This window comes from Leptodactylus fuscus, chromosome 2, assembly GCF_031893055.1.
Source record: "Leptodactylus fuscus isolate aLepFus1 chromosome 2, aLepFus1.hap2, whole genome shotgun sequence".
Taxonomy (NCBI): Eukaryota; Metazoa; Chordata; class Amphibia; order Anura; family Leptodactylidae; genus Leptodactylus; species Leptodactylus fuscus.
In genome coordinates this window covers 99949689-100021777 of record NC_134266.1, presented here as the reverse complement: position 1 = coordinate 100021777, position 72089 = coordinate 99949689, and the positions used below count along the sequence as shown (strand labels likewise).

General features: G+C 42.8%; 2 protein-coding genes across 2 annotated transcripts; both read left to right on the top strand.

Annotated features, from left to right (window-relative positions):
• Positions 1-15857: 15857 nt before the first annotated feature.
• LOC142194073 (chondroitin proteoglycan-2-like) lies at positions 15858-21522 on the top strand (the record flags this gene model as incomplete). Its single annotated transcript, XM_075263099.1, has 6 exons — positions 15858-15966; positions 16036-16218; positions 16490-16663; positions 17673-17846; positions 20422-20583; positions 21352-21522. Coding segments are annotated over 6 exons (828 nt in total), but the record flags the coding sequence as incomplete, so codon positions are not given.
• A 16679-nt stretch (positions 21523-38201) lies between these two features.
• Positions 38202-48678, top strand: LOC142194883 (acidic mammalian chitinase-like). Its single transcript, XM_075264310.1, has 11 exons — positions 38202-38273; positions 42049-42078; positions 43363-43564; positions 44075-44131; positions 44219-44384; positions 44495-44619; positions 46106-46229; positions 46414-46599; positions 46781-46900; positions 46983-47124; positions 48319-48678. Exons 1-11 carry the CDS (start codon positions 38249-38251, stop codon positions 48591-48593), a joined length of 1452 nt encoding a protein of 483 aa, XP_075120411.1. The 5' UTR covers positions 38202-38248; the 3' UTR covers positions 48594-48678.
• The last annotated feature ends 23411 nt before the right edge of the window (positions 48679-72089 follow it).

Below are 72089 nucleotides of genomic sequence, written 5' to 3'. Positions count from 1 at the left end.
GTATTATGCCCCATAGTGGCCCCATCACCCAGTATTATGCCCCATAGTGGCCCCATCACCCAGTATTATGCCCCATAGTGGCCTCATTACCCAGTATATTGCCCCATAGTGGCCCCATCACCCAGTAATATGCTCTATTGTGGACACCCATTAACAATTATTATACTTTTCAGACCCCAGAGTATAATAATCGGAGACCAAGAGGGGGGTACAAACATAAACACTGTTACTTACCTATCCCTGCGCTCCCCGCTGTCGGCTATCTTCAATGACGTCAGGGACGTCATGTGACCGGGGGCCTGCGTCGCGACGCATAAGGACGCAGGCCCCGGTCATGTGACGTCTGAGACATCACACAAGTAGGCCCCAAAGCCTTCACGGAGCGTAGAGAGGTAAGTAACACTGTTTGTTATGTTCGCTTACCTCTCCCGGGCCTCCGATCATTATACTCGGGGGTCTGAAAAGACCCCTGAGTATAATAATGATGTTTGCGGGGCCCACAGTGTCACTTACCGATCCCGGCCCCTGCCAGGATCGGTAAGTAAGTAGGGCCCATTACTCCAGCCGAGTAACTCCAGCCGGTAACAGCTTATTAAAAAAAAAAAAATTGTAGCGGCTGTCGCTAGGCCCCCCAATGTCCCGGGCCCTGTGACAGCTGCCTCCGCTGCTTCCCCGGTAGTTAAACCACTGCTCTATATATATAATAATTTCCTCTTATAATAGTCTCCTTATAAATAGTTCCTCCCTTACATAACAGCCCTTTTATTACAATCCACCTTATATATAATAGTTCCGCTGCTATAATAGCCCCCTTATATATACAAGTCTCCCCCCTCTGAATAACAGTTCCCCGTTTATGTAAAACAGACACCTCCTTATATATAACAGTTCCTCCCTTATACATAATAGACCCTTATATATAACAGTCTCCCCCTTATAATAGCCAGCCTTATATATAATAGTTCCTCTCCTATAGTAGCAACTGTTATATATAACAGTCCTCCTTATAATAGTTCTCCTGATATATAATAATTTTTCTCTTATAATAGCGCTTCTTAATAAAACAGCAACTTCATTATAAATAGTACCCCCCTTATATGTCTCCTCTTATAACAGTCCCCTTATATATATATTTGTTCCTCCTGATATTAGCCCACTTATATTTAATAGCCCCCCTTATATATAATAGAGATGAGCAAGTAGTACTCGATCGAGTAGGTATTCGATCGAATACTACGGTATTCGAAATACTCGTACTCGATCGAGTACCACTCGCTGTTCGAATGGAAAAGTTTGATGCAGAACCAGCATTGATTGGCCGAATGCTATACAGTTGGCCAATCAACGCTGGTTCTTCTCCTACCTTTAGAAGTCTTGAAAGAATTGAATAAAATCCAGCTCCAGTCGTAATCCAACGAGTTCCAAACGTACGTGATTAAAATATAACTTTTATTTAAAAAAGTATAAAACAGTCATATCACGACTTCACGAGGTCAACATTTCAGAAAAAGCTACGCGTTTCGGGATATCTCTCTTCTTCACGGCCTTTAGAAGTCTTCTCTGTGCAGTTTCCCCGCGGCGTCTTCCGGCTCTGAATTCACTCTGCCAGGCATCGGGCCTGGGCAGAGCCGACTGCGCATGTCCGCTTGTAGTGCGGACATGCGCAGTCGGCTCTGCCCAGGCCCGATGCCTGGCAGAGTGAATGAAGAGCCGGAGGATGCCGCGGGGACGCTGCAAGGAGAAGACTGCTCGGAGGATCCAGCCCGACCCTCACTTGTGGACTTGGTAAGTATAATTTGATCGAACGTTGCCTACCCCTGAAACGAGCATTTACCCCCCCATAGACTATAATAGGGTTTGATATTCGATTCGAGTAGTCGAATATTGAGGGGCTATTCGAAACGAATATCGAACCTCGAACATTTTACTGTTCGCTCATCTCTAATATATAATAATTTCTCTCCTGTAATGGTGCCCTTAATGTTTAATAGTTCCTCCATTATAAATACTAGCCCCTTTCTATTTAATAGTTCCCCCACTATAAATATTAGCCCCCCTATAAATAATAGTTTGCCCCCTTAGCAGGTGATACTTTTAACTTACCAGAAAACAATAAATCTTGTACTCACCTTACTACGCTCCCACAATGAACGGAGCAGCCGAAGCCTCTCTCTGTAATAGTGGCACAGGTGGCACGATACAGTGATGTCATCACACCACCTGCTCTGCGATCTCCTGTGTGCTACCAGCTGTCCTCTATGGCAAAGCAATGACCTTTCAGCTCCCTGCTCTGTCATAGAGTTAAACAGTATTGGCGTGCAAAGCACACCACCTCGATACATCTGTGGAGCTCAATTTGCCCCCCTAATGCCAGCCCTTCTCCCCATTCTAACTATACCTTTGATAATCTCTTGACAGTAACCACTGAGACCAGCTCATTTAAATGCTCTATGTATAATTCTTAGGATGTTCTTTAATATGTCTCATGGGCTGTTTCCATTCCCTTTATGAAAAGAGTGGAACACTGAATGGGAAATGGTGATGCCAGATTGTGGATTTATTCATATATTCTGTTCATTTTGGCCCCATAGAGTAGTAGCATGGGTATCATCATTCTACTGCATCTTGTCCTGTGACCTGTTAAAATGGAGTAGATAGTAGATTGACACTGATGAGTGAGCTATCTGCTTGACCATGCATACAGCTTTTATTGCCGTTCTCCATGAAGGTTTTTTCTGAAACCAAAGCCAGAAGTGAACTGAAAAGGACATATACGTATAAAAGACTGAAACATCAAAAATGGGGAGACTGTTATATAAGGGCGCTATTATAAGAGGGAACTATTATATTTAAGGGGGCTTTTATAAGAGATAAACTAATATAAGGGGGCTATTGTAAGGCGGAACTATTATATATAAGGTAACTATGCTAATGGCGAGACTTGTATATAAGTTTGACTATTACTAGGGGGGATTACATCTAAGGGGGCGACTTTTATATATAAGGGTGCTATTATGTATAAGAAAGGAACTATTATATATAAGAGGGCTATTATTTGTAACAGAGGAACTATTATATATAAGGAGTGGCTATTATAAGTAGGGATTGGAATATGTAAGAGGGCTGTTATTTACAATGGAGAATCTATTTATTAGAGGCCTATATTAAGGGGGGAATTATATATAAAGAGGCTATAAAAGGGAAACTTTATAAGGGGGTATTGTTAAAGGGGCTTTTATTTATAAGGGGGTGACATTGTTAAGGGGGCTACAATTTATACGGGGGCTATTATTGATAATAGGGACCATTATTTATAAGGAGAACTATTATTTGCGAGAGGGCTATTAATAATATGGGGGGGGCTATTTAGAAGGGAGCAATAGGAGAACTATGATAAGGAGTAACTATTACAGATAATGGGGACTATATCTGATACAAGGGCTGTGTTTATAAGCAGGGATTATTATTTATAAGGAGGCGCTATAATAACTGATGAGAGGGTGCAAAAATCTATTAGGTGGTTCAAAGGTGCTCATTTGAACTGTGTGTGGGCAGGAAGGGGTGGTTGTTACTGTTCTGGGGACAGAAAGGAGGCGTTATTAAAGGGTCTCCCACTGAAATACTTCAACTGCCTTCTGAATTCACTGAATTGGATGACGTTGTTGGTATATATACTTCTAGCCTAATGCTATGGACCCATCTTGTGGAAATACAGCAAAAAAAAATTGCTGTTTTTTTACAGTGCCAGCAAAGTGAATAATATTTCAGCTAATGTCATCCCTAAATTACAGAAAAAAAATAAGGAAAAACTGTATTTTCCAATACGTTATACTTTTGAGAAACACAGAATTTCCACACCAGTCAATTCTAGTTGTGGAAACATTAACGTTTTCTCTATAGATTTAATAAAGGAAGAAAAACTACATAGAAAAATACAGCAAAAGCACCATGAAAACTCTGCAGACTAAAACACCAAGAGTTTTCACTGCGGTTTTTTCCATAGTGATTATTAATAACATTTCTCTATTTGGGGCCTTAGCCTAAAAGCTTCAAACAATATGTATAACGTTTTTTTCATCCCTATATGCTGTTGATATATTGCTTTCTTACTTGGGTCTCTTGGAAGTCCACTTAATGGTAGAATCCATAGAGAGCTCTACATGTATACATATACTGTATATTGTGTCCCCGTAAAGCAAATTTATGAATGATGATTTCACAGTACAAGTATCCTCACGGTCAGTGGTCTATAAATAGTGGTCGTGAAATATACATACACGTTTTATTGAACAGAAATACAGTCCTATGAAAAAGTTTGGGCACCCCTATTAATCTTAATCATTTTTTGTTCTAAATATTTTGGTGTTTGCAACAGCCATTTCAGTTTGATATATCTAATAACTGATGGACACAGTAATATTTCAGGATTGAAATGAGGTTTATTGTACTAACAGAAAATGTGCAATATGCATTAAACCAAAATTTGACCGGTGCAAAAGTATGGGCACCCTTATCATTTTATTGATTTGAATTCCCCTAACTACTTTTTACTGACTTACTGAAGCACAAAATTGGTTTTGTAACCTCAGTGAGCTTTGAACTTCATAGCCAGATGTATCCAATCATAAGAAAAGGTATTTAAGGTGGCCAATTGCAAGTTGATCTCCTATTTGAATCTCCTCTGAAGAGTGGCATCATGGGCTACTCAAAACAACTCTCAAATGATCTGAAAACAAAGATTGTTTAACATAGTTGTTCAGGGGAAGGATACAAAAAGTTGTCTCAGAGATTTAACCTGTCAGTTTCCACTGTGAGGAACATAGTAAGGAAATGGAAGACCACAGGGACAGTTCTTGTTAAGCCCAGAAGTGGCAGGCCAAGAAAAATATCAGAAAGGCAGAGAAGAAGAATGGTGAGAACAGTCAAGGACAATCCACAGACCACCTCCAAAGAGCTGCAGCATCATCTTGCTGCAGATGGTGTCACTGTGCATCGGTCAACTATACAGCGCACTTTGCACAAATAGAAGCTGTATGGGAGAGTGATGAGAAAGAAGCCGTTTCTGCACGTACGCCACAAATAGAGTTGCCTGAGGTATGAAAAAGCACATTTGGACAAGGCAGCTTCATTTTGGAAACAAAAATTGAGTTGTTTGGTTATAAAAAAAAGGCGTTATGCATGGCGTCCAAAAAGAAACAGCATTCCAAGAAAAACACATGCTACCCACTGTAAAATTTGGTGGAGGTTCCATCATGCTTTGGGGCTGTGTGGCCAATGCCGGCATCGGGAATCTTGTTAAAGTTGAGAGTCGCATGGATTCCACTCAGTATCAGCAGATTCTTGAGAATAATGTTCAAGAATCAGTGACGAAGTTGAAGTTACGCCGGGGATGGATATTTCAGCAAGACAATGATCCAAAACACTGCTCCAAATCAACTCAGGCATTCATGCAGAGGAACAATTACAATGTTCTGGAATGGCCATCCCAGTCCCCAGACCTGAATATCATTGAACATCTGTGGGATGATTTGAAGCGGGCTGTCCATGCTCGGCGACCATCTAACTTAACTGAACTTGAATTGTTTGTCCAAAATACCTTTATCCAGGATCCAGGAACTGATTAAAAGCTACAGGAAGCGACTAGAGGCTGTTATCTTTGCAAAAGGAGGATCTACTAAATATTAATGTCACTTTTCTGTTGAGGTGCCCATACTTTTGCACCGGTCAAATTTTGGTTTAATGCATATTGCACATTTTCTGTTAGTACAATAAACCTCATTTCAATCCTGAAATATTACTGTGTCCATCAGTTATTAGATATATCAAACTGAAATGGCTGTTATAAACACCAAAATATTTAGAACTAAAAATGATTAAGATTAATAGGGGTGCCCAAACTTTTTCATAGGACTGTATATTTGCCTAGACTATTATGCTTATAAATACTACGTACATTATATTGTTTTACTATATTGATATGTTCTTTTAGAATGCCTCTGACACCTGAACAAGATTATTTACTATAAGTTAGGCAGTACAAAAAATAACCATTCTTTATAATGTCTTCTCGGCAAGTTGTCAACAATGTTAAATGAGCTATGTAGTAAATTATTTACTAAGATTATGCTCCCAAGTGACATTGGTGAGACTAGGTTCAGCCCACATTTTGTCTATATGTTTGGAGTGATTATAAATAACTTTGCTGTTTGTATATTGGTATACTTTTTTCTTATTGGTAATATATGGTAATATATGTCCATGCTCAAACCATGTGTGCACATCAGCTAAGATGTAGCCAAAGACGATCAATTCTGAAATCTTCTCACAGCAGTTAAATTTTGATATAATTAATATTTTGATATCATTATTATTATTATTATTATTATTATTATTATTATATGACTTTTTTTATTTTTTAGTTTGCACCTCTTCATCTAAAGCACATACAGAAAACTCTAAGCCAGATAACAACCGCAAACATGAAACAAGTAATGGTTCTGGTGGTCAACCAAAGAGCAAAAGCTCTGACAGCCATACCGACAGTAAGAACCATCCAAAAAACAGCGATTCTGGAAATCATCCAGGAAACAGTCATTCTGACAATATAAACAGCCATACAAATCCAAGTAGTCATTCTAATGAACATCCAAAGAGCCCTGATTCTACAGGCCACACAAAGAGCAATGAGTCTAAGGACCATTCAAAGAGTAGTGAGAGCCATTCTGCTAAAAGCTCCGGTAGCAATGGATTCTGTGTAGGAAAGGCCAGTGGCTTGTACCCTGTAGCCGGAAAAAGAAATGCCTTTTGGAACTGCTGGAAAGGTCTGACCTATCAACAAAATTGTCCTGCCGGTTTGGTTTTCAGTATGAGCTGTCAATGCTGTAAGTTTTAATTTAAAAAAAATCCTAATATCTTTTTAAACCTACCTACCTACCTGCTACAATATTTTACAATATATTTAATAGTAAGTGTATGTAAAAATGTAATTCTATATTTATAAAGGACCTTAATGATATTTTACAGTAGTAATAACATAAAATGCTTTTCAAGGAGAAGATTAAATAATAAAAATACAAGTCATGTCCACATCTCTTATCCATGGGCTGTTTCTTGGATTGCAGTTCATGTGATTGAGAATAAGCTACAACATCAGACATGCTGCAAATCTAATTGTCTACCAATCGAAGTGTGTGAGATCACATTTATCACCCACTGGAGGAACTTATCAAGCCCCTCACTCCAGAATTCTGAAATCAAAAAGTTGTAAAAATAGGTCTTTTGGGACTTTTGGGACTCATTTTGTGACATTTTACATCTTTATATTGCTCACTCCATTTTAGGATATATAAAATGCTAATTTCTGAAAGTTTCCATCTTTTCCCAGTAGAGTGCAGATGACAAAGTAGAAGAACATCTCAGGATCAAAGTCTTAGGGCTAGTTCACACGTGAGTATAAGGGGAGGTTTTTGACAGCGGATTTCGCGTCCAAAACCTCCCCTTATAATGGTGGTCTATGGAGACCGCCGGGCTTCTGTTCTCCGCTAGCGGCGAGCTGCTGCTAGCGGAGAAAAGAAAGGACATGTCCTTTCTTCAGGCGGAAGCCGCGCTGTCTCAGTCGCGCGGCTTCCGCCTGGCTGCAGCACCCTCCATGTTGGCTCATTCATTTGAGCCGACAGCAGAGGGTTAAGCCGCGACAGCGATGGTCGCGGCGGGCGGGTTTTGACAAGAGAGAGACGCGGCTCGCCGCGTCTCTCTCTGTGTCAAAACCCGCGCGGGCAGTTCACGTGTGAACTAGCCCTAAAACTTAAAGATGCACCAATTTATCAATAACATTTGATAAATATGTTGCAAGTTACAGCAATGCAGACTCCAGCAAGGCTTACTTTAAGGCTAAGGGAGTGTTAGGGGACCCTGGAACGGGGACACAAGAGACAGTGAGCCCTAGGCTATGCCCCCCGCTCTCCCTTCCTATTGCCAGGCCCTATCCTACGTAATAGGCGGCAACCACGAGGACAGTCCCTCCCTGAGTATGTGACACACAAAACGCAGACAAGACGAACAACAACAATGGGAAGTCAACTTAGCCAAGGGTCAGTAACAGTCGGGCAATACAGTACCAAATCGGAATCCAAAAAGAGAAGTCAGTGAGGAAAGCCAAAGATCAAGTATAATAGAGTAATCAAAAACAGCAACAGTCAGAGCAGGTATGCGCACGGCAATAGCAAGCGCCAGTGTGAACAGGAACCAAGGTTAAATAGGGAGGAAGAACCCGCCCATGGAGTTGACAGGAAGGCAGCTGTCAATCACAGGGCACGGCCAGATTAACCTCTAGAGGATCAGAGCAAACTGAAGGTGAAGGAGATGGGTGTGGTGGAAAATCAATCACCAAGGTGAAAGAATAGGGCAGTGTTCAGACAGAGCAAGGAGAACCAAACGGAAAAAAATCACAACCGAACACATCTCCTGCGCCGCAGCATGCGGCCGGATGTTACAGGGAGCCTGCACACGGAGTTAGGCTCCGCTCATTCTGAAAGTAAAACTCGTTCAGAATGAGCGCATTGATTTCTATGGGTGCCGGCATATCACATTGAAAGCAATAGGGAAAAAAGCTACCCATTGATTTCAATGGATAGCGCACGTATGCCGGCACCCATAGAAATCAATGGGATCTGGTTTTTACATGCTCATTCTGAACGAGTTTTATGTTCATAATGAGCGGAGCGTAACTCAGTGTGCAGGTTCCCTAAGGCCCCGCATAGTGAGCCAGAGCCAAAAAAAATCCATCGGAAAAGACTGGGGTGGCAACACTTCACATTTTTTTCACATTTTCTTATGGCAGTTTTCCTCTGCAGACTTTCAGACTCTATACTTATATGAAAAATGCCAGCATTTATGTCACAGCATTCAATATAATTGAGTTGCTGGAATTTACAAAAACACAGCATATCCTCTGCGGGTTTTTCTCTTTAATACGTGGATGGGTTAAGCCAGAATCCTATTTACTTTGCAGGTACTGTAACGCAGTGTTTTCACAACAGGTATCATTAAATAAGTTTTAAACGTGACAGATGCTAAGTCTTTAAAGACTTTGTGCAATCTGAAGCTTCAGAGCGGCTGCCATAGCCACTGGGTCTCTGCTGTATTGCACAGTGGAGACCTGGAGATAACACCAGCAATCAGAATTCACAATTGACAAAAAAAAACATTAATAAATTATACATTACACAGACTACAAACACAAATTTTTTTTTTTACAGATGAACCCTGTAGTCAATCAGACATTCCCCGAAATGATATACCTAAAAAGTACCTCTGACTTTTTTTTTTAAAGGGGTTAAAACATAAAAAAAGTACTGGCCCATAGAATACAGGTGACATATCATTTTGCTGCACACTGAACACTATAAAACCAAGGCCCATAAGAATGTCACAAAAACCTAGTTTTTCTCCAATTCCACCCCATTCTGAATTTTTTTCCAGCTTCCCAGCACATCATACAGAATATTATATCGTAATATTACAAAGTACATAAACATAAGCCCTTATATTGGCTCTGTGCTTGAACTTTAAAAAGCTAAAGGGTTTGGAAGACGGAAAGTCAAAAACCAAAGTCGTCAAATCAAAAATTCCTGGGGCAAAAAGGAGTTAAAGGGGTATTCTGTAGTATAAATAAAACAGAAAGAAGTGCTTCCTGTGTGAAACCAGTAAGGTTTTACAATATGGCCCGAATCCCCTGGTTTCCCAAGTGGTTAGGGGCTCACCTTGTGAAGTTGTATTCTGCAACAACTAAATTAGTATGTCAAGTTTGAAGAGTGAGGCAGCTCCTTAGGCCTCGTCTTGGGTATCTTCCGGATTAAAGGGATATTTTGGTCGCAGCAAGTTACTCCTATTCACAGGAGATGGGGTAACTTTCACAGGACATAGCATTCAGTAACTGCCACTCTATTGTAACTGGGATGCAAAATATGAGAGTCCTCATGGACACTGACCATCAGTAAGATATTCCTTGGGAAAGAGTGTAACTTGTATCCAGAATACCCCTTTATTTTGACTGCAATCTGTTGTACATCTAAAAAGATACAGCACCAGGTTGTGCTTTGTTGCTATTTCATAGCCATTAGATGCTGTTTTATATTCACATGTGGCAGATTTTTTTCTGTAACTGTCATCTGCATATGGCTTTCAGAAATGCAGGTTCATCCAAACAAACCAACACCATAAAGATAAATGTAATTGATTTTTAGTTGGAAACATTTCTTCAACAAATCTGCAGCATGTGAATTCACCTTTGAATGGTCATTCTTGATGCATAGTGATATGATAAATGAAAATTTATAGATAAGTAATAAGTCCGCACCGTAACATATAACGCAAGTCTGTTGGTATCTATGCAGATATGTTATTGAATATGTTTTACGGTGAAAATGGTTCCCAACACTTAAATACATGGGACGTACATACACAGTATATTTGTGATTGTTTTCTAACTCTTTCTAGGTATTAATTCTGCTGCTCCAACTAAGGGTAGAAGCAGCTCAAAAGACAACAGCTTCTGTGTTGGCAAAGCAAGTGGCCTGTACCCCGTAGCAGGAAATAAAAATGCCTTTTGGAATTGCTGGAAAGGTCTCACCTACCAACAAGATTGTCCGAATGGTCTCATTTTTGATCAGAGCTGTCAGTGCTGTAAGTGACTTTTACATACTGCAGTGTATATTACCTATTCATTGTAATTGTGTTCACTCTTTTGACCTACTAGGTCGTTTATAATTCATTTATTGTTCTTTGAAAAACTTGTGTTAACCAGCCCAAACTTAAACCCTAGTCTTTGGAAAATCAGAAATGATTTTGTTTACCTAATTGTATTAGTATACATTCTAGAATACATAAGCAAGACCAATCGTTACTCTTTTACAGGTGTGTTTGCTATAGTGTTTCCCACCTTTAGGCCGATGCCCCACGGGGCATTTTACAGTAAGGGCAAAGTGGATGGATTCCGGTGTAGCAGTACTGGCCATGTGAGCTCGGCTGCATCTCCGGTGTAGCTGAGCTGAGTGCACAGCCAGCTCTGCCTCATCTCCGGTGTAGCAGTGCTGGCCATGCACTGAACTTGGCTGCATCTCCGGTGTATCCAAGCTGAGAGCACAGCCAGCTCTGCTACATCTCGGCATAGTAATGCAATGACCAGCGTTGATTGGCCAATCAACTCTGGTTCTGCCGGAGGAGGCGGAGTCTAAGACCAGTCCACAGCAGTCTCCATTCTGGTCTGATCTTAGACTCCACCTCCTCAGAGACGAGCCTCCGGCAGAACCAGCATTGATTGGCCGAATTCTGTACTTTGTATGGCATTCGGCCAATCAACACTGGTCAATGCATTCCTATGGGAAAAAGTCAGCTCCCGCATATCGCAAGCTGACAGGGATCCTGACGTAATACAGTGACTTGGGCATGTTAGATGCCCCCAGACATGCTTCCCCTGCTGTTCCAGTTGCATTCCAGGGTGTTGGCATCATTTCCTGAGGTGTCATAGTGGAATTGGTGACTCTCCTGAGTCGAAAAGTGGAATCTCCTGAAACAAACATTTTTTCCCCATAGACTATAATGGGGTTCGATATTCATTCGAATAGTCGAATATTGAGGGACTATTCGAAACAAATATCGAATATCGAATATTTTACTGTTTGCTCATCTCTAGTTATAAATACAAACAGAACTTTTTCCTAATTTTTCCACTTTTAAACTTTGTTGTAAAAGTAGTGGAAACTGTACCAGACTAGTAATACTACGGTATTTGCACAGTTCTTTAAAAAATATTATTTATAAACATTGTTTAACATATGTGCAGATGATATTTATTTATTTGAACTGGAAAATAGTGAATGTTCAAATAATCTACAATGTAAAATATAAAATAACCATTTCCTTTTTTGTTTCTCAAATTTCTACCAGGTTCTACTTCAAGTCATCCTATTTCCCCACAAAGTAACCCTTCTGGTAGCAATCCCAGGACCAGTCACCATGTGGATATTCATTCTCATATCACCCCTAAAACCAGTCCCTCTGGCACTATTCCCAAGAACAATCACCAAGAGAGTATTCCTTCTCACAGCACTCCTAAAACTAGTCCTTCAGGAACCAGCCCAAGGACAAGCCACCCTGAGGGCATACCTTCACATACTGCTCCTAAAACCAGTCCCTCTAGTAGCATCCCTAAGACCATTCACCATGAGAGTATTCCATCTCAAAACAATCCTAAAATCAATCCTTCTGGCAGCGTCCCTAAGAGAAGTCACAATGAGAATATTCCTTCTCACAGCAGTCCTAAAACTAGTCCTTCTGGTTCCAGTCCAAAAGCAGGTCATTCTGGAGGCATTCCATCACATAGAACCCCCAAAACTAGTCCCACTGGTAGCATCCCCAAGACCAGTCACCATGAGATAATTCCTCCTCACAGCAGTCCTAAAACTAAACCCACTGAGAGCAGCCCCAAGACTAGTCACCATGAAAGTATTCCTTCTCACACCAATCCTAAAACCAGTCCCTCTGGCAACAGCCCTAAGACAAGTCACTCTGAAGGTATTCCCTCACATAGCACTCCTAAAACCAATCCTAAAATTATTCCTAAGACTAGTCACCCTGAGGGCATTCCCTCACATGGAACCCCTAAAACCAAACCCTCTAGCAGCATCCCCAAGTCCAGTCACCACATAAATATTCCTTCTCACAGCTCTCCTAAAACTAGTCCTTCTGGTTCCAGTCCCAAGACAGGTCATCCTGAAGGCATTCCATCACATAGTGCCCCAAAAACTAATCCCACTGGTAGCATCCCCAAGACCAATCACCATGAGATCATTCTTCCTCATAGCAGTCCTAAAACTAGTCCTTCTGGTTCCAGTCCCAAGACAGGTCATCCTGAAGGTATTCCATCACATAGCACCCCTAAAACCAAACCCTCTAGCAGCATCCCCAAGTCCAGTCACCACATAAATATTCCTTCTCACAGCTCTCCTAAAACTAGTCCTTCTGGTTCCAGTCCCAAGACAGGTCATCCTGAAGGCATTCCATCACATAACGCACCAAAAACTAATCCCACTGGTAGCATCCCCAAGACCAGTCCTCCTCATAGCGGTACTAAAACTAGTCCTTCTGGTTCCAGTCCCAAGACAGGTCATCCTGAAGGCATTCCATCACATAGTGCCCCAAAAACTAGTCCATCTGGTAACATTCCCAAGACCAGTCACCATGAGATCATTCCTCCTCATAGCATTCCAAAAACTAAACCCTCTGAGACCAACCCCAAGACAGGTCACCATGAAAGTATTCCTTCTCACAGCAGTCCTAAAACTAGTCCTTCTGGTTCCAGTCCCAAGACAGGTCATCCTGAAGGTATTCCATCACATAGTGCCCCAAAAACTAGTCCCACTGGTAGCATTCCCAAGACCAGTCACCATGAGATCATTCCTCCTCATAGCAGTCCTAAAACTAAACCCTCTGAGACCAACCCCAAGACCAGTCACCATGAAAGTATTCCTTCTCACAACAATCCTAAAACCAGTCCCTCTGGCAACAGCCCTAAGACAAGTCACTCAGAAGGTATTCCCTCACATAGCACTCCTAAAACCAATCCTAAAATTATTCCTAAGACTAGTCACCCTGAGGGCATTCCCTCACATGGAACCCCGAAAACCAAACCCTCTAGCAGCATCCCCAAGTCCAGTCACCACATAAATATTCCTTCTCACAGCTCTCCTAAAACTAGTCCTTCTGGTTCCAGTCCCAAGACAGGTCATCCTGAAGGCATTCCATCACATAGCGCCCCAAGAACTACTCCCACTGGTAGCATTCCCAAGACCAGTCACCATGAGATCATTCCTCCTCATAGCAGTCCAAAAACTAAACCCTCTGAGACCAACCCCAAGACAGGTCACCATGAAAGTATTCCTTCTCACAGCAGTCCTAAAACTACTCCTTCTGGTTCCAGTCCCAAGACAGGTCATCCTGAAGGCATTCCATCACATAGCGCCCCAAAAACTAATCCCACTGGTAGCATCCCCAAGACCAATCACCACGAGATCATTCCTCCTCATAGCAGTCCTAAAACTAGTCCTTCTGGTTCCAGTCCCAAGACAGGTCATCCTGAAGGTATTCCATCACATAGCACCCCAAAAACTAGTCCCACTGGTAGCATTCCCAAGACCAGTCACCATGAGATCATTCCTCCTCATAGCAGTCCTAAAACTAGTCCTTCTGGTTCCAGTCCCAAGACAGGTCATCCTGAAGGCATTCCATCACATAGCGCCCCAAAAACTAATCCCACTGGTAGCATCCCCAAGACCAATCACCATGAGATCATTCCTCCTCATAGCAGTCCTAAAACTAAACCCTCTGAGACCAACCCCAAGACCAGTCACCATGAAAGTATTCCTTCTCACACCAATGCTAAAACCAGTCCCTCTGGCAACAGCCCTAAGACAAGTCACTCTGAAGGTATTCCCTCACATAGCACTCCTAAAACCAATCCTAAAATTATTCCTAAGACTAGTCACCCTGAGGGCATTCCCTCACATGGAACCCCTAAAACCAAACCCTCTAGCAGCATCCCCAAGTCCAGTAACCACATAAATATTCCTTCTCACAGCTCTCCTAAAACTAGTCCTTCTGGTTCCAGGCCCAAGACAGGTCATCCTGAAGGCATTCCATCACATAACGCACCAAAAACTAATCCCACTGGTAGCATCCCCAAGACCAGTCCTCCTCATAGCGGTCCTAAAACTAGTCCTTCTGGTTCCAGTCCCAAGACAGGTCATCCTGAAGGCATTCCATCACATAGTGCCCCAAAAACTAGTCCCACTGGAAGCATTCCCAAGACCAGTCACCATGAGATCATTCCTCCTCATAGCAGTCCTAAAACTAGTCCTTCTGGTTCCAATCCCAAGACAGGTCATCCTGAAGGCATTCCATCACATAGCGCCCCAAAAACTAGTCCCACTGGTAGCATCCCCAAGACCAGTCACCATGAGATCATTCCTCCTCATAGCAGTCCTAAAACTAAACCCTCTGAGACCAACCCCAAGACCAGTCACCATGAAAGTATTCCTTCTCACACCAATCCTAAAACCAGTCCCTCTGGCAACAGCCCTAAGACAAGTCACTGTGAAGGTATTCCCTCACATAGCACTCCTAAAACCAATCCTAAAATTATTCCTAAGACTAGTCACCCTGAGGGCATTCCCTCACATGGAACCCCTAAAACCAAACCCTCTAGCAGCATCCCCAAGTCCAGTCACCACATAAATATTCCTTCTCACAGCTCTCCTAAAACTAGTCCTTCTGGTTCCAGTCCCAAGACAGGTCATCCTGAAGGCATTCCATCACATAGTGCCCCAATAATTAGTCCCACTGGTAGCATTCCCAAGACCAGTCACCATGAGATCATTCCATCTCATAGCAGTCCTAAAACTAAACCCTCTGAGACCAGCCCCAAGACCAGTCACCATGAAAGTATTCCTTCTCACACCAATCCTAAAACCAGTCCCTCTGGCAACAGCCCTAAGACAAGTCACTCTGAAGGTATTCCCTCACATAGCACTCCTAAAACCAATCCTAAAATTATCCCTAAGACCAGTCACCCTGAGGGCATTCCCTCACATGGATCTCCTAAAACCAAACCCTCTAGCAGCATCCCCAAGACCAGTCACCACATAAATATTCCTTCTCACAGCACTCCTAAAACTAGTCCTTCTGGTTCTGGTCCCCAGACAGGTCATTCTAAAGGCATTCCATCACATAGTGCTCCCAAAACTAATCCCACTGGTAGCATCCCCAAGACCAGTCACCATGAGATCATTCCTCCTCATAGCAGTCCTAAAACTAGTCCTTCTGGTTCCAGTCCCAAGACAGGTCATCCTGAAGGCATTCCATCACATAACGCCCCAAAAACTAACCCCAATGGTAGCATCCCCAAGACCAGTCACCATGAGATCATTCCTCCTCATAGCAGTCCTAAAACTAATCCCTCTGAGACCAAGCCCAAGACAGGTCACCATGAAAGTATTCCTTCTCACAGTAATCCTAAAACCAGTCCATCGGGCACAAGCCCTGAATCAAATCACCCAGAGACTATCCCCTCTCATAGCAGCCATAAGATAAGTGGTGTTCCTTCTCACAACATCCCTGAAAGCATTCCATCAGGGAGCAGCCATCCACATACTCTTCCCAAGGGTAAGTGTAAAGGCAGCCAAAAACAGACTGATTCTACCTAGCAGTGTGCATAACTTGGTGATTTATGATCTATATTGCTAAAAAAGCTAATTTATTAACTCTTATTGATTACTACTGACTAAGCTTTGTGTCCAACTATACATGTTTAGCACCAAAATGCTTTGCTGAAATATTTTATGCTATATCTTTGAAGAGGCACACAGCCATAGTTTTAGATGACAATATACTGGGTATTTTACTGACAGTTTAATGATTGTGATTTGTTTTTAAGGCAATACACCAACGTTACCTCCTGCTAAAACCCACAAGGAATTTTGTGCAGGAAGAGCCAGTGGTTTGTACCCTGTTGCTGGTGACAAAAATGCATTCTGGCATTGCTCAGATGGAATCACCTATAAACAATTTTGCCCTGCTGGACTTGTATTTGATGTGACTTGTGAATGCTGTAAGTGTTTGTGGTTCATATTACATGTAGGATCTTTGTAATTTATTTGAACCTATTTTACTGCTTTGACTTACTACTTACGCTAGGTTAACACCTGCTTAAAAAAGCAGTTGCCCGTGGAAACCCGTGGTCCCATAAATTATAATGGGGTCCACTGGGTTTCCGTCTGATTTCTACCCAAAGAGGGGGGGGGATGTGGAGAGAAATGTCCTGCTTGCAAGAGTTTTCTCCGCATTCTTAAAGCAGAATTGAGAACAGAACCCCCGAGCAGAAAAGTGAGTACATGTACATGTGTTGGAACATAGTGTTATTGAGGTGATTCCCCTGTATCTAATATATATATGCGCTATGTGTATCAGATCGCCAGATCTTTTACTGGCTAGACCTACAATCCCACGACAGTAAAAGAGCTGTTTGTTTTTTAACAGCCATTACATAGTTACTTTAAATTCACTGTATAGAATGGGGGCTATTCACATGACTGATTCTATGATGGTCCAGTTTAACAAAAATAGGTCATGTCCTTTTAGCTGGAGGGGGACATATCTGCTTCTAGTTGCCCCCAGTTTATTGTCCCCCTTCAGCTGCCCCAGTTTAATGTCCCCCTCTAGTTTCTGCTAGTTTATACTGGGGCAACAGGAGAGGGTCTTTAATACTGTGGGACATTTGGAAGGAAACGTTATAATGTGGGGGTATATAATGTTAGGGTGACTGTAGGAGGATTATACTTTGTGGGGGCACATGGAAAGATGATTGAGAATGGGTGGAGTCAGCGTAGAAGTGGGTGGAGCTAAATTTGCCGCGGCACACATGGCCTTCTAGAACTGTTACAATTTCTCATGTGGACCCATGGGAAAATTAATTGCCCACCCCTGAACTAGACATTCAATTTTTTTTTTTAATCTTTCAGTGTTTTATTTATTGAACTAACAAACTATATAATGTTCCAATATCTTTATTAACAAATAATTCTGTTTCATTATAATTATTATTTGTTTTGCCATTACAGGCAATTATCCCCCTGCACCACCAGCTAAAACCCAGAAAGAATTCTGCACTGGTCGAGCAAGCGGTCTGTACCCAGTAGCTGGTGATAAAAATGCATTTTGGAACTGTGCTAATGGAAGAACATATAAACAATACTGTCAAACTGGCCTTGTATTTGAGGAAAGCTGTCAGTGCTGTAAGTAGCTGAGATCTCTCTTAATACTGGTGTACTGAGAGTGGTAGTGGTAATAACAGGCACATTGCATTAAAAGGGATTTCCCATCTCACTGTTTCAGCAGCTTTGTATGCGCTCTCTTCTCACCTCCTGTATACTTCAGTAAGCTAGGTGGAGGTGGCTTTGACTGTTTGATGAACAGAATATACTATGATACCTCCCAATCATCCCGAATTCCGCGGTACATTCACGATTTCGGTATCCTGTCCCGCGGTCCCGGTTGGCGAGAGGAATGTCCTGGTTTCATCTCATTGGTGTCCTCCGGATGCCGATAAGCTGAATACATAAGTGAGTAAAGCAGGAGCTGTCACAGCTCAGCTCCTGCATTATCGCTGCGCTCCGGCTTCTGCATGTGTAGGCGCGATGTGATGACGTCACATTGCCCCTACAACTATGTGAGTGACCACGGAGAGAGTGGCGGGGGAGCATTGGAAGTGTGAGTATAAGAGATTTTTGTGTTAAACATTGAGGGGAACATAATAAAGAGTGCCCATGAAACTGGGGGCAGATGAAGGGGGGGGGGGGACGGCATGACACTGGGGCAGGTGAAGGGGGGGGATGGCATAAAACTGTGGGCAGAGATGGGGGGACATGAAACTGTGTGCAGAGATGGGGGTCATGAATCTGGGGGGAGAGATGGGAGACATGAAACTGGGGGAAGAGATGGGGGCATGAATCTGGGGGAAGAGATGGGGGACATGAAACTGTGAGCAGAGATGGAGGGGGAGGCATGAAACTGTGGGCAGAGATGCAGAGATGGAGGGGGGGAAATGAAACTGGCGACAGAGATGGGGGACATGAAACTGGGGCAGAGATGGGGGGGCATGAAACTGGGGGCAGCGATGGGGGGACATGAAATTGGGGACAGAGATGGGGACATGAAACTGGGGGCAGAGATGGAGGGGGGACATGAAACTGGGGTAGAGATGGAGCGGAGGACATGAAACTGGGGGAAGAGATGGGGGGACATGAAACTGGGGACAGAGATGGAGGGGGGACATGAAATGAGGGCAGTAGAAGGGGTTATATGAAACTGGGGAGAGATCGAGGGGGAAATATAATTTACGGGTGACTGTAGGAGGATTATATTGTGTGGGGCAAATGAAAAATGAACGAGAATGGGTGGAGTCAACATAAAAGTCGGTGGAGCTAAATTTGAAGCGGCGCGCTGTGCACATTTTGTCCCTCTTTCTACTCTTCATAAGTTGGGAGGTATGCACTATGAAGTATCACAATATAGACTTCACCTTTACCATGAGAGATTATTTATTATGATTACTAGAAATGTAATATAAATGTAGATCTAATATATGCACAGTAAATGTAAATTACATTACACATGTTTGTATAGCACACTTACCATGCTTCTAGGGAACAGACTCAATATACTCTTTGTTTTTTACTTAGAGAAATAACAGATGCAGCTCCTGGAGCCACTATCAGCAAACTGCAATTAGCTAAACTGATTGTCCTGCACGCAAAGCTGTAGAAAACAGTGAGAGCACTCAGTCCCCCCAGAGAGCAGTGACTCACGTCTTCTCTCCAGCTAGTCAGATAGGCTGAGCTCCATGGAAACGATGTGTAAACAATGGAGGGAATCAGTTCATATAGAAGGCAAACAAAGCAGCATTGCTAAAGCAATGTATTTAGTAAAATTCTTAAGGCTGAGAATATCTCTTTAACTCATATAAGTCCATTACCTATATTACAGTCCATAAACCATCAACTTCTCCCTGATGTAAGGTATTCATTAGCTAGGTAGTAGGGGATCTTTATGATCAGCTTCTCTGAACAGGGGGGAATATGGTATATAGGGCAGGATATATACGTCAGCTCATCTCAGTGCCAATTTACCATCTTCTCTGTCCATGCGTTATACTTACATCATCCTTCTTTAGTTATATTTGGCCAGATGTCCCAATTGGCTTATATCATCTGCCCTACTGCTATATAAATAACTTTTAGATTAATTAACAATAAATATATTAATATTTTATCTAATTATCGTGTGCTTATTGCCATTCCTGGGCCTTTTTTTGTTCTTTTAGGGCAAGTGTCCCATTGTGCCATTCATTCTAAAGATTTCATAAAATTCTACTCACAACAGAAAAAAAAAAAAAAAAAAAAAAAAATTTTTGTGAATAGTGGACCATCAGGTCACAATTACTGATAGACTAAAACCTAAAAATGCATCACAGTAGCTCGTGTTGTATGTTATATTTTGGAAATGTACTGCCTGTCTAAAAGGTTACACCCCCAATAGATTTGCCTACTTTGTAGCAAATTTTATGCTAAAACTGAGACTTAGCCAGAATCCACTTCACAGGTACTGTAAAACACAGCATTTTTTGCTGTGGTGTTTCCACCGCAAGCAAAACGCTGCATTTTCACAATGTGAGGCTCCATCCTAAACTATCCAGTTATTCAAAATTGATAGCCTTATAATTTCAGTTTTGGCTCTCCTGCCAATGATCTGTCGGATCTGCTTTGGAATTTTTACTTTTAAATCATGGATCATGCAATTTTTCTTTCAAAGGCAACTACCCTCCTCCTACCGTGAAAGAATTTTGTGCTGGGCGAGCAAGCGGCCTGTACCCTGTGGCTGGTGATAAAAATGCTTTCTGGAACTGCGCCAATGGAATTACTTACAAACAATATTGTTCTGCTGGTCTTGTCTTTGATACAAGCTGTGAATGCTGTGAGTAACCCTAATTCTGAAATTTACTTAAGTAGGATGTGTAATACTAGACTCTGTGGTGTAACTAGGAATGGTGGGGCCCCGTGGTGAACTTTTGACATTGGGCCCCTCCCCCGACAGACACCCCCCCCCCGACACACACACACGCATTATTATGCCCCATAGTAACCCTACACACAGTATTATGCCCCATAGTGGCCCCTGCACACAGTATTATGCCCAAAAGTGGCCCTGCACACAGTATTATGCCCCATAGTGGCCCCTGCACACACTATTATCCCCCATAGTGGCCCCTGCACCCAGTATTATGCCCCATAGTGGCCCCTGCACACAGTATTATGCCCAAAAGTGGCCCTGCACACAGTATTATGCCCCATAGTGGCCCCTGCACACAGTATTATGCCCCATAGTGGCCCCTGCACACAGTATTATGCCCCATAGTGGCCCCTGCACATGCAGTATTATGACCCCATAGTGGCCTCTGCATACACTATGGAAAAGGAACCCATTGAAGTCAATGGGAGGCTATTTTTTCAGCACTGAATCTGGCGCAGATTCCACACCAAATTCAGCACCATTTTCCTCCATGTGAATGCACCCTTATAGAGAATAATGCAGTAAAGTTTTCAGATTGTTACACTTCATCTCCTGTCCGTGAGGCATTCATATATCCACAGTGGGTGACATCTTCACCAAATATTGTGATGGGATACGCTCTTTTCAGAATATTGTATTGTTAAACAAATTTCTTTTTTTTTTCTTTTGCAGGCAATTACCCTACAGCCAGTGATTAGTAGAAGGCGATTTTATATTTTAATACCTGTAACAGGAAGTCACAAACAAGAACTTTTACTGAAAAGTCTATAAAGTTTCCAATAAAAAAGAAACCTCTCACTAATAAGCATTGTGTATTGTTTGGCATCTCAAAGACTCATTGTCTTCTCCTGGTTAACATTGAATGCTATGAAATTGGACGTAGTTTCCCAGAGTGTGCAGATCCATTTTATATTGTAAATGTGTCAATAAAATGGTAAATTCTATTTTTATCAATTGTTTTGTGGCTAGTTTTTTTTCATTTTTTTTTTTGAAAATGTAGATTGTGAGCCCCACATAGAGCTCACAATGTACATCGGAATGGTATCGGTATGACTGCACTGCCAGTCCCACTCTCAGCATAACGTTCAAGCTGGTAAATCCGGCTGACATACAGTGTTTCACATGTGAAATATGGTCGTATACTGCACCCCTTAAAGGGGTTGTCCCATCACAAGGATCCTATCTATACTGCTTGTTAATGTGGATGTAAGACTTTTCCTAAATATACTGCTTCAGCAAAACTGCTTTGTTTGTCCACTATCTTACTTTATTCAATTCATTGTGGACACAGCCCTTGACTTATCTGCTCAAAAGTCAAGTGATGTATCTGCTGCTCTCAGGGGGGAGGGAGGTGGGGCTAAGTGCACGGGAGCGAGCCTGTGTTTCTAGCTATTCCTGTGTCTACACCACATGACCTAGCTTCCTGCTCTCAGATAGGGGAGATGAGCTGCTTTCATTTCTGAACTCGTCTTCTGTTCTCCCAGTTATCAGGCTAGCTCAGGGGTAGGGAACGTACGGCTCTCCAGCTGTTGCAAAACTACAACTCCCAGCATGCATATTCGCTCTGCTGTTCTTGGAACTCCCATGGAAGTGAATGGAGAACGTTGGGAGTTGTAGTTTCACAGCAGCTAGAGAGCCGAAGGTTCCCTACCTCTGGGCTAGCTAATTCAATTGTGTTCACTATGGCAGAGACAGGCAGTCTCTGTATGTAACACAGAATGGAGTTGCTCCTGCCTGTACTTCATAGTCCAATATTGTGCATATAGTGTTGTTTGAGGACCTTTTATGACATCACAGGCCCTTCAGCCGCCCCATAGGATCACGCTGTGTGGTGGGTGGAGCTAAACACTAATTTGGGGGTGTAGCTAAACGGCAGGTTGCATGTGAAACCCCGCCCACCAAATGACGCAAGAAACCAGAAAGAAAGAAGATTTTACAGCAGTGAAGACTGGTGAGTATGCGACATGGGAATACCCCTTTAACTGCACGGCGCTTGCAGTTGTGCTGATAAAAAGTCAGCTTCCTCATAACAGCAAGCTGCCAGCTCTCCTGACTAGCAAGGATGAGCCTGCTGCAGAACCAGCATTGATTTGCCGCAGGCTTGTCCTTGCTAGTCAGGAGAGATGGCAGCTTGCTGTTACGAGGGAGCTAACTTTTTCTCATAGGAATGAATTGAGCAGCGTTGATTGGCCAGTGTACAGCATTCGGCCAATCAGCGCTGGTTCTGCTGGAGGCTCATCTGTGAGGAGGTGGAGTCTAAAAATCAGACCACAATGGAGACTGCTGTGTCCAATCTTAGACTCTGCTTCTCACACACAAGCCTCCGTATACCAATTTTTTTTTTTTTTTTTTTAAATGTATCACAATCTACATTTGTTTTTCCCTATCAGTATGTCTTTGTAGAATGGGAGGAAATCCACGCAAATATGGGGAGAACACACAAACTCCTTGCAGATGTTGTTCCTGGTGTAATTTGAACCCAGTACTCCAGCGCTGCAAGGCTAACCACTGAGCCATCATGTTGCTCCCTGGATTGTATACCAATTTTGTGCTGGTAAAAGGCTGAAGTCACTTCAAAGACCTCAATCTCTGATGGTAGCTCAGCTTAAGGGACTCGAACTTAATTTTGATGGGCTCACGTTAAGGGCCACAAAAGTGAATTTTTTAAGGTCTTACCACATCACACACACACACAATTACAGTTAAGGGTGGGGGCTGTTGGATTTCTGGTGGTGTTCTGATTTCTGTGGTGTTCATGGGCAACATGATTTAAAAGGGTTCATGCAAATGTTTCTTTTGCTTTAAATTTTTGTTTCTGTCCATACTAATGTTGAGGAAACAAGGTTTCAAAGTATTTAGACTTTCATAGAGGTTCTAATGAGTTTGGAAAGTGTCCAGTGGAAAGGATGGAATAGGATTTCACATAAGTCTGCCATCCATGGGCACTCATGGTTGAGAAACTGAGGGAGCTGACTTTGATGAAACCTTGGGTTTTGGAGATGTAACTCCATCAAAGGTCTCTGCTGCTCACACACCCTGCTCAACATATGTTATCTAAGGTTTCAGCATGTAGTGACCTCACACAACAGCCGGTGCTTCAGGTAGATGTAAGCATAGCTTGAGGGTTTATCAGCTAGCAGCGGCTACTGTAGACTTACGGAAGTGGCCGCTCTTTCATCAGTAGCTCGTGAACATTAATGTAAGTTTTTAAAAATGTCGGCACCACCACGTTGTTAGGTCCTATATACTGGATGACAGTATACAGAATTGAGTGACTGTACTGTGCCTCTGGACATTCCTCTGACTCTAGCCACCTTTTTTCCTGCTTAATTTGCCTCCACATCTACACTGCTTTCCCCGCTAGACATCACCCCTGTCCATGTCAGGTCAGTGGCCTCATCGTCCACCAACTCATCTTTCAATTACTCACTCTCCTCTTACTGCAAACCGCACATAACCACAGCTTGCCCTGATGGCAGCTGTGCCTCGTCATCATCACTGAGGCCGAGAAACGCCAATTGCAGGTCCATAACCACAAAATTGGCAGGAAATGGCAGATGCTCCAGTATTTGGGCATCAGGACACACAAAGTCGTCTGGTAGCTCCTGGGATTCGGGAAGTGGTTCAACAGAGGGAGAGACAGTACCACCAAGTTGAAAACGTGGGCCAGGCGTGGACTGTGTTTGAGTCTAGGCAAGCTCCACAGCCGCTACCAGGTTTTGGCTATTATTACAAACAAACCAGCCTAGGCCCAGGTGCATCAGCGAACACCACATTGCAGTCTCTTCTAGGATGGCATCCCTCACTTCAGGGGCAGTGCTTTTTCTGTCAGCCAAGCTGATGAGCTTCGCGTCTCCACACACCAGTGCTGCAGTGTTTCCAGCTCGCAGCTGGGGTCAATGTTATGGCAGAGGAGGAGGTTTTGTGAGAACCCCTGCCAGGAGAGGAGATAGGCTGCCTCAGTTTGTGACCTGGTCACAGCCTCCACTACATTCACCCAGCCTGTCGTTACAGAGATGCAGCGTCCCTGTCTATGCGCTTGTCCAGGCGTCGGTGGACAAGTGGACCTTAGAGCAAAGCGTGGAACTCAGGATCCACCTGATGTTATGGAACATGTGCTGACACAAGGCGGGGACGGCACACCAAGAGAAGTAGTGACGGCTAGGGGCAGCATAGCGAGGTGCCGCAGCTGCCATCAGGTCACGGAAGGCCTGAGTCTCCACTAGCATAAACGCCAACATCTCCAGGGCAAGCAGTTTTGAGATGAGGCTGTTGAAGGCTTGGACGTGTGGGTGGGTTGCGCTGTACTTCTTCCTGTGATCAAACACCTCAAACACAGAGGCAGATGTGGAGGTGTCCTGGCTGGTGGTCTGGACTGCAGCGCCAGCACTGGAAACAGCAGAATAGTCAGTGTCGGCAACGCTGGGCGACGATTGTTCTGCGTTTGCTCTCTCCCACTGAGCCCAATGCTTGCCCTTCAAATGAAGACGCATGGCTGAGGTGGTCAGGTTGCTTTTCTCAGAGCCCCTATTCAGTTTTGAGTTGCACAGTGTGCAAATTGCACTCAGTTTGTCCTCCGCGCATACGTTGAAAAATCTCCACACCATCGAGGAACGTGGCCTCGATGGGGGAGTTTTTCTCGAGTGGCTAGTACAGGGAACATCTTGGGCCTTGCTGGTTCTGGCCTTGCTTCTGTAAAGCAGCTATCCTGTGCTTCTGGACATGCCTATGCCTCTAGCCACCTTTTTTCCTGCTTAACTTACCTCCACATCTACACTGTTTTCCCCGCTAGACATCACCCCTTTCCAGGTTGGGTCAGTGGTCTCGTCGTCCACCACCTCCTCTTCCAATTGCTCACTCTTCTCTTACTGAAAACTGCACATAACCACAGTCTACCCTGATGGCAACTGTGTCTTGTCATCATCACTGAGGCCTAGAAACGCTTGTTGCGGGTCCACAACCAGAAAATCGGCAGGAGATGGCGGATGCTTCAGTGTTTGGGCATTAGGACAGAGAAATTTGTCTGTTAGCTCCTTGGATTCATGAAGTGGTTGAACAGAGTCAAAGAGTGGAAAAGGACCCAAAAACAGCTCCTGGGAGGGGGCAAGGGAGGAATGACTCTGCTTGAAAAATTGGGAATTTTGGGAGGAAGGAGGGGCAGACTCTTGGGTATGAACATGACTGGAGGTAGTGTCTGACTGGCTGGTTGAAAAGCCGCTGGAAGCATTATCCACTAGCCCTTGTAACACCTGTTCTGGTGCTCGGGTCTGGTCTGCATTGTACCCTGCACCCTGCTTAACGCAGCTATCAAGTCAGGGATTGTGATGAGCACAGTGCTGGCTGCCCCTCACCATTAGGCATTGCATCTGCAGTAGCTTGACTGTGGCTTGGGACCCCAGCTGGATTTCCTGGTCATCAGGACAAAGAAATTATTCTGATTGCTCCTGGCAGGGGGCAAGGGTGGGATTACTCTGCTGGGAAGATTGGGCATGTTGGGAGGAAGGAGGGGCAGACTCTTGGGTATGAACATGACTGGAGGTACTGGCTGACTGGCTGGTGGAAAAGCAGCTGGAACCATTATCCGCTAGCCATTGTAACACCTGTTCCTGGTGCTCGGGCCTGGTCTGCGTTGTACCATGCTTAACGCAGCTATCAAGTCAGGGATTGTGATGAGCGCATGCTAATATTTCTTTAGGTTTAAATTTGTGTTTCTGTCCATATTAATGTAGAGGAATGAAGGTTTCCAAGTATTTTTCCACTTTCATAGAGGTTCTTTTGAGTGTGGAAAGTGTCTAGTTGATAGGCTGTGATAGTGGGGTAATACTAGGACTTGGGCATGTTAGATGTCCCAGACAAGCTTCCCCTGCTGTGCCAGTTGCATCCCAGAGGTGTTGTCATCGTTTCCTTGGGTGTCATTGTGGACTTGGTGACTCTCCTTAGTCGAATTTGGGTTTCCCCTGAAACGAGCATTTTTTCCCCATAGATTATAATGGGATTCGATATTCGGTCGAATAGTCGACTATTGAGGGTCTGCTCAAAACGAATATCAAATATCGAATATTTCACTACTCGCTCATCTCTATGGATGACATGTTGTTTTTGAGTCCTGGAGGTGCCAGTAAATTGGAATTCTCCAAAATGTGCTTCATTTTTTAGGGCCAATTTTAGAGTTTCTGCAAATATGACATGCCGCATAGTGCTTCTTCACATCTGCATCCTGCTGTGTGCCCAAACTGAAGTTTATACCTGTGAAGAGGTAAACTATTTTGTGTTATGTTTCCATGTGATTTCTTCTTTGTAACCTTAGTGGTGGTACATAAGACCCCAGATCTGGTAATATCTCTGTGTGAATGTTCTATTACTGCTTCTTATTTCTTTCTTTCCTCATTAGGCTGGCCACCTAATGCTCTATTTTCCTACTATTTCTTGTCTTACCATCTGGGAACCATATACTAACACTAAGGAACTGTTCACATTAACATGGATTTATAAAGTGTTTTTGCATATTTACCTGCAGTAGTGGAGTTGCACTGGGTGTGTCCGCCCTGATCTTATAAGAGGCAAGTCTGCAGCAACTCCAGGGTTTTATAGGGAAAACTGCAGAGGATTATGGGAAATGTCTAAGGTATAAAATGATTCCAATTCCCAGAAAGCTGGGTATGGGTGTGTTGGTGAAGTTCACATGATGAATTGTTTGTGAGACTACAGCAGCCTGAGGTACAAGGTGTTTGTTGTATGCATTATGGAAATTTTCTGAAGAATTATTTTTTTTGTTAAAACTGGACTTCCTGAAATAAACTCCTTGGATTCTTTTCATCAATCAAGGTCCGATTGTTTTTTTGAAAAAATCCCATGCTTCACATATGGTGTCAGAAACGGGATGATTTTTGGAGTATTGCTGTAAGTACTCAAGCCTAAAGAAACAAGGGAGTTATGTACAAGACACGTTCCTGGCGTATTAATGCAAAGCCACCAACTAAGTCTGCAAAGCGAACTGTTGCAAGGAAACTGGTGAATATGGAAAGTCAAGGTGTCAGACAGAGAGCACTGCTAGAGGAGGATGCAGAAGTGCAAGGAGCCACAGCTGCTCCATTAACTCCAAGTGTTGCTGAGCCTTCTGAAAAGACTTTACCAGAGAGCATTGCTGACCTTATGAAATGGTTAACTGTGCAGCAGATCCAAGCTGAAAAAAGGCAAATGGAGGAAGCCAGGAGAAATTGCGAGGAATTGCGACGTCAGGATGAACGCTGGAGGGAGCTGTTTCAAACTCTGAGACCGCCTGTTGCTTGGAAAGACCCTCGCATGACCAAACTTTCTCCAGAAGATGATATTGAAGCATATTTAACCACATTTGAAAGAATTGCACATACCTGTCAGTGGCCTAAGGAACAGTGGGTAGTAAGACTGGCGCCATATCTTACTGGACAAGCCCAACTGGCATATAGCCACATGAACATGAATGATGCAAATAACTATGACTTGGTTAAAGAGACTATTCTAAGGCGATATGACATCAGTGAGGAAACCTATAGACAGAGGTTCAGAGAACTCAAGTACAGCTACACTGATGGTCCAAGAGAAGTCTTTACTCGCTTGCAAGACTTATACATGAAATGGATGAAACCAGACAACAAGACGACTGAGCAGATTAGTGAAGCGGTCATACTTGAACAGTTTCTACAAATTCTTCCAGCTGATGTTCTTGCTTGGGTTAAAAAACATCGGCCCAAAAATGCTGACAAAGCTATTTCTTTGGCAGAGGACTTTATCCTAGCAAAGAGAGACTTAAGCAGGTCTGCAACTGGCCCATCCAAACCATTCAGAACTTTCTCTGGAGGGAGAGGTCAAGAAGCCAGAAGTCCATTACAAACTGTCACCAGTGAAAAAATGTGCTATATTTGCCAAGAAAAGGGACACATAGCTAAATTTTGCCCCAGGAAAAGCTCTAAAGGCACAAAGTCTGGATTGTTTTTTGCTAGCAGTGACTTCATGCTGCCAATCCAAGTTAATGGACAGAACGTGGATGCTTTGCTTGATTCTGGCAGTAAATTAAGCTTGGTAAAGGAGAACCTAATAACTCAGAAGATGGACTCTCCCAAAGTGCCAATTACTTGTGTTCATGGAGATACAAAAAAATACTCCACATCAAATATTGACCTGCAGTTGGATGAAAAATGTTTTACCATGCCAGCAGTTGTTGTTCCAGAACTACAAGTACCAGTGATCCTTGGAAGAACCACACCCGGATTCAAAGATTTGCTAGTGGGGAAAAGCCAGCTGTCTGCTGTGACTACCAGAGCTAAAGCAAAGGCACACAAGAGAGGTGAGACTTTGGAGGACATTTTCCCATTCCATGAGGACATCATGGAGCCGCCATCATCAAAGCCTCTGAGAGTTCCAGGACAGCAGGATGTCTCTAGGAGAAGAGTTTCCCTGGATGGCAAGTATAAAAATGCTGACTTGTGGGACACTGATATTGCATTTGAACAAAAACAGGACATTGACTTATATGCATTGTATGAACAAGGTTTAACTAACAGTAAAATGGTTGCAGAAAGTGGTAAGCAGCTTGTTACACCCTATTATCTGGTTGAAAACAATATTTTATATAGAGTGTGTAGTCACCCAAAAACAGGAGAACGAGTGCAACAGTTAGTTGTGCCAAAGAGGTTTAAATCAGAAATTTTAAAATTAGCGCATGATGTTCCTGTTGCTGGACATTTGGGTTATAAAAGAACTTTGGCCAGAGTACTCTATCGGTTCTATTGGCCTGGAGTTTATGATGAGATCACTACTTACTGTCGTAGTTGCCCAATATGTCAGTACGCTGCTTCAGCTCCTCCCAAAGCAGAGCTTATACCCTTACCAATAATTGATGAACCATTTAATACTGTGGGTATGGATATTATCGGTCCACTAGAAAGAAGTTCCAAAGGTAACCGTTTTATTCTTACAATTGTTGATTACTGTACCAAGTATCCTGAAGCCATACCTATGCGCACAGTTACTGCTAAAAGAGTTGCAGAGGAAATTTTGAAGGTGTTTAGCAGGGTTGGATTACCTAAGCATATCCTTACTGATCAGGGGAGTAACTTTACATCTTCCTTTCTGTTAGAAGTTTATAAGCTTCTTGGTATACAGCCTCTCAGGACTACCCCTTATCATCCACAAACTGATGGGGTGACTGAACGGTATAACCAAACTTTGAAAAACATGCTTAGGAAATTTGCACATAACGATCCAAAACTGTGGGACAAATGGTTGCCCTTTCTGTTATTTGCCTATCGTGAGGTTCCACAAGAGTCTACAGGGTTTAGCCCTTTTGAATTATTATATGGGAGACGACCCAGGGGACTCTTGGATGTTATTAAAGAGGTATGGGAAGGTAAAGATGGTCATCAGAAGAATGTGGTGGAACGTATTGGAAATGAGAGAAAGATTAATGAAATTGATTAAGGTAGCTCATGATAATGTCCACAAGGCAAAAGTTTACCAAAAGAAATGGTATGATCAACATGCCAAAAATAAATCGATTAAAGTTGGGGATAAGGTTCTTCTCTTACTTCCCAGCAGTGAGAATAAGTTGTTGGACAGATGGCAAGGGCCATATAAAGTGGTTAGACAAACAGGTCCTGTTGACTTTGAAATTGAAACCCCAGATAAAAGACAAAAAAATAAGGTTTACCATGTAAATTTATTAAAACGTTGGATTGAACCAGAGGTTGGTCCTAAAGATAACACTACGTGTACTATTGTAGCAGAGTCTTCACAAGATGTGTCTGAAGAAATGTATGATTTGTTGAAAAATTGTGCTCACTGGTCAGAGGTAACATTGAATCCAAAGTTATCTAAAGAGCAATATTGTGACCTGAGGAAGATTATTGGGTCTAGTTCACATATTTTTGGAAGTAAGCCTGGCCGTGTGTCTTTAGTTTCTCATACAATAAATACTGGAGATCATCCACCTATCAGACAGAGACCTTATCGTATACCTGAAAAATTAAAGGGTAAGGCTGAAAATGAGGTTCAAGAAATGCTTAAATTGGGAGTTATTGAACCCTCTAAAAGTCCTTGGTCATCACCTGTAGTGATGGTTGGGAAAAAAGATGGGACAATAAGATTTTGCATAGATTTTCATAAAATTAATGCTATATCTAGTTTTGACAATTACCCAATGCCACGTATTGATGAGCTCATAGATAGATTGGGGTGTGCAGAATATATTTCTACCCTAGATTTATGTAAGGGCTATTGGCAAATTCCACTTGATGAGAAATCAAAAGAAAAAACTGCCTTTGTGATGCCTAATGGTTTGTATCAGTTCAGAAACATGCCATTTGGTCTTCATGGTGCTCCAGCCACGTTTCAAAGAGCCATGGACTTACTCTTGAAGGATCATACGGAGTACAGTGCTGCTTATTTAGATGATGTGGTAATCTTTAGCAAATCATGGGAAGAGCACTTGTATCACTTGGAAAAGGTGATAACTGAAATTGGGAAAGCAGGATTCACAATTAATCCACGTAAATGTGCTTTGGGATTCCAAGAAACAAAGTACCTTGGGTTTATTGTGGGTAGTGGTAAAGTAAGGCCAGAGATATCCAAAGTACAAGCCATTCAATCTGCGACTATTCCAGCCACAAAGAAAGAGGTCAGATCCTTTTTAGGTCTTGTTGGCTATTATAGACGTTTTATTCCAAACTTTGCTACTATCGTTGCTCCCTTATCCGACCTAACTAAAAAGAACAGTAGAGAGGACGTGATATGGACAACAGAATGTGATTCAGCTTTTGAACAAATAAAAGAAATTTTGTGTAAAGAACCAGTCTTACAAAGCCCAAACTATGACAAACCATTTATTGTACAGACGGATGCATCTGAGGTGGGACTTGGGGCAGTCCTGAGTCAAGAGATTAATGGTGAGGAACACCCTATTCTTTATTTAAGTAGGAAACTTTTTCCCCGTGAACAAAAGTATTCTACAATCGAGAAGGAAGGGCTGGCGATAAAGTGGGCATTGGAGGCATTATGCTATTATTTATTAGGAAGAGAGTTTACTTTAGTGACGGATCATCATCCCCTCACTTGGATTCATACCATGAAGGACAAAAATGCCAGAATAACTAGATGGTATTTAGCATTACAGCCATTTAAATTTGAGATACAACATCGGTCAGGGTCCAAGCACCAAAATGCCAATCATTTGTCCAGGTATGGTGCTGAAGTGAAAGCTGTCTGAAGAAGGACAAGCTTCTTCTTAAGGGGGGAGGAATGTGAAGAGGTAAACTATTTTGTGTTATGTTTCCATGTGATTTCTTCTTTGTAACCTTAGTGGTGGTACATAAGACCCCAGATCTGGTAATATCTCTGTGTGAATGTTCTATTACTGCTTCTTATTTCTTTCTTTCCTCATTAGGCTGGCCACCTAATGCTCTATTTTCCTACTATTTCTTGTCTTACCATCTGGGAACCATATACTAACACTAAGGAACTGTTCACATTAACATGGATTTATAAAGTGTTTTTGCATATTTACCTGCAGTAGTGGAGTTGCACTGGGTGTGTCCGCCCTGATCTTATAAGAGGCAAGTCTGCAGCAACTCCAGGGTTTTATAGGGAAAACTGCAGAGGATTATGGGAAATGTCTAAGGTATAAAATGATTCCAATTCCCAGAAAGCTGGGTATGGGTGTGTTGGTGAAGTTCACATGATGAATTGTTTGTGAGACTACAGCAGCCTGAGGTACAAGGTGTTTGTTGTATGCATTATGGAAATTTTCTGAAGAATTATTTTTTTTGTTAAAACTGGACTTCCTGAAATAAACTCCTTGGATTCTTTTCATCAATCAAGGTCCGATTGTTTTTTTGAAAAAATCCCATGCTTCACATACCTACATGCATGACACTGCTGTACCCAGAATAATATAAACAATGCCACATTTGGGTATAAACTGCTGTTTGGGCACACGCCAATCACAGAAGGGATGGAGCACTATTTGGGTTTTCAAGCATTGTTTGGTTTTAAGCTGTCATGTGTCTTTTGCAGAGCCACTAAATTGCCAGTAAAGTGGAATCCGAAGACCCAATTCTGGAAACTACACCTGTCATGGGATTTATAACCGTTGAGTGTTGCATTAATTTATCTTTCAGCAATGAATGTTCTCCAAAAACCCAAGTAGCACTCCTTCCCTTCTGTGTCTGATTTTGTGCCAAAATGGCAATTATATTCAACATTATTCTGGTACAACAGTGACATACATGTGGGCTTAAGCTGCTGTTTGGACACACAAGTGGGTGCAGATGTGAAGTAGCGCTATGTAGCATTTAGAGTGCAGATTTATATGTTTGGTATTTGGATGCCATGTCACACTTGCAGAGCCACTGCAGTGCCAATAAAAGGGAATCCCCTAAGGAGTGACCCCATTTTGGAAAATACTCCCCTCAAGGAATTTATCAAGGGGCATAGTGAACATTAGCTTTCCTAGATGTGAATGCGCAGTTGATGGTGAAAAGTGAATGTGTAAGCTGAGCGGAGTACATTGGGTATACCAAATTCCCTATTAGTTTCCAAGTAGCTCTTATGATTTGGAGTCACTCTGGGTTATCTCTTCACTCGTAATTTTTAAATTTGGGGTGTAGCCTGTTTTGCCCTAAAGACGGGGCAATATTTTTTTTTGTCATCACATTGTACAAACTATATTTTTTTATTTTTCTGGTGATCTAGCCATATGAAGTTAAGCTTTTTGCAGAACGGGATACATTTTGTAATGACACATTTTAGGGTGCCTATAGCTTATTGATCTAATTTTATTAACTCTTTCTTGGTGGATTAAAAAAAAACACATCAATTCTTACATTCCTTTTACCTTTTATTTTTTTCCATTCATCATACATCATAAATAACATGTTACCTTTATTCTATGGATCAGAATTGTTTTTATTATTATTATTAATAAACTGTATTTTTTATTAAAGAGTTTTTTGCTTTAAACAAAGTGCAAAAACAGAACAGTGAGGGGAAGGCTACCTGCCATAATCCCAAATAAGTAAAAATCAATCACATAAACCAATAAACATAGCAATAAAGAAAGAGGAGATGGATAACCACAAGACACAAGTAAGGAACAGGAGGAAAAGAACAGTGAAGGGAAAGGAAAGAAGACAAAGGATCAGAGACCATGTAGAGTGCAATTAGTGTCCCAGGGGGTCCAGATGGATTGGAAGACATCTAAAGTATTATTAAGGCTAGCAGTCAAGAATTCAAGGCTTCTCACATCCTTCATTCTAGCCAAGATCTCGGGACCAGGTAGAGGGGTCACATTCTTCCAGTTTCTAGCAATGAGGGTCTTTGCAGCTATGCAAAGGTATAAAAAGAATCTGAAAGTCTTTTTGCATAGGTGTCTAGAGGAGAGGTTCAGGAGGTATATAAGAGGGGCAAGAGTGACCCCCTGTAAGAAAAGAGTATCTATAAAGACCTTAACCTCCCTCCAGAAGCCCAGAATGAGGGGACACGTCCAGAAGATGAGATACAGAGTGCCCACCACAGTACTGCAGTGCCAGAACTCTGATGGGATTGCTGGATTCAACATCAACAACTTGTACTGGGTCTCTCTAAAGGTCACACATTGAGAGGACTTCTGAGCACAAGACCATAAAATCATCAACTGCCCCGGGGGTATAGATCTACCCACCGCCTCCTCCCATCTAGATATGTAGCAGTGGCAAAAGAAAGAGCCAATAGCTTGGGAGGAAAGAAGCTGGTAAACTGCGACCTGGACAATGGTAAACATCTAGGTCACAGCACCAATAATCTTCCTGGTTATGCACAGAGGGTATTACATAAGAATACCACTCTAATAAGGCTCAGGGGGGAATTACATTATACCTGTATGTGACAATCAGAGATCAAAAGTATAGTATACACTCTGATTGACAGGAGAGGGTTTAACAGGAACTGAAATGCTTGCTACCCCCCTTCTGGGGTCACATACATTTTTTGCACAGAGATGAGAACCTCTGCTTAGAGTTAGGGATCTTTATCTTGTCAGTGATCAGTATGTGCGGGCATGTTTTGCACCTTTTCTGTCTGCATGGAAATGTTCCTGTTGTGGTAGGAGGAGGCAGTAAATTGTTAATAACCATATTCCTGAGATTTGGTGGCTGTCTATAACACAGGAGAGGGAGGTCTGTAAATACAGATTTTAGACAATCGTCTTTTTTCAATAGTGGATGTAGTTTGCGTGTAATTCCTCTCAGCACCTCCAGGTGTGGGTTTTACGTGATGACCAGGGGGCCCCAATTGTTTTCCCTTTTGGTATTGTATTTTAATAAATCCAATCTTGGAGTTCTGGAGGCTCTGGTAATTTGGTTTTCAACTGTTTTTGGATGATAACCCTGCCTCAAAAATGTGTTTTTGAGGCCGCCAAGGTGTTTGTCCCTACCCACAGGGTCTGAACATATGCAATGGTATCTGATGCTCTCCTGTGCTATAGACAGCCGCCAAATCTCTGGAATATGCTTATTAACAGTTCTTTCTCACGTCCTATCACAACAGGAATGTTTATGTGCAGACAGAAAAGGAGCAAAACATGCCCTCACATACTGACCACTAGGGTTGAGCCGGACTTTTCAGGATCGATTTGGAAATACGATTTCCGATCATTTTTCATTCGAACCCGATCTCGATCCCAATTCTGATTCCAATGCAAGTCTATGTTTGTTTTTTTTTCTAAAGATCGTTTTTAAAAGTAAAAAAAATACCCAAAAACACATACAAGTTCTTAGAATGCATAGAAACAGCAAGAGACTTAAATGGCCATAAAAACATTGTTTTCTAATCTAAAAATTGAAGCACATGAGGCTCTGAAAAATTGTAACTTTAAAAAAAATAAAAAATATGTGCAGGAGGAGCTACAGAAAATCGATGATAGGTTTTTTAACAACATCGATTTCTTTATAATGCCAATGGTGTGTTATAGCCCTTCTCAATCCAGTCCTCGTTCATTTTTATAAAACTCAGGCGATCGACATTGTCAGCAGAGAGTCTTGTCCGAAGCTCCGTCACAACACCACCTGCAGTGCTGAACAGTCGTTCAGAAAAGACGCTAGCTGCTGGACAGGAATGTAACCCCAGGGCATACTGGGCAAGTTCAGGCCACATTTCCATCTTTGACACCCAGTAGTCCAGCAGGAAAGACTCTTGGGGTAAGATGTCTATGTGCGTTTTCATATAGTCTTGTACCTGCAACAAAAAATGCTGTCTCCGGTCTGATACCTCTACATTTAATGTTGGTGTAGTAGTAGTATCAGGAGTGGACGTATACCTTCTTGGCTAAGGTATATATATATATATATATATATATATATATATATATATATATATATCTCTGAGGACAGGACTGCCTATTGGATTATAGACAGCCACTGGTTGTCAGGAGTGGATGTATACCTAGTTGGCTAAGGTATATATATATATACATCTCTCTGAGGACAGAACTGCCTATTGGATTATAGGCAGCCACTGGTTGTCAGAAATGAACGAATGCCTTTTGTGAAAGGTATGTACAGTATGAGCACTATAACACCCTCACTAGCACAGCTAAACACCTGCCTACACTGACCCTAGCTACCACTGAGCTCCTCTCCCTAGCTAGTATGTGCAGCAAAATGGTGGCGTCTGCATCATCACTTCCCTTATATAGAGGGGTGTGATGATGCTGCTGGCAACCAATGAGCTTTCTGCCCACAGCTAACATGGTGCCTGAGTTTCAGGCGTCATGTTAGCTGTTCCAACAATGATTGGCCAGTAGCCAAGCATTGTGGGAACTTAACCTCCGAACTCGATCCCGCCGGAAAAGATCGTGTTCGGAATTCTGATCACAATCGTGAATTTTTCTCGATCGCCAATCGGAATCTGATCTTTTCCGAACACGATCGCTCAACCCTACTGACCACTGATAATATAAAGATCCCTAACTCTAATCAGGACTACAAGATCCCAGGTACCTACACCTGCACCACACCTAATGTGGTGTATTTAATAATATGCACCAAATGCCCCCTGTATGTAGAAGAAACTAGTCAGAAACTTTGGATGAATTCACACCACCACATGATTACAGAGCAGAGAATGGACCTCCCCGTGCCAGAACACTTTTGAAATCAAGATCATAATATCATCAATGACATGAAAATTTTGGTTTTAAAGGGAAATTTCAAATCCATAAACGGCAGAAAAGTGTATGAATATAAAATTATGACTTTGTTTGACACACTCCAGGGGGGCTTGAATGTGTCACATGGGTTTATGTCCTTCTACAGGAACAAGCCATCACAATGCAAATCAAAGCAGCCATAAAGCCCACTCTTTGAACTGATAAGGGCCTTATGAACTGATGATTTGTTTACTTGTGTGTACCAATTATCATCTACTTTCCCACCAAAAATTCTATTCCTATGTGTCTCTTTTTGCATAAATATGCATCCTTCAGAAACTGTGTTTAAACTATATGAAGAAAATGGGTCCACACTCCTGTGTTTCTTAAAAGTTTCTTCTTTATTTCATCCTTTAAAGTTCATCATTTTACTGGTACAAATGTGCAAGTGAAAAACTCTCCCCAAAAGTGACTGAAACATAATAACTGGCTGACGCGTTTCTGGGCGCTCTAGCCCCTTAGTCGTAGCCCTGAGGAAGAGGCCCAGAGCCTCGAAAGCTTGCAATCTGTCATTATTTTAGTTAGCCATTAAAAAGGTATCAACTAATGAAGATTCTCAATTTTTTATATTTCAAGTTAGCACATTCACTTTAAGAATTTTCACATTTGGGATAGAAAAGCCAAGGTATAAAATCTTTTATGGGCAATAAGAACATTTGATATTTTTACCATACTTTTTTTAACAAATATTACATTTTTGCATTTCTAGTTTACAGTGACCTATTGTTGCTGCTCTATGGAAAAAAATAAATTCCCTAAAATGTGGAAAAATACATTAAAAAAAGCAAGTGTGAATGACGACTGTGAATGGAAAACCTACGATTAGCAAAGCCAAATTTGTCTTTTTTTTTATATAAAGCTCCTTTATCAGATATGCACTAGGTATCTATTTAATTTCCATTAAAGCATATCTTTCTGGCATATCCCAAACTGACTTCAAATGGTTCTAATCGAAGGTGATTACATAGTAGCGAAGGTCATAGTTATAATATTATCACACTGTCCTCACCTGGTAAACGGGTTATCTAAACTCGTAATGTTAAGGAGAGGCGTTCATTGGTTGGAAATATGAACTGTTCACAAAAGCACACATCTTAGCGTCGCCTTTGGCTTCATTTTGTTTCTGCAAATATCAAAACTGTCCAAACTGACCAAGGATAATATATCATAATTCTGATAATAGGTTTTCAAATAATTACTATTTAATCAAGATACCAACAAATAAAACAAAAAAAAGTCTGGATATTTACAGAGCAATTAATTGTAAAATTTACATTGTCCAAGTGATAAGGAAAGTGGAATGGAGAGACGTATAAATAGCGATACCTCACTTACTGGAGTCAGTACATTGGCAAGATGGCAAAGCTTATCCTCCTCACTGGTAAGGGAATAATAGCAATTCTACAATTCTATAATTATTTATGTACTTCATATTATTTATAGGAGTTTATTTAGCTATGTTTAGTTATTTGGTAACTGCTAGGATATTGTAGAATAATTACGTTTATACCAAAGTGAATATTACCTTTGAGAATTATTTTTACTTATAGTCTCAGATTTCTATTTACTATAACTGTAAAATAATATATAGTAAATGTTTCCTTTATTAGCAATCACAGATATTAGAAATCCATATACTATATGTTCAAAACAGCAAACTGTAGCAAGTATCTTTCACTGAAAGTTACACGTGGCTATATGAATGTGCTTTAACAAACAAATCTCTGGTTCCAAAACTGTAAAATATCAACAAATGTGGAGAGAATAAGCCACTCACAGACACTTGAGGCTGGACTCTACCTACAGGGAGCAGGTCATTTCCCTGGTCAGGCTCTGACCAAAGGAGGCCATTGGGTGCCTTGTCCCCAACCCTTGTTAGGGTTGTGCATGGCACAAAATACTCACTTCACTACATACAGAAAGGCAGCATACAGCATTTCACACAGACTATGTGCCAATATTGGATAGAATTTAATAGAGCAAGTTTATTATGAAACAATGCATTGTGTGGGTGAGATGATGTCTAGGTGGGCAAGAGTGAATCAGCAGGCTACTGAGAGGCCAGTGGAATTTGAGAATGGATAGCAGGTAACATGTGCATTAACTGTACAGTAATTCCCCAGAATGTATTATATTGGAGGGCCATAAACTCCCTAGTCCTATTCTGATGAAGGCACATAACTCCCTTGAGAATAAAATGATTGTGCATGTTGGCATTCAATGGCTCATTGCTTCTTTCCCCATCTGCAGTTAAGACTCAATAAACATTAGAAGTATTAAGTCGGTCCTGCCAAAATCGGTATAGCAGCTGCAGCTACCGTATTTTTCGGACTATAAGACGCACTTTTTTTCCCCAAAATTTTTGGGGAAAAGAAGGGTGCGTCTTATAGTCTGAATGTAGCGCCTGGCATCCGCTGTAATAGAGAGGCGGATGCCGGCACGGGATAGACGCCGGCACAGGTGCCGGGGCCTGAGACATCGCTGCGTTCCTCTGCCCTGCATGAAGCCAGCAGCAGCAGGAGTGATGCTATTCCGCTCCTCCGTCCCCCCGCCGCTGGCTTCATGCAGGGCAGAGGAGTGCAGCGATGTCTCAGGCCCCGGCGTCTATCCCGTGCCGGCATCCGCCTCTCTAGTACAGCGGATGCCGGGTCAGTATCTGTGGCCCCTTCTCCCCCGGGGCTGGTCCCCACCGGCCCCGTACCTGTAAAGTTGCAGGCCGGCTCCTGCGCGGCGATATCGCAGGAGCCGACCTGTCCGGGTGACAGCCGGGAGCCTAATGAGGCTCCCAGGCCTGTCACTGCTGTATTAGTATTGCGGCTGGTCTCTATGACAGAATAGACAGAATGTCCCATAGACGGCAATACAGTTGTATTGCCGTCTATGGGACTTGCAATCAAGCGACCGCAGGTTCAAGCCCCTGGGGGGGAATAAAATAGTAAAAAAAAAAAAAAAAGCTTTAAAAATATATAATAAAAATATAAAATAAATAAAAGTTCTAAATCACCTCCTGTCCCTAGAATATATATATAAAAGTAGAAAATCATATATCGTAAACTACCGGGTTTTTTTCAATACAAGGTGATCTAAGCAATAGATATTCCCCAAAATGGTATAACTAAAAAGTACTTCTGGCCCCGCAAAAAAAAACACTCTATGCATCCCCGTACAGCTGCAGGGTCACCTGTCAATGTGGCCTTGCAGCTGTTGCAAAACTACAACTCCCATATATTAAATATTTTACCATTTTTTGCTTCAAAATTTTTTTTCCCTATTTTCCTCCTCTAAAACCTTATGCGTCTTATAGTCCGAAAAATACGGTATTAGTGTGCCTTTTCCAACCCCCAATAGTCTAATATATGAAAAGTTTGTTATATTCACTTGTATTATTAATTTATATAAAATTGTTATATACACTCACCGGCCACTTTATTAGGTACACCATGCTAGTAACGGGTTGGACCCCCTTTTGCCTTCAGAACTGCCTCAATTCTTCGTGGCATAGATTCAACAAGGTGCTGGAAGCATTCCTCAGAGATTTTGGTCCATATTGACATGATGGCATCACACAGTTGCCGCAGATTTGTCGGCTGCACATCCATGATGCGAATCTCCTGTTCCACCACATCCCAAAGATGCTCTATTGGATTGAGATCTGGTGACTGTGGAGGCCATTGGAGTACAGTGAACTCATTGTCATGTTCAAGAAACCAGTCTGAGATGATTCCAGCTTTATGACATGGCACATTATCCTGCTGAAAGTAGCCATCAGATGTTGGGTACATTGTGGTCATAAAGGGATGGACATGGTCAGCAACAATACTCAGGTAGGCTTTGGCGTTGCAACGATGCTCAATTGGTACCAAGGGGCCCAAAGAGTGCCAAGAAAATATTCCCCACACCATGACACCACCACCACCAGCCTGAACCGTTGATACAAGGCAGGATGGATCCATGCTTTCATGTTGTTGACGCCAAATTCTGACCCTACCATCCGAATGTCACAGCAGAAATCGAGACTCATCAGACCAGGCAACGTTTTTCCAATCTTCAATTGTCCAATTTCGATGAGCTTGTGCAAATTGTAGCCTCGGTTTCCTGTTCTTAGCTGAAAGGAGTGGCACCCGGTGTGGTCTTGTGCTGCTGTAGTCCATCTGCCTCAAAGTTCGACGTACTGTGCGTTCAGAGATGCTCTTCTGGCTACCTTGGTTGTAACGGGTGGCTATTTGAGTCACTGCTGCCTTTCTATCAGCTCGAACCAGTCTGGCCATTCTCCTCTGACCTCTGGCATCAACAACGCATTTCCGCCCACAGAACTGCCGCTCACTGGATGTTTTTTCTTTTTCAGACCATTCTCTGTAAACCCTAGAGATGGTTGTGCGTGAAATTCCCAGTAGATCAGCAGTTTCTGAAATACTCAGACCAGCCCTTCTGGCACCAACAACCATGCCACGTTCAAAGGCACTCAAATCACTTTTCTTCCCCATACTGATGCTCGGTTTGAACTGCAGGAGATTGTCTTGACCATGTCTACATGCCTAAATGCACTGAGTTGCCGCCATGTGATTGGCTGATTAGAAATTAAGTGTTAACAAGCAGTTGGACAGGTGTACCTAATAAAGTGGCCGGTGAGTGTACATTGTGGTCCATTTTAAACCCCATTTACAATGGCCAATTATCAAGAACTACTATTCCTAATTCCATATTATAAATGGATATACATGTTAGACAAAATGGACAGTTTTCAATTGTAAAAACTGATATCTTTAACAGAGCAGTTACACAATATAGAGTATGGCTAGATTAAGTTCTTCTCAGCTCCCTAAACGTCCACCATAAAGATGACACAACAGGGCCTGGGCGACATCAAACAGTTCTGGCGGATGTGTTTATGGACCTGCCTGTCTGACTCTTCCTGATAGGGGCAATGTTGAAGAATGTGCCATAATTTTGTTCAGATTTTAACATGAAAAATAAAGTATAGAAATGATACCTGTAAGATATTATAATTGCTATAATGCCTATATGGATGAAAAACTTGAGGAAAATATGTAATAGATAATAATGTTAAATTAACATTATTATCTATTACATATTTTCCTCAAGTTTTTCATTGTTAATACATACACATTAAAATTTGTAACATTTCTGTCTTTCAGGACTGGCATTATTGCTGAATGCTCAGATAGGTAAGTTGTAAAATACCAATACAACCCACACACACTAGTTTTTTGTATTTCTTTTTATTTAGTTAGTTTTTGCCCCTCTGTGGTCTTGTAGGTATTAAGGCCGCATGTTAACGAAATACACCGTTTTCGGCTGTGAAAAAAAAATGGCAAAGAAAAATTCTTTTTAAAATGTTTTTAGCTACATGTTGAGGGGCCTTAGCTGTATAATATAACTCCTATATTTGATTTTTTTGTGTGTGTCGGGGTGTTAGGTGATCATGTTACTACAGGTTGCAAAGTTCCCATTAGCAATACTCTTATTGCCAGGAAGAGTCTGTACAAGATAGACACTTCCTGGCAATGTTTGTCCCATAATTGCTAGTGGGAACTTTATAGTCTGTTAGCTATTAGAGGTGAGCGAGTACTATCCGATCGAGTAGGTATTCAATAGAATACTACGGTATTCAAAATACTCGTACTCGTTCGAATACTACTCCTATTCGCAGTAATGATTCGATTCAGAACCAGCATTGATTGGCCAAATGCTATACAGTGTATAGCATTCGGCCAGGTTCTGCAGGATGAGTAAGTTCACATTAGCGCTTGCCTCCGGTTTGGAAGGAGTCCGCAGGAGGACCCCCCTGAACGGAATATCACCGCAACTGCAAGCGCTGTGCAGTTAAAGCAAATGGACCCGTTATAGTCTATGGGGTCCGTGCGCTTTAACTGCACAGCACTCCTCCTAAACACTCTCCTTCTGCTACTCGTGGACTTAGTTACTCTCCTTTAGTCGAATAGTGGTTTCCCCTGAAACAAGGATTTTTTTTGCCATAGACTGTAATGGGATTTGATATTCGATCCAGTATTCGAATATTGAGGCTCTACTTGAAACAAATTTCGAATATTTCACTACTCGCTCATCTCTATTAGCTATCAAAAGAAAATTAGATAGGTTAAGTTTATTCCAAAAATGCTCACCAAACAATCCCTAAGACAATAACAATATAAAAAAAATAGGAGTTACATATTGAAAAATGTGTCAGTCTATGGAGTAGTTTAAAATGCACATAAAAGAATCATCTGGATAAAATAAAACACCACCCCTCTTACTCTAGAAAAAATAGCACACTGTCAGCTCTCTTGGCACTGGATAGTAAAACCCGCCAGTTGGAAAAAAAAAACAAGTGTATCATATATAATTGCGTATAAAGGTACAATACTATGTGCATTATTACTGGGTTTGTATTCTTACCATGACTTTGATAATTATATTGACAAGTATGTGCTTATTCTTACCCCATATAGGCTCTGCCTATGAGCTTTCATGTTATTTCACCAACTGGGCCCAGTACAGACCTGGACTGGGGAAGTTCAAGCCTGATAACATTGACCCATGCCTGTGTACTCATCTCATCTATGCATTTGCTGGCATGACAAACAACCAAATTGCCACAATTGAATGGAATGATGTCACTCTGTACAGCTCTTTCCAAAATCTAAAAAATCAGTAAGTAGCTATATAATAATTTAACACAGGATAATATTGGTCTATTGAGATATACAATCATCAGTTAGTATAGTGCCTTCTTGGTCTTGATCCAGGCACTTTTTTGTTATTTTTACAATTTGCTCAAAAAAAACCTAACCAATCTCAATCATACATCTATAGCTCCATATAAAATTAGAGCCATAAAGAATTGCAGTAGGAGCCTAGAAATACATACAATATAAACCCATAGAATTCTGATTGCTTTTTCACGGCTCCATATTATGGGACCAAACAGAAATGTTCCACCCATTTGTACTTGGTGTTCATACTAGAAATAAGCAACTGACTATAATGGGGTCTGCAGAGGGCCATTGGGTTTCCACCATTTCTATACTGAGAATGACCGTGTGCAAGTAGCTGAGCCATGATTGAAAACATGGATGGCACATGGATGACAAAGCACACAAGTTGTACATTTAGCCTTAAATAAACAACAGAAGTAAACAAAAAAACATTTCTAAATTTCAGGAATGGTAACTTGAAGACTTTGCTGGCTATTGGAGGTTGGAACTTTGGTACCGCACCGTAAGTACTAAAAAGTGCAATTGTCCAACTGCAGATCAACATGGCTTTGTATTGTAAAAAAATATTTTTGTTCTGACATGTTTCCAGTTTCACCACCATGGTCTCTACTGCTCAGAACCGTCAAACCTTCATTACATCTGTGATCAAATTCCTGCGCCAGTATGGGTTTGATGGACTTGACATTGACTGGGAATATCCTGGCTCAAGAGGCAGCACTCCTCAGGACAAAGCTCTCTTTACCACTTTGGTTCAGGTAATCTTTATGTGATTAATGTCATACTTATATTTAGCAATATCCAGTACTTCCATACTTTAGTATCCAATACTTTTCTTTTCGTTGATCTTTATTTTCTATTCTTATAGGAAATGAGGGCAGCTTTTGAGACAGAGGCTTCACAATCAAACAAACCAAGGCTCATGGTCACTGCCGCTGTGGCTGCTGGAATTTCCAACATTCAGTCCGGTTACCAGATCCCTCAATTGGCTCAGTAAGTAAAGAATGCATCAGAAATATAGTCAGACTATAGACTACAAACGGTTCTTTTGAGAGTATCATTACATGCTAGCAATGAAACAGTTTGTAGTATGCTGCTATATAGAATACCTAGTAGGATTCCCGAAGGGATAAGCACTATCTGCTAAGTGAACCTGAACCACAAACTAAATTCAACATTGAAGTGAATGGATCCATGAAATGAATGGATCCATGAAAAAATGGATCCCACGCAGATATGTGAAAAACATGGCACAAATTGGTTTGGTTGTTTGAATATAGTGTTACAGTATATACAAATGCAGTGTATACATATATAAAATCCTTTGTTAGTAAGTAACAATTTCATATCAGGCAAATAAAAAGTAAAATGATCCTTTTAAAAGGAAACCTGTCCATTGGTTTGGGACCATTAAACCATCATTGTACAGTTAAGAATTTGGGGTATAGAGTAGCAAACCTCTGTGATATATAACCAGCCATTGATGGGGTCTATAGAAGTTTAAAGGGTTTGCTGAGGGTCTCTGGCGCATGCACACCATGCAACAGAGACTCAGGAGTCTTACACATCATCTCATAAGACAACGGACCTCTTCAAACTTTCATCAGGCAAGGTTATGTTACAGAAGTATGTGTCCTTAAACCCCAGCTGCTTAATGGCATGCGGCCTGGTAGTGGTCCTAATGCCATATGACATGTTGCCTTTAGGCTAAGGTCCTATGTTGCAGAAACAGAACATTTTTGCCTGCAGCAGAAACTCAGTGAAAGTAAAACTGAGGCTTATTGTACAATCAAAATAATTCATCTCATCCAGACATTGTGGGAAAAAAAGAACTGCAGAAAAGCTACTTTTTTTTCAAAAACTACAAGAGGTTTTTTTGTAGATTTATTAGGGGAAGAAAAAAAGCTAAGAAATACGCAGCATAAACTGAAAAAACTTGTGGTAAAAAACATACATTTTTGTGACAAATGTCACGTCACCAATCCATTCAATGCAAGTAACGGGGATATTCATACAACTGTCAAAATATAGGTCATGTCCTAATGCCATCTAGATCCCCTTTGAATACACGATGTCCAAGAAAAATTTGTTTTTCTCTGCCTTTTTCGACCTCGGTTGTGTGATTGTAACCTTAGAGCCTTTTCACAATGAAATTCATCCTTTTATTTCACTGACAGTGAAAAACTAATGCAAAATGGATGACAACTGTCCATCAGAAACGGAAGAACGCAACAGATGCAAAATGGCCATTAAAAGTGGACATGTATGTCTGTTTTGTTCTGGAAAGCAGTCCATGTGTGGGCCGTAGTAGACAATTCAGGTAATACGGCCCCCACTTGGACTTTTCCATGGACGGGATTCGTGCAAGGGCCCTACGGGTTTCTTTTGTTAAGTTTGTTTCAAACAGTTTTAAAGAATAAATAACAGTCTAGTTGTGGCTTTTCTATAACAAATATTGCAATGCTTTACTATATTTTAGGGCTTTGGATTATTTCCATGTTATGACCTATGATCTGCATGGATCTTGGGAAGGATACACAGGAGAGAATAGCCCACTTTATTCTAACCCTTCTGCCACTGGTTACAACTCTTATCTGAATGTGGTTAGTATCTATATATGATGCATCTGTAATCATGCCAAGTCTGGAGTTTTACATCTTGAGAATTTCTACACAAGTGTATGTTTGCATATGCATGAATGGATAAATCCACACAATGATTTATCACTTATTTTAGTATGCTGTAAAACCTGAAAAAATACACTGTTAAACTCTTAATACATTCCAGGATTACGTCATGAACTACTGGCTGAACAATGGTGCCCCAGCTAATAAGCTTATTGTTGGATTCCCAACTTATGGACATACTTTTGTACTGAGCAATCCATCTAACACTGCCATTGGTGCCCCCACTTCTGGACCTGGACCTGCTGGACCTTACACCAGGCAGTCTGGCTTCTGGGCCTACTATGAAGTAAGATCTTATTAAACTTAATAGTATAAATCATTTTAGTAATCCTAAAACAGTAATGGAAAAATTAAGAGAAGTTAAAAGTTTACACTAGCAGCAGTCACAAAGAATAGCGTCTATGCAAACAGTGGTATGTTAAAGGAGTTTTATCAGCATTTAACACCATTCCTGTTTATTTCTGTAGATTTGTACTTTCCTGAAGAATGGCGCTACTAATGTGTGGTCTTCTGCAGAAGATGTTCCCTATGCCTTCCAAGGTAGTGAGTGGTTAGGATATGACAATCAGAAGAGTTTCCAAATAAAGGTAATAGCAATTTTTTTAGTGAAAAACAAAACAAAACAAAAAAACAGTACACTAACATGGCTTGTCACATTTTTATGTATAGGCTGAATGGCTGATGAAGAACAACTTTGCAGGTGCTATGGTGTGGGCCATTGATTTGGATGATTTCACTGGTACTTTCTGTAACCAGGGCAAATACCCTCTGATCTCCACACTGAAGAGCACTCTTGGCGTTCAAGCATCCGGTAAATATCATCTTCAAATGTAGACTTTACTTATATTTTCCCAGTCAACTATTGTTCCAGTCAACCTTTGATACATACATCAATAGCACACATTCATAAAAACAGACAGGGTTACTATGTTACTATAAGGTAGAATTATGTTTTATATATATATATATATATATATATATATATATATATATATATATATATATATATATATATATAATGTTATAGTGTATATATATTATACCATTGGGAAAACTGGGATATGGGCTGCTGGGCTGGCAAGCTACCTACCCCGAGGACCCTTTCCCTGACTATTGCTGCAGAGTGCAGTCCGGCAGCCCCCACTCTATACCTTCAAAGCAGAGGCTGCCGGACAGCTCCAAAAGTTCATAGCATGATGTTCGCCCAGCAGTTTCATTGGGACCGAATAGGTCCATACAGAAACTGCTATTATACTCTTGGGATTCTTCAGACCCCAGATTATAATATGCCCAGGAAAGGTGATTAAATGTAATAAAGTGTTATTTACCTTTCCTGGGCTCTGGTACAGGTCTTCCAGCCTCTTCTTATTTTAGAGACTTCATAAATGTCACCAGAGACCACTAAGGAGTCTGTTGCTGCGCTTACAGTTTAATGACAATCCTGACCCAACTGCCTTTTACTTTACTTACATAGGACTGCAGCCTTCACATATAAAGCAGGCACCTCTGTGTAATATAAATGTCTGTTTTACATGGAGTAAGAGGCAGCAGTCCTGTGTATGTGACAGTTTAAGTCTGACATGGTAACTTACATAGAACTGATTCCTCTCCCTCTATGTAAAGCAGTCCTATGTAATATTCTTCACACAAGACTGCTTTACATGGAGGAGCTACTTGTGCTGGCCCTGCCTATTTGACTCTGTCTACTTGTACTGAGTCTGCTTATAAAATGGGACCACTTATTATTTCCATGGCCACTTTTAGGTCCTAGTTCACCCCCATTATAATGTATGCTACATTATGTTACTTTAAAGTCGAATATTGTTGTAGGGATCTGTTCATTTGGCAGGAGTGAATAGGGAAACTACTTCACTTTGGCATACTCATCTTTACCAGATGAATGTCATATTTGAATAACTAATTTTTTAACCCTCTATGCTGAAATAATTTCTACTAAACAAATAAAAATGATGTGGTGATTTACATTATTTCTTATGGCTTATAGGCTGCACACCTCCAGCATCTCCTGTTGCTCCAGTGACAGCCGCTCCACAAACTGTGCCCAGTGGTTCAGGTTCAGGATCAGGTTCCGGTTCCGGTTCAAGTTCAAGCGGTAACACAGGAGGCAGTGGATTCTGTGCTGGCAAGGCTAACGGTCTCTATCCTGTGGCTGGAAACAAGAATGCTTTCTGGCACTGCTTGAATGGCATCACCTACCAACAAAATTGCCAGGCTGGCCTTGTTTATGATCCTAGCTGTGAGTGCTGCAACTGGCCATAATCTGTGAAGAGTTTGTAAAGACTACACAGAGAACATCAACCTGATATTTTACTAGTGCTACAATAATAAACAAGTGTTCAGCATATACAGTGTCAAGCGTTTTATTCCAAATGTAGCGGTATGCTGTTAAAGTTTCATAAAACCACCAAGATCTCCAGTCTGCACTGCCGTCAGTTGCCTAGTTGAAAAGATACTATATACATACAGTGGGGCAAAAAAGTATTTAGTCAGTCACCAATAGTGCAAGTTCCACCACTTAAAAAGATGAGAGGCGTCTGTAATTTACATCATAGGTAGACCTCAACTATGAGAGACAAAACGAGAAAACAAATCCAGAAAATCACATTGTCTGATTTTGTAAGAATGTATTTTCAAATTATGGTGGAAAATAAGTATTTGGTCAGTAACAAAATTTCATCTCAATACTTTGTTATATATCCTTTGTTGGCAATGACAGAGGTCAAACGTTTTCTGTAAGTCTTCACAAGGTTGGCACACACTCTTGTTGGTATGTTGGCCCATTCCTCCATGCAGATCTCCTCTAGAGCAGTGATGTTTTGGGGCTGTCGCTTGGCAACACGGACTTTCAACTCCCTCCAAAGGTTTTTTATAGGGTTGAGATCTGGAGACTGGCTAGGCCACTCCAGGACCTTGAAATGCTTCTTACAAAGCCACTCCTTCGTTGCCCTGGCAGTGTGCTTTGGATCATTGTCATGTTGAAAGACCCAGCCACGTTTCATCTTCAATGCCCTTGCTGATGGAAGGATGTTTGCACTCAAAATCTCACAATACATGGCCCCATTCATTCTTTCATGTACCCGGATCAGTCGTCCTGGCCCCTTTGCAGAGAAACAGCCCCAAAGCATGATGTTTCCACCCCCATGCTTTACAGTAGGTATGGTGTTTGATGGATGCAACTCAGTATTCTTTTTCCTCCAAACACGAAAAGTTGTGTTTCTACCAAACAGTTCCAGTTTGGTTTCATCAGACCATAGGACATTCTCCCAATACTCTTCTGGATCATCCACATGCTCTCTAGCAAACTTCAGACGGGCCCGGACATGTACTGGCTTAAGCAGTGGGACACGTCTGGCACTGCAGGATCTGAGTCCCTGGTGGCATAGTGTGTTACTGATGGTAGGCTTTGTTACATTGGTCCCAGCTCTCTGCAGTTCATTCACTAGGTCCCCCCGCGTGGTTCTGGGATTTTTGCTCACCGTTCTTGTGATCATTTTGACCCCACGGGGTGAGATTTTACGTGGAGCCCCAGATCGAGGGAGATTATCAGTGGTCTTGTATGTCTTCCATTTTCTAATTATTGCTCTCACAGTTGATTTCTTCAATCCAAGCTGGTTGCCTATTGCAGATTCAGTCTTCCCAGCCTGGTGCAGGGCTACAATTTTGTTTCTGGTGTCCTTTGACAGCTCTTTGGTCTTCACCATAGTGGAGTTTGGAGTCTGACTGTTTGAGGGTGTGCACAGGTGTCTTTTTATACTGATAACAAGTTTAAACAGGTGCCATTACTACAGGTAATGAGTGGAGGAAAGAGGGGACTCTTAAGGAAGAAGTTACAGGTCTGTGAGAGCCAGAAATCTTGATTGTTTGTAGGTGACCAAATACTTATTTTCCACCATAATTTGCAAATAAATTCTTAAAAAATCAGACAATGTCATTTTCTGGATTTGTTTTCTCATTTTGTCTCTCATAGTTGAGGTCTACCTATGATGTAAATTACAGACGCCTCTCATCTTTTTAAGTGGTGGAACTTGCACTATTGGTGACTGACTAAATACTTTTTTGCCCCACTGTATATATTAAATATATACACCCTGTTTCCCCGAAAATAAGACACCCCCCCTTCACCTTCTGGATCACATACAACCGGCAGTCATGCCGGCACTCCGCTAATTGTTCCCCGCTTTGTTTGCCGATTGTTCCCCACTCCAGCCGCTGCATAAAACATCCCCCCGAAAATAAGAAAGGTCATATATTTCGTTAGATAATTAATTATAAGAACATGCCTTATTTTCGGGAAACAGGGTATATACAACTCAATAGTGGTAGTAAGTGTAGTGAAATCTTCTGTTACAATGATATTAAGTAACAAGCACTTGCAGTAGTCACAAAATGTTTGAAGAGTCATTTGTGTATGGAAAATATAATAAATATAAATAAGTTTATTACAAGAAAAACATTTTTAAAAACCTACAAAATTAGACCATTGTCTAAACCAGGGGTCGGCAACCCCTGGCACGCGTGCCAAGACTGGCACGCGAGGCATATTTTGCTGGCACGGCAGCCAGCCTGAGACTTCACACTAAAATTTAGAGAGAGAGCGTCCTTTCAATGCTCTGGTAGAGCTGCTGTGTAGGACACGCCCCCTTCTCTCCCTGCCACCAATCAGAGGTGAGACTGCACAGGATAAGGGCTCCCTGGACCTGCTGCTACATGTGAGGAGGAGCTCCTACCGTCTGCAGCCCTGAGGAGAGGAAGCAAAGTGAAAGTAAAAACACCAGGTACGTGTGTGTTACTAACTATTCTCATTAATGTCAGGCATTTGGGGTTATTAATTTAGTTTTAGTAACTCCATGTGCCTCACATTAATAGCAGTTAACCCCATCATGTCCCTCACATTAACCCTGTGTGGCTCACATAAGGGTTACTGAGGTGTGAGACATATGGAGGTACTAATGAAGGCCCTTTATAATGAAGATATTCACTTATTACCTCCATGTGTCTCACATATCAGTGTCCCTTATGTAAAGCACACAGGGGGTTAATGTGAGGGACATGATGGGGTTAACTGCTATTAATATGAGGCACATGGAGTTGTAACCTGCAATGCACATGACCAGACTCTTTATCTACAACTGCGGATAAAAGTACAGACCTATATATTTCAATTGACCCATATATACCGCCATTCTTTTTGTGTCTGTGTATCTGGGCCAAATTGAAGAGCTGAAAACTATTGAGCAGGTCCTATATGTGTCCTATACATCCCCTATATCTGTCCTATACATCCCCTATATCTGTCTGCATTTTCAGCCTTGTCAATTCATTTCTAATGTATAGGTCAGTGAAAACCACAGGCGTGCCACTTGTATACAGGAGGCGTAAGGCTGAGGCCCCACGTTGCAGAAATGCAGCATTTTTGTTGCAGATTTTGATGCGGTTTATTTCAACCAAAGCTAAAAATGGCTACAGAAGGAATGGGAAATATATAGGAAGCTTCTTATACGTTTCCCTTCTGCTCAATCCACTCCTGGTTTAGGCTCAGAAAAACACAGCAAAATATGTAACAAAAAAAGCTGTGTTCCAACAACGTGGGGGCCTTAGGCTAAAGCCCCACGTTGCAGAAACAGCTTTTTTTCGTTGCAGATTTTGCTGGGTTTTTTTGAGCCGAAGCTAGGAGTAGATTGAGCAGGAGGGAGACATATAAGAAGCTTCCTATATATTTCCCATTCGTTTTCTAGCCATTCTTGGCTTTGACGGAAAGAAAAACGCAGCCAAATCTGCAATAAAAAAGCTGCATTTTTGTAATGTGGGGCCTCAGCCTTAGTGTGATTCTATTGGGTGGTGACAATGTAACTAGATGCAATTATAGCCAAATCCAGTTCCTGGGCACCAGTGCATTCTCTTTGTTGAAAGTGTGACACCCATTAATTCCTGGCTGGGGTTTTGCTGTTACTGCACCGCCAGGAACTACCGTATTTTTCGGACTATAAGACGCACCCAGGTTTTAGAGGAGGAAAATAGGGGAAAAAAATTTGGAAGCAAAAAAATGGTAAAATATTTAATATATGGGAGTTGTAGTTTTGCAACAGCTGCAAGGCCACATTGACAGGTGACCCTGCAGCTGTACGGGGACGCATAGAGTGGTTTTTTTTGCGGGGCCAGAAGTACTTTTTAGTTATACCATTTTGGGGACTATATATTTCTTAGATCACCTTTTATTGAAAAAAAAAAACGGTGGTTTATGATATATGATTTTCTACTTTTATATATATATATATATATATATATATATATATATATATATATATATATATATTCTAGGGACAGGAGGTGATTTAGAACTTTTATTTATTTCATATTTTTATTATATATTTTTAAAAAGTTTTTTTTTTTTTTTTACTATTTTATTCCCCCCGGGGGCTTGAGCCTGCGGTCACTTGATTGCAAGTCCCATAGACGGCAATACAACTGTATTGCCGTCTATGGGACATTCTGTCTATTAGTATTACGGCTGGTCAGAGAGACCAGCCGCAATACTAATACAGCAGTGACAGGCCTGGGAGCCTCAGTAGGCTCCCGGCTGTCACCCGAACAGGTCGGCTCCTGCGATATCGCCGCACAGGAGCCGGCCTGCAACTTCACAGGTACGGGGCCGGTGGGGACCGGCCCCGGGGGAGAAGGGGCCCTGATACTGACCCGGCATCCGCTGTACTAGAGAGGCGGATGCCGGTGAGAGATAGACGCCAGGACAGGTGCTGGGGCCTGAGACATCGCTGCGCTCCACTGTCCTGCATGAAGCCAGCGGCGGGGGGACGGAGGAGCGGAATAGCATCACTCCTGCCGCTGCTGGCTTCATGCAGGGCAGAGGAGCGCAGCGATGTCGCAGGCCCCGGCACCTGTAATGGCGTCTATCACTTGCCGGCTTCCGCCTCTCTATTACGGCGGGTGCCAGGCGCCACATTTAGACTATAAGACGCACCCTTCTTTTCCCCCCAAATTTGGGGGAAAAAAAGTGCGTCTTATAGTCCGAAAAATACGGTAAACGTGACAAATTAATCTGCGTTTCACTTAGGGAGCGTTCACACTACCATCGGTGTCCGACAGCTAGTGTCCACTGCTAATGTCTGTTCAAAATCTTGTGTGGACATTAGCAGCGGACAATAGCTGTGTCTGTGACATTTTGCATTGATTTAAATGGACATCGGGTGCGTTCGTTTACTGTTTGTGGGTGTCCTTAAGTGTCCGTTCCCAAAGATGTCTGACTTTTCAAGCGGAAAGAAAAACCTACATGTCGGGTTTTGCTGTCCGCTTGAAAAGTCGGACATCTTTGTGAACGGACAGTTAAGGACAGGCACGGACAGTAAAAGAACGCACCCGGTGTCCATTTAAATCAATGCAAAATGTCACGGACACAGCTAGTGTCCGATACTAATATCCGCACAAGATTTTGAACGGACATTAGCAGCGGACACTAGCTGTCAGACACCGACAGTAGTGTGAATGCTCCCTTACAGAATACTGAAGTTACTAACAGCCGAGGACTGGATGGAGCATCCAGGTACATTGTGTGTCAGCTCTTTACAGGTATGACCTTGCTCTGCTCCCAGTCACATACATTACCACTAATTGTGGGTTACACATGTACTTACATTGTTTCTAAAGGAAAAGAACATGTGTATCCAGGCAAATAGTGGAAGCGCATGTGGCTGGGAGCGCAGTATGACAGCACCCCTATGCTATATGACTTTAGTGTAGGTGTCGTCGGCTTTACAATTATTGCCCAGCACTCCGAGGACCTCATCTTTGTTTTTTTAATTTAAATCGGCACGCCGAACAGAAAAGGTTGCCTACCCCTGGTCTAAACGAATATTTCCAGTCTACTGTATGGTTACTACTATAGAACCCCTTTCTCCTATGGGTTATGCTAAGCCCTGGTGGGGCTCAGTGAAAATAAAAACAAGTCTCCTTGCTCCAGAAATAGAGTTGATAGCCAACAACTAGGGAATAACTGACCACTATTCTATTACAGACATCAACACAGCTTTAGGCTAAAGCGGCACATTGCGGAAATCCAGTGTTTTTTATTGCAAATTTTGCTGCAGTTTTTTGAGCCAAAGTCAAGCGTAGTTTAAAAAAGAATTGACAATATAAAGGAATCTCTTAGATGTTTTCTTTCTGTTAAATAACCCCTTAAAGACTGACTATTAGTAAGAGCATTGGAGATTGACAAGCTCTGTACTTTAGCTACAGTCCTATGAAAAAGTTTGGGCACCCCTATTAATCTTAATCATTTTTAGTTCTAAATATTTTGGTGTTTGCAACAGCCATTTCAGTTTGATATATCTAATAACTGATGGACACAGTAATATTTCAGGATTGAAATGAGGTTTATTGTACTAACAGAAAATGTGCAATATGCATTAAACCAAAATTTGACCGGTGCAAAAGTATGGGCACCTCAACAGAAACGTGACATTAATATTTAGTATATCCTCCTTTTGCCTCTAGTCGCTTCCTGTAGCTTTTAATCAGTTCCTGGATCCTGGATGAAGGTATTTTGGACCATTCCTCTTTACAAAACAATTCAAGTTCAGTTAAGTTTGATGGTCGCCGAGCATGGACAGTCCGCTTCAAATCATCCCACAGATGTTCAATGATATTCAGGTCTGGGGACTGGGATGGCCATTCTAGAACATTGTAATTTTTCCTCTGCATGCATGCCTGAGTCGATTTGGAGCGGTGTTTTGGATCATTGTCTTGCTGAAATATCCATCCCCGGCGTAACTTCAACTTTGTCACTGATTCTTGAACATTATTCTCAAGAATCTGCTGATACTGAGTGGAATCCATGCGACCCTCAACTTTAACAAGATTCCTGGTGCCGGCATTGGCCACACAGCCCCAAAGCATGTTGGAACCTCCACCAAATTTTACAGTGGGTAGCAAGTGTTTTTCTTGGAATGCTGTTTTTTTTGGACACCATGCATAACGCCTTTTTGTATGACCAAACAACTCAATCTTTGTTTCATCAGTCCACAGGACCTTTTTCCAAAGGCTGGCTTGTCCAAATTTGCTTTTGCATACCTCAGGTGACTCTGTGGCGTGCTTGTAGAAAAAACTTCTTTCTCATCACTCTCCCATACAGCTTCTCCTTGTGCAAAGTGCGCTGTATTGTTGACCGATGCACAGTGACACAGTGACACCATCTGCAGCAAGATGATGCTGCAGCTCTTTGGAGGTGGTCTGTGGATTGTCCTTGACTGTTCTCACCATTCTTCTTCTCTGCCTTTCTGATATTTTTCTTGGCCTGCCACTTCTGGGCTTAACAAGAACTGTCCCTGTGGTCTTCCATTTCCTTACTATGTTCCTCACAGTGGAAACTGACAGGTTAAATCTCTGAGACAACTTTTTGTATCCTTCCCCTGAACAACTATGTTGAACAATCTTTGTTTTCAGATCATTTGAGAGTGGGCTGTCCATGCTCGGCGACCATCAAACTTAACTGAACTTGAATTGTTTTGTAAAGAGGAATGGTAGTTTTTGCTACGTTTTTATAGGGAAAACATTCACAGCTTTTATGCATCATTCTTTTTCCGCAATATATGGATGGGATAGGCCAGAATCATATTCACTTTGCTGGTATTGTAAAATGCAGCAATTTTTTTTAAGGGGTTCTATCAGCAAAATTATGATGTATGAGCCCCACATATGCGTGAATAACCTTTAAAGGCCTTTAAGGCTATTCAGGCACCGCTAATGTTATTTTAACACCCCCCCCCCCCCCCGTAAACCATAAAAACATATATGCAAATTATACTTATCGTGCACGCTGGGCGGTCCTGCACTGTCAGACATCATCTTCTGTCACGCCTTCCACTTCTTCCTTCTTCTTTCGGTGACGCCCTCTGGTCCTGGCTCTTCCCCAGCTTTATCATCCTCTTCTTCCGGCGGGATTGGTTCAAATCCGGCGCGTGCGCAGTATCACTTGCCTCAAAGCGTACTGCCATTGAGAAAAGTGGCACCGGAGCATGCACAGTAGCACTCCGGAGGGAGCGCCACTGCGCACGCGCCGTATTTGAACCAATCCCACTGTAGTTCCCCCTTGTGTTTCAAACCCTACACTTGGTACAGCCCTAGCCTATCGCAGTTAACAGTTAAGTTCAGTTCCTAGTCTAGAGTCAGTTCCAGTAGTAGCAGACAAGGTCCATCTGGACCACTAACTCCTTCCTGAAGTTGGGCGTAATTAGGACAGGCGATCTACACAAGACCTCCTTTAGCGCCTGAAAAGCACTTTCGTCCTGGTCATTCCACTGCACCACAACGGACTTTTTACCCTTTAGGAGATCCATCAGGGGAGCAGATACTGTGGCAAAATTGGGTATAAACCGCCTGTAATACCCAACAATACCCAAGAATGACCTAACTTGTTTGGTGCTCAGAGGTCGAGGCCATTCCCGGATAGCGTCAACCTTGTTGACCTGGGGTTTGATTATACCATGGCCAATAACATACCCCAAATAGCATGTCTCCTCCATACCCAAAGCACACTTTTTGGGGTTGGCAGTCAGACTGGCTGCTCTCAAAGAATTCACCATAGCTTGTACCTTAGACAAATGACTCTCCCAGTCATTGCTGAAAATGATGATGTCATCCAGATACGCTGAGGCATATTTTCCATAAGGTTTCAACACCATGTCCATTGACCGTTGGAATGTAGCTGGGGCCCCATGGAGTCCGAACGGTAACACAACATAGTGAAAAAGTCCCTCAGGGGTGATAAAGGCAGTCTTTTCTTTGGCGCTTTTTGTCAGGGGTACCTGCCAATATCCCTTAGTGAAATCAAGCATAGAGAAGTACCGGGCCCCTCCCAGCCTCTCAATAAATTCGTCTACCCGAGGCATGGGGTAGGCATCAAATTTAGACACCTCATTTAGTTTCCTGTAGTCATTGCAGAAATGCAATGTCCCATCCGGTTTGGGTACTAGAACAATGGAACTGGCCCATTAACTTTTGGACTCCTCAATGACTCCTAATTTTAACATTTTCTGCACCACCCCTGAAATGGCTTGTCGACGTGCCTTGGGGACCCGGTACGGCCTCATCCGCACTTTCACATGGGGCTCAGTAACAATATCATGCTTGATTAGAGATGTACGCCCGGGTTGGTCAGAGAACACTTCTGTATTCCTAGCTAAAAACTCTTTGCACTCTTGTTACTGTTTTTTTGTGAGGGTCTCAGATATTCCTACCCCTGCTGCTACCTCTGTAGCCCCAACTAAAGCCTGTGGGGATTTCACGGGAGACAGTTTAGCAGGAGACCATTCTGTAAGCAGACTCTCTCTGTCTTTCCACGCCTTTAACAGGTATACATGAGTACAAGTACTCGGTCACCGTATTTAAAGGTCCTTACCTTCGCCGACCTATTGTAAACACGGCTCTGAGCCTTTTGGGCCTCCTGCAGATGTTCTCTAACCATGGGTATGACTGCTACTATCCTGTCCTGCATACCAGCAATTTGTTCAATAACACTTTTGTCCAAGAGACCCATCGGATGTCTGCCGTAAACCAACTCAAAAGGAGAAAACCCAGTGGAAGCCTGCAGTACCTCACGGATGGCAAACATTAAATAGGGTAACAGACCATCCCAGTCTTTTCCATCTTTGTTTTGTTAAACCGTTCTACTAACCTGTCTGTCTGGGGATGGTAAACAGATGTACGCAACTGTTTGATATTGAAAAGTTTACATATCGTATATACTCGAGTATAAGCCGAGTTTTTCAGCCCGGTTTTTGAGCTGAAAAAGTCCACCTCGGCTTATACTCGGGTCAAGGAGCAGGAGTCAGGGAGCAGGAGTCATGGAGTCAAGGAAAGACTGTCTCCCGGGCCGCCAAGTGTTGTCTACACGGCTCCATGACTCCGGCGGCGCTCCGTGACTTCAGACGTGCTGTTTAGTTAAAGCACACGGACCCCATAGACTATAATGGGGTCCGTTGTGCTTGCAGCGCACTGCCCGCTTCAGCTCACTGCGCGTGCTGCTCTAAAATGGCAGCTGCATGCACAGTTTTGTTAAAGCACATAAGGACCCCATAGACTACAAGTGTCTATGAGGTCTGTGTGCTTTAAAGCAGCGCTGCAATTGTGTTCCGTCGGGGGGGGTCCTCATGCGGACTCCCCCGGACGGAATACATACTGGTAAGCTGTGTACGGGGGAGAGGGGGGCGGGGAAAGCAGGCTTACCTGGCCCGCTGCTTGGCTCCTCCTCGGCTAACCGCCGGCTCCAGACTGCCACTGGCCGACAGTGCAACCTAGGCAACCACACCCCTCACACACTGATAGGATCCCATCCAAGCGTGGGAGGAGCTTGTGGTTGCTTCGGTTACTGTACTGACTGGACGGATAGGAGAAGTAACGGTAAGTACCGTCATGCTTCTCCTTTTTGAAAAATGAAAAAAAAATGTTGATGGGGTTTTGGGGTGCAGTATGTGTTGGGGGGGTAGGTTGGTTTGGGGGGTGGGGTTTGCTAACTACCCCTTTCCTGAGACTGTTTTTTTTTTCTCCCCAATTGGCATTCAGCCTGACTACAGCCAGGCTGAGTATAGGGGATCTGCAGTACTCCTATTCCGTAAGGAAGGGGTTAATAGGAGCACTGCAGATCCCCTATAGTCAGCCAGGCTGAATTCCAAGTGGGGGAAAAAAAGTCCAGTCCTCAAGCTCAGGGAAGGGGCAGACAGACAACCAAAACACCCCCTCCCCTTCCCCAGCAACCAAAAACTCCAGCCACCCTACCCATCCCGTCGGTGCCCGTGATCAGATCCCCTAGGTTTCAAGACCCCTAGGGGGTCTAAGAAATAAAAAAAAAATAAAAAAAAAAGTACAGTATTAAAAATTCATATCATCCCCTTTCTCTAGAACACATATAAAAGTACGGTAATACTGTGAAACACATACACATTAGGTATCCCCGTGTCCAAAAACACCTAGTATACAAATCTATAAAAATATTTTTCCCATACAGTAAACACTGTAGTGGGGGAAAAAAAGTCAAAAGTGCCAAACCATTTTCCCTATGATAAAACTTTGAATAAAAAGTGATCAAAGCAAAAGCAATTCCCCAAAATGGTAAAACTGAAAAGTACACCCAGCCCCATTAAAAAAAAACAAAAAAACACCCTATGCATCCCCGTACATCGCCCAAGGGCCCACACAAACCTGAAGCCGGCCTACTATTACAGTAAATTGACCTGTACCTTAAGAACTATAACTACTGCCTATTTTTGGAGTAGAGTTTATGATCTCAAAGTCTTTTTTTAAATTTTATCCTGATAGAAATGGATCCCAATATTTCTAATCCTGGACCAAAACAAAAACGCAAATCATATGAAGCTGGTTTTAAACTTAAGGTTGTGACAAGAGCAGAAGAAAGCAATAACTGTATTGCAAGTAGGGAATTTTGTGTTGATGAAAAACAAGTGAGAGAGTGGCGGAAAATGCAAGCTGATTTGGAAAAGATTCCAAAGGTAAAAAATGCTCGACGTGGTTTGAGTTCTCCATATGACGCTCTAGAGACTGAATTGCATAAATGGGTTATGGAGTGTCGTCAAAATGGTTACTGCGTAACACGCATTGGGAATTCGCTTACGTGCCCTTCAGTTGGCTAAAGATGACACATTAATAGACCAGGCAGTGCAAAGTTTGTTGCGTCAGCAGGATGGTGTAGCCGCTTTATGAATAGATTTTCCTTATGTTTGCGGCAAAGAACAAAGATTTCACAGAAGTTGCCAAAAGACCTTGATGAAAAAGTGACATCATTCCATTCATTCATCATCAAACAAAGAAAGATCCATAACTATGACCTGGGAGATATTGGGAATATGGATGAAACACCTATGACCTTTGATCTTCCAAGCAACTGAACTGTGGCAAGTTTGGGAGAAAAAACAATTTTACTGAGAACAACAGGAAATGAGAAAAACCATTTCACAGTTGTTTTATCATGTTTGGCTAATGGAACCAAACTACGGCCTGTAATTATTTTTAAAAGAAAGACCTTGTCTAAAAAGGTAAAATTTCCACCACGGATTACAGTGCATGCACATATTAAAGGCTGGATGGATGAAGATGGAACAAAAAAATGGCTGGAAGAAATTTGGAATGGACGACCAGGAGCAGCCTTAAAGAAAAAAACCTTCACTGCTAGTTTGGGATATGTTCAGAGCCCATACATGTGAGGACGTAAAAAAATTGGCAAAGTCTTCTGAAGTTACTTTGGCCGTAATTCCAGGAGGGCTTACATCTGTATTGCAGCCCCTGGATGTGTGTCTTAATAAACCATTCAAAGACCGTGTGCGAAGGATGTGGCATGAATGGATGTCATCTGGTCAAGCCCAACTGACCAAAGTTGGAAATTTAATGAAGCCCGACATAGAGTTGATTGCTAAATGGGTTCGTGATGCATGGGAAGAGATTCCAGAGGACATGGTGCAACGTGCCTTCAAGACATGTGGCATTAGTAATGCTATGGATGGCAGTGAAGATGGCGCTTTGTTTGAGGATGACACCAATGATGGTGATGACAGTGAACTCAGCGACGATGACAATGTCTATGCTGATAACCTCACAGCAGAAAATGCTGAAGCTCTGTTTGGACATACAGATGATGAGGAATCCAGTTTTGAAGGATTTTAACTTGTATTTTAGCTTGGTTGCTAATATTGTTTTTGTTAGCCCTCTTTTCCACTAGTTTACTGTTTTTCTTTTAAATAAATATTCAAAAACATTTAACCTACTAATGTCTCAGTTAATGTAATTGTATTGTTATCTATTTTAATTTTGGAAATTTTCCAGTAGCTGCTGCATTCCCCCCTAGGCTTATACTCGAGTCAATAAGATTTCCCAGTTTTTTGTGGTAAAATTAGGGGAGTCGGCTTATATTCGGGTCAGCTTATACTCGAGTATATACGGTAATTCCCTGGTGACTTTAGACATAAACGGAGTACCCTGATCTGTGAGGATCTCCTTGGGTAGTCCCACTCGGCAAAACACGGTGAACAACTCTTTGGCTATTAACTTTGCTGACATGTGCCGTAGAGGGATGGCTTCAGGATATCGGGTAGCATAGTCCGTGACTACCAGAATATGCTGATGCCCTCGAGCGGACTTAACTAAAGGACCTACCAAGTCCATGGCAATCCTTTCAAAGGGTACCTCAATAATGGCCAGAGGCACCAGGGGGCTTGGAAAATGTGCCATGGGGGCATGCAACTGACACTCTGGACATGTTTCACAAAACACTTTAACCTCATGATATACCCCAGCCAATAAAAACGCTGCAATATGCGGTCCAGTGTTTTTGTGGCACCTAGGTGACCCCCTAGCACATGTTTATGTGCCAACTCCAGCACCATCCAAAAGAGTAAAAACTGACCTAACACTACACAAGCTGCTCTGAGAATGGTGACAGATGAAGAAGTCCATGCTGACGAGAGGACTACAACACAGGTATGTACAGTATGGAAGATTTAGCCCAGTATTATAGGGGCGTCCATGCTGGGGAGAATTTTGGATTCACTGTAGCTAGACCTAATCTTCCTCTATTACTGTATCAAACAACACAGCGCTCCCCCAGTGTTCCCCTTTTGTATGTACACATAGCCTGAACATCTGTGGCTCTGATTTATTATAATAGTAATGCTTAACTATGGATGAAAACACACACACAGTTTTTGGTGCAATTTTTTGAGCCAAAACCGGTATAGAACAGATAGAAATAGACATGTCCTTCCTTTATCTGTCCCCTTCTTCCATTTGGATCCACTCCTGACTTTGACTCAAAAATTCACAATGAAATCTGTTCCAATACTGCATGTGTGATTGTAGCTCATAGTGGTAATTGTGAATTGCCCACAATACCCCTCTTGAGCCTTAGGGTGCATTCACATAGAGTAACGTGCCATGTGACCTGGCACGTATACGCCGTGTGAGAACTTGAGCGCCGTGTACGCTCCCATTGATTTCAATGGGTGCCTGGTTCGGCCTGCAAAATAACGCAGCGTATACGAGACTAACTCCCATTGAAATCAATGGGAGCGTTTACTGCACGCAAACTCTCACACGCCGTATATGTGGCAGATCTCGCGGCACGTTGCATCGTGTGAACGCACCCTTAGGCTGCATTCACACGGAGTAAACGCTGGCGTTTTTTGTGTGTTTTTTGCACATAGCGCCGCGTTTACGCCGCGTAGCGCCGCGTATACGCCGCGTTAACGCCGCGCTATTTAGCGGTGGCGTTGCCCGGCGTTAACGCGGCGTATACGCGGCGTTAACGCGGCGCTACGCGGCGTAAACGCGGCGCTATGTGCAAAAAAACACACAAAAAACGCCAGCGTTTACTCCGTGTGAATGCAGCCTTACTCCTCCAAAGGCCACCACATCTACCTGTCAACATCACAGGCTTTTGCAACACCAGAGCCAAATGATGTGGCGGACCTGATGAAACAAGCCTCCCTGCTAGTCAGGAGCATGGAGGTCCTTACCAAGAAATTAGAACACCTGCAGGCCGGGTCTCAATCCAAGAGCGCACCGCCATCTGCTACCAATTCCCCAACAGAACTTTCCAGGGGGACTGCCCGCAGACGACTGCCGTTTTCTTTGTCTGAACCACGCAAGCTATACAGCCTTGAGGTCCTTGTCACTGACATCTGCGATGAGGAAGTATCTCCCATGGTGTTGGGCATAAACATCCTGAAGGGCTGTTACGGAGAAATGCTGTGGCTGGTGTGTCCTATGTGGCTCCAGAAGACATCACTGAGTTTTCCACCCCCTCTGCATGTCAGTCTGCACAGAAAGTCGCCTCCAAAAGAGAGAAAATTACTGACAGAGCCTAGCAGGAGGACTTGCACATTGGAACCTCAGACACTCCAGCTGACCAGATTGAAGGAGTTCTTGCTGTGGTGAATAAATGCCAGTCAGCCTTCAGTCAGCATCCACTGGACTTCAGGCACATGAAATACATTGAGCATACCATCCCTCCTGGCTCACATCCTCCTATCAAGGAGAGGTACAGACCTATGCCACCAGCTAACTACCGGAGGACATTAAACTGGGGGCACCAGGAGAGGGACATTAAACAAACTGTGGATGCACTAGGAGAGACTTTATACCGTGGGCTCAATTTGAGGAGAACATTAAAATGTGGGGGCAAATAATATAGAGTTATTGTTTGAGGGGATATCGTCGCTCCACAGGGAGAGAACCACCATTTAGGTGTGTGGAGTCTTATTAAGCCATGAGCGCTCCACTGCAAAGAAACATGGGAAGAATATGCAAATCTGACTTCCATGATGTAATTAGGATGCCAGTGCCTCAAGTATGCACACCAATAGAGGGCGCTGTCTGAGAATGTGCAAGTCTATCTTCCATGATGTAATCAGGAAGACAGAGTCTCAGTCAAACACACCTATAGACGGGGTTCCCTTTAACATCATGCCGACCTTCTCAGAGGCCTTTGTTTGCAATGATGTTGGGATTTTACCAGATACAGTCTTTCAGCCAAGGACAACTGTTTCAATGTATTTGCATTGAAGTTAAAGTTCTGCAAAGACATAAACCATCTGGTCACCCGCCTGTTTTTCTTTCGGTTTTAAGATATCCATTTTAGCCTGGGCATGGTCTGTAATCAGTGTGAATGTTCTCACGATCAGGTAGAGCTTCTAATGCCCACTTGATCGCCAGACATTCTTTTTCCACAATGGCTGAGGTTAAACTACAGGATGCTCTTCCCCACCCCTGACTTGTGACAACACCGCTCCTATGCCAACATCAGAGGCACAGTTTGCACAATATTTGGTTTTTGAAAGTCAGGTGTTATCAACACTTGCTGGGAACATAGAGCTCACTTCAGTCTTTGGAAGGCCTGCTCGGCTTCAGCAGTCCATTTGACCATGACCATGACTGAATCTTTACCTTTTATAAGGTCAGATAAGGGGGCAGCAATGCTGGCAAAGTTTTCACATCGCCTATAGGAACCCATTAGGCCCAAAAATGCCCTGACTTGTTTTTTGTTGACTGGCTTAGGCCAGTTCTGAATGGCCTCAATCTTGTTTATCTGAGCCTCATCCAGTTATGTACCCCAAGTACTTTGCCTCTTCTTGCCCAATGGTACATTTTTTTTTTTTGATTTGCTGTCAAACCTGCTCCCCTAATAGAATTAAGGACAGCTTGTACCCTGGGTAGATGACTTTCCCAATCTGGGCTGTGTATTATGACATCATCTAAATAAGCAGCAGCATATTTCCTATGGGGTTTTAAAATTCTGTCCATCAGCCGTTGGAATGTGGCTGGAGCCCCATGCAGACCAAAGGGAAGAACTGCGTACTGGAAATGACCATCAGGGGTGCTAAAGGCAGTTTTCTCTTTGGCCTCCTCTGTCAATGGCACTTGCCAGTAACCCTTTGTCAAATCCAATGTAGTGAAATATCGCCCATTACCCAGTCTATCAATGAGCTCATCCACTCTAGGCATTAGATAAGCATCAAATTTTGATACTGTATTTAACTTCCTAAAGTCATTACAAAATCGTATAGTACCATCAGGCTTTGGTATTAACACTAAAGGACTACACCATTCACTATGGGACTCTTCAATAACCCCGAGATTAAACATCATTTTCACTTCTTCGGAAATAGCTTTGCGCCTTGCCTCAAGAACCCTGTATGGCTTTTGATTTACTTTGACGCCCAGTTCTGTTATGACATCATGTTTGAGCACAGGGCCGGCGTCAGCGCACGGCATAGTCGGGCAAGTGCCGGGGCCCACAGAGCCTCTGGGGGCCCCCCGGCACTTGCCCGCCCCAGCCTGTCACGATTTCAGCTCATCGGCGTCTGTCCGCCGATAAGCTGGAATACATACGTGATTAAAGCAGGAGCTGTGAGTTCAGCTCCTGCTTTAAAGCTCCGGACCGGCTTGCGTGTGTAGGCGCGATGACGTCATCACGCCTACACACGCAAGCCGGGCCGCAGCTAAGCAGGAGCTGAACTCACAGCTCCTGTTTTAATCGCGTATGTGACTGGAGTGAGAGAGAGGAGCGTTGGGGGAACGATGGAAGGTGAGTGATGGAAGGTGAGTGTAAGTGTTTGTTTTGTATTAAATACTAGCTGGTACCCGCGACTTCGTCTGCGGTGATTGTAGAAGTGTGTATATACAGGCGCGGGTAAGGTTTTCATACTGTGTATAAGGTATGGGATATGAAATGTAACTTTGTATCTTGTTTTTGCTGTAATTCAGACAATACATGAGACTTTTGTGTTGAAGTTAATTTGTATTTGAGCTGCTATACGGTGTTGTGAGAAACTTTACATAGTGACTTTGGGACAGAAGTATTTGAATTTCCCGCCGATGGCATTTTTTGATTTTCGTTTTTGACTCCCCTTCCTTCTAAACCCCATAACTTTTTTATTTCTCCACTCCCAGTGCCATATGAGGTCTTAATTTTTCCTGGGACAAATTTTTCTTCATGATGCCACCATTATTTATTCTATATAATGTACTGAGAAGCAGGGAAAAAATTCAGAATGGGGTGGATTTGAAGAAAAAATGCATTTCTGCGACTTTCTTACGGGCTTTGGTTTTACGGCGTTCACTGTGCAACCAAAATGACATGTCCCCTGTATTCTGTGTTTCCTTACGATTCTGGGGATACCAAATTTATATGGTTTTATTTACATTTTGACCCCTTAAAAAAAATCCAAAACTGTGTTTAAAATTTTTTTTTTGAAAAGTCGCCATATTCCGACAGCCGTTACTTTTTTATACGTGCGTGTACGGGGATGTATAGGGCGTCTTTTTTTGCGTGACTGGGTGTACTTTGTAGTTCTACCATTTTCGGGAAATGTTATTGCTTTGATCACTTTTTATTCAAATTTTTATCAGAATCAAAACAGTGAAAAAACAGCGGTTTGGCACTTTTGACCATTTTTCCCGTTACAGTGTTTACCGAACAGGAAAAATATTTGTATAGCTTTGTAGAGCGGGCGATTTTGGACGTGGGGATACCTAATATGTATGTGTTTCACAGTTTTTAAGTACTTTTATATGTGTTCTAGGGAAAAGGGGGTGATTTGAATTTTTAATCCTTTTTATTTTTTTTTAATATTTTTTTTACTTTTTTTAAAAAAAATTTTTGCATTTTTTAGACCGCCTAGGGGTATTGACATGGGTGGGGGGTGTCGCGGATTGTCAGAGCGGTGGGGGTCGGCAAACATGGCTGCTCCGGAGCGTTAAAGAGAGCCTCCTGGAGTATCGCTAAGGTGAGGGGCAAAGTGGTAAAGTATATGTATATGTGATTGTGTGGGGTTAGGGGCGAGGCTGTAGAGGGCAATATGAATTTTGTGGCTTGCTATGGTCCAAAGTGTGTGAGATTGCAGAGATGGTGGTGTGAGTTTGGGTTTTGTGGGGGTCCTGGCACAAACGTATGTGTGCTATTGTGACGAAAAGTAGCCTATTGTTTAATTGGGTGTATTAACTATGTTTGTGGAAAATTTCAGCCGAATCGGTCGAGCGGTTTTTCCGTGATTGAGGAACAAACATCCGAACATGCAAACATCCAAACACACAAACCCACAAACTCACAAACTTTCACATTTATAATATTAATAGGATAAAAGTGGAACATAATGAAGGGGGCCCATGAAACTGGGGGGGCAAATGAAGGGGAGGGGGGGAACGGCATGACACTGGGGAAGATGAAGGGGGTGGGGAGAGAACGGCATGAAACTGGGGACAGAGATGGAGGGGGCCCAAAGAAACTGGGGGGCAAATGAAGGGGAGGGGGGAACAGCATGACACTGGGGCAGATGGAGGGGGGAGAACGGCATGACACTGGGGCAGATGGAGGGGGGAGAACAGCATGACACTGGGGACAGAAATGGAGGGGGCCCAATGAAACTGGGGGGCAAATGAAGGGGAGGGGGGAACGGCATGACACTGGGGAAGATGAAGGGGGTGGGGAGAGAACAGCATGACACTGGGGCAGAGACGGGGGACATGAAACTGTGGGCAGATGAAGGGGGAGAACGTGATGAAACTGGGGACAGAGATGGAGGGGGGGGACATGAAACTGGGGGCAGAGGAAGGGTGTATATGAAACTGGGGGATAGATGGAGGGGGGCATATAATTTACGGTGACTGTAGGAGGATTGTACTGTGTGGGAGCACATGATAAATGAATGAGAATGGGTGGAATCAACAAAAGTGGGTGGAGCCAAATTTGCCGCGGCGCACAGAGCGCGCCGCACATTTTGCTCCTCTTTCTTCTCTTTAAAAATTGGGAGGTATGGCGTTGGTGACGCCACACTCCTGTGTGACGTCACTCGCTTCATCTGTGACGCACAGTGTCACGACTCCCCCGCCTCCTTTACAAGGGGGCCCACTGAGGCTCTGTCGCCCAAGGGCCCATAAAAACCTGGAGCCGGCCCTGTTTGAGCAAGTGGGTTTGGCCTGGTAGTTCAGAGAATACATCTCTGTTGTACTGCGCAAATTCTTTTACCTCCTGGATTTGTGAACCAGACAAAGCTTCTGGAATGTTCACCTTAGGTATCTCAGATACATCATCCCCTTTACATGTATTGTTGACCGCTAACAACACCTCACGGTCCTTCCAAGGTTTGATTAAATTTGCATGGTAAATTTGGTAGGGCTTCCATTTACCTGGCTGATGTACCCTATAATTTACCTCACCAACCTTCTTCACAATTTCATATGGCCCCTGCCATTTAGCCAAGAATTTGCTCTCTACTGTTGGAACAAGAACCAGGACTCTGTCACCAGGGTTGAAGTTTCTTGCTCTAGCAGACCTGTTGTAAACCCGGGACTGATTCTTCTGAGCTTGCTGTACGTGCTCCTTTACAATTGGGATCACTTTCTCAATTCTGTTTTGCATCTGGGCAATATGGTCAATCACACTTCTGCATGGGGTAGCCTCATTCTCCCAGGTCTATTTTGCAATATCCAGAAGACCACGGGGATGTTGACCGAACGTTTTTAAAAACCGTTGCACAACTAAATTGAAAACGTGGGCCAGGCATGGAACGTGTTGGAGGTTGGCAAGCTCCAGAGCCGCTACCAGGTTCCGGCCATTATCACACATGACCATGCCTGGGCCCAGGTGCAGCGGCGAAAACCATGTTCACATCTCATCGAGGATGGCATCCCTCACCTCGGAGGCAGTGTGCTGTCTGTCCCCCAAGCTGATAAGCTTCAGCACGGCCTGCTGATGTCTCCCCACGCCAGTGCTGCAGCATTTCCAGCAGATAGCTGGGGTTGATGTGATGGCGGAGGCAGAGGAGGAGGAGGAGGGTGGTGGTTCAGAGCTCCTGCCAGGAATGTTGGGCGGGGAAATGAGGTAGACCGCCCCAGTTTGTGACCCAGTCCCAGCCTCAACTACATTCACCCAGTGTGCCGTCAGTGAAATGTAGCATCCCTGTCCACATGCACTTGTCCACGCATCGGTGGTCAAGTGGACCTTTGTGCAAAGCATGGAACTTAGGGCCCGCCTGATGTTGCGTGGCATGTGCTGGTGCAAGGCTGGGATGGAACAGCGGAAGAAGTAGTGACGGTTAGGGATGGCATAGTCAGGTGCCGCACTTGCCATCAGGTCACGGAAGGCCTGAGTTTCGACAAGCCAGAACGGCAACATCTCCTGGGCCAGGAGTTTGGAGATATGCGCGTTTAAGGCTTGTGCATGTGGGTGGGTAGCGCTGTATTTTTGCCTGCGCTCAAAGGTCTGGGAGATGATGGGTGGGAAGATGCGCATGATGGTACAGGAGAAGGAGCTGAGGCAGGAGAAGGAGCTGAGGCAGGAAAAGGGGAGGACGAGGGAGAAGTCTCCAAAAGGCGGAGGCAGATGTGGAGGTGTCCTGGCTGCTGGTCTGGACTGCAGCGCCACCACTGGAAACAGTGGGAGAGGCAGTGCCGGATGATGATTGTCCTGCGTTTGCTCTCTGCCACTGAGCCCAGTGCTTGCATTCCAAATGACGGCGCATGGCAGTGGTCGTCTTTTCAGAGCCCCTACTCAGTTTTGAGTCACAAAGTGTGCAAACTGCACTATATTTGTCCTTTGCACATACATTAAAAAATCTCCACACCATCAAAGACCGTGGCATCGATGTGGGAGTTTTTCTAGGCTGGCTAGAATAGGGAATATTTTGGGCCTTGCTGGCTGTGGCCTGGCTTCGGTGAAGCAGCTGTCCTCTGCCTCTGGACATGCCTCTGCCTCTAGCCACCCTCTTTGGTGCTGCACTTACCTCCACATCTACACTGCTTTCCCCGCTTGACATCCCCCCTGTCCAGGTCAGGTCAGTGTCCTCATTATCCACCACCTCCTCTTTCAATTCCTCTCTCGGCTTCTCCTCCTCCTCCTCCTCCTCCTGCACACCGACCATGGCAACAGGCTGCCCTGATGGCAACTGTGTCTCATCATCGTCCTCACTGAGGGCAGATTGCTGGTCAACAGCAACAACAGGAGATGGCGGATGCTGCAGTGTTTGGGCATCAGGACACAGAAACTCATCTGGTACCTCCTGTGATTCGGGACGTGGTGGGACAGAGAGAGGGATAGTGAATGGACCTGAAAACAGCTCCTGGGAGGTGGGAAAGGTGGGATTACTTTGCTGGGAAGATTGGGCAGGAGGAGGAGGTAGAGGCTGACTGGCTGTAGGGAGAATGTGCTGGAAGCATTACCCGCCAGCCATTGTAACACCTGTTCCTGGTGCTCGGGCCTAGTTAAGTTTTTGCCCTGCACCCTACTTAATGTGGCCATCAAGCCGGGGACTGTGGGGAAGCGCAATGCTTGCTGCCGCAGAGCAGTAGGCATGGGAGACGCTGTTGGTTGACTGCAACCTTGCTCCCCATCTGCATTTCCACGCCCCAGTCCTCGTCCCCGTCCCTTTGCGCTAGCCTTACACATTTTTAGCTGTATAGTAATGCAATTTTTATGGTCTATACACCGATGAAAGCTGGGTTGAGCGTATATAGCCGGACCTAATTGCTCTGTATCCCTGTTAGGTGTTTGGGGGGGGACACAGTGGAAAGCTGGGTTGAGCGTATATAGCCGGACTGAATTGCTCTGTATCCCTGTTAGTTAGTTAGTAATCCCACCCTGTACTTTAAACCATCAAGAAATAAGCAAAGTCCTTGAAATAGTGCACAAAATAGAATAATACTATCAGAAAAATAAATGTGGATTGAAGTAAACCTAAAACATAACGTTTAATGATTTAATTAAATATAAAGTATTATATAAATATTTCATAGACACTGTGGTCTCTCAGGCTAAAGAACATTTTTTTTTATTTCTGAAGAAATGTTTCTTTTGCCTGAGAGATTTTAAAGATATTAAAAACACCATAGATAATCCCATCTCCAAAACCGCACCATTCAAACAATTCAAAACAGCATTTGGTAATTTTGTTAACCTTTTAAGCATTTAATGTAAATTAAAACAATATAGAAGTGAAATTTAGACATTATTTTTTTCAATAATACCTAGCTCTAAAATTTACACATTCACTTGGGGTGAAAGGGATTCTATCATTAAAAAAAATGTTTTTTAAAGTAAAGCACGTAGGAATAGCCTTTAGGCTGAGGCCACAAGTTGCGGAAATTAAGCATTTTTTTGTTGCAGATTTTGTTATGTTTTTTTGAGCCAAAGCCAGTAGTGGCTACAAAATGAATCGGAAATATATAGAAAGCTCTTATACTTCTAATTTCTGCTCAATTTAGTCCTGACTTTGACCCAAAAAAAACGCAACAAAATCTGCAACAAAAAAAGCTGTGTTTCTGCAATGTGAGGCCCCAGCCTTAGAAAGGCTATTCATCTCTTACTTTTATTTTTCAGGTCCATTTTTAACTTTTCTTCTTTTCTTCATTATGCTAATTGTGTCATCACATCTTCCAGCACTGCCTCTCTCTTCTTATCATCAGGCGTCTCCTCCTCTTCTCTGTCAGCAGTCACCGAGCTACCACTTCAGGTTGGAAAGAACCGACTACGCATGTCATGTAAGAGACCACTGTAACTTGGACGAGGGAACATGCGCAGTTGGCTGTTCCATTGGCCATTTTGTGGTGGTCTCGTCTAAGAGGAGGAGCGAAGAGGAGGAGACACCTCAGAAATAGAAGACAGACGCAATACTAGAATCGATGACGAAGCTGTGCTCTGAGAACTATTAGCATAATGAACAAAAATTCAAAAATGGCCACACAGACCTGCAAAATAAAGGTAAGAGATGAATAGCCTTTCTAAAGTCTATCACTACATGCTTTTACTTAAAAAAAAACTTTAGAATCCCTTTAAAGGAGAAAATGCATCTCACAGTTTGCTTGCAATTTCTCCCAAGTATAGAAAAACCTCACATATGGATGTAAACTGCTGTCTGTTCGCATGGCCACTGGGCGTTTGAAAAGTAGATTTTGCTCGAATAGTTTTCAATAGCTTTCAGCTTTCTGCAAAAGTGGCATGACATCCAAAGACCAAACCATCTAAATCTGTGCTCTAAAACCAAATCCTTCCCTTCTGTACCTGATTGAGTACCCAAATGCCCAAACAGCAGTTTATACCCACATATGATACTTAGTTTGTTACCTTGGGTACAACAGTGTCATACATGTGGGCATAAACTGCAGTTTGGGCACACAGCACTGTGCAAATGTGTGGGGGAGTTCTGTGGTTTTTATAATGAATATATTGTTGTGTTTTTGGATGTTGTG

What these genes read in the sequence shown, in the direction of transcription:
- LOC142194883 (XM_075264310.1), top strand. Translation starts at nt 38,249, where the DNA reads ATGGCAAAGCTTATCCTCCTCACTG. An exon ending in AAAGCTTATCCTCCTCACTG is followed by an intron (nt 38,274 to 42,048) that starts GTAAGGGAATAA and finishes TCTGTCTTTCAG; the next exon opens with GACTGGCATTATTGCTGAAT. An exon ending in TCTTGGCGTTCAAGCATCCG is followed by an intron (nt 47,125 to 48,318) that starts GTAAATATCATC and finishes TATGGCTTATAG; the next exon opens with GCTGCACACCTCCAGCATCT.